Below are 72,089 nucleotides of genomic sequence, written 5' to 3' on the forward strand. Positions count from 1 at the left end.
TTTATTTTTCTTTTTTATAAGTATACAGGTATCCTTGTTTTCCCGTGTATCATGGTTACATTTCGATCTATTCATTGAAAGAGAAATTCGTACTTCAGATAAATTACACCTACAAATTCGGTAAATCTCATAAGTCACAGGGACACCTGATTTTAGTTAACATTAAACTTTTCACTCTCTTGTAGTCTTGTTTGTTTTTTAACTTTTGACAGGTGTGAAACGATTAAATGCAACATAATGGCATTCTTAAAGCGGTCCAGATCCTAAAACTGTTTACCAGAGTTCACTGTGGAAACTGAAAAACCAGACGAAAAATTGAACAAATAAGGAAGAACAAGAAAGGTCCTCAAGTACATTCCCATAAACTACATATGTTATATCAATTACCATCGGTCATTTTCACCGAGCATGCACCTATCAAAGCTTAAATGTCTAGTTGCTATCTTATTAAAGAGCTTATAGTTTACAAAAAATGGTGGTTCATTGTCAGTAACAAATGCTGAAAAATACCATAAGGGTTCATCAGATTCAGGTCTGGTGTTTGCTTCTACAATTGGAATTGGAATTGGAATTGGAATTGGAATTGTTTAGGGATAGTTGCTTCACAACTTCTCTCATACAAGTTTACATCTCATGCCTAATAAAAGCATGAGCTTTACTTGCTGCTGTAAATTTGAATCCAAGAATTCTTGCAACAGGTCATCTATTGTATAAGTAGTAACCATCCCTCAAGAGGTTCAAAACTTTCAACAAAGACGGGCTAATTTTTCAAATGAAAGGTCGCCATATTTCGGTCATAAGGGGTGTTCGAATCTATATGCCTATAAAAATGTGGATGATGTGCAAAATTTTTGTATTGTAATTTTACTACATTGTCCAAAAACTATGCATTGTTTGTATTAATTGCATGGACATTGATGGAAATCTATATATCTATATACCTATAAAAGTGTGGATGATGGACAAAGTTTTTCCATTGTGGTTTTATTATACTATATTGTCCAAAAACTGTGTATTGTTTGTATTAATTGCATGGGCATTGATGGAAATCTATATTACCTATAAAAGTGTGGATGATGGGCAAAATTTTTGCATTGTGATTTTACTACATTGCTCAAACTATGCATTCTTTGTATTAATTGAATTTGGTAGTCATGTATATATGCTATAAATTTGGTGGGCCAAGCTAAACAATTGGTTTTGCATCATCTATGCGTAACAATTAAACAACTTTGCAGAAATACACATATTGTGTTTCATGATGTACACATAAAAATTGGTACAAGAGCTTAATTTTGTCAGTTCACAATAGGCTAATTTTTTCAATTCAAAATTAAAAAATGTGGATGATTGGCAAAGTTTTTGGATTGTGAGTTTACTACATTGCCCAAACTATGCATTGTTTGTATTAATTGAATGGACATTGATGGAAAAAGTATATAAAATTTATGGTCAAATTTGGGATATTGAATTTTTATATTATTTTACATATAAAAGTATGGATGATGATCAAAGTTTTTGCATTGTGATTTTACTACATTGCCCAAACTATGCATTGTTTGTATTAATTGCATGGACATTGATGGAAAATGTATATAAAATTTATGGTCAAATTTGAGATATTGAATTTTTAAAAATCAATGTATTGCTTATTCATTTAATTTGTACATTTATTTTTTGAACTCAATAAACATATAAGAATCGTAGTAGAGTTTTTATTTTTTTAATAGAAAATTACAACATAAAAAACTTTGAAAATAATGTTACGTAAAAATTGAATTGATGTTTGATAATAAAAATACATTGAGAAATAACATTTTCTCGATACATAATTTTTAGAAATAATATTTTAAAAAATAGATTTTTGAATAAAAAACATGTTTTTCTTTAAAAATATTAAAAAACATTTAAAAATATATATTTATCCATTATATTTATAAAAGTGTAAAAAAAATGACAAAATTTTTCATTGTAAATTTTCTACTATCTNTAATTTTCTCAAATAATTCATCTTTATACCACTTTTAAATATTTTATTCTTTTAATTTTTTTTCTACATGTCATTTTTATAATTTTAATGGCATTTTGTAATTATATTTTTAGTGCATTTTCTAATTAATTAATAAATTATAGTATCACAAAAAGATATATGAAAAAAATATTTATTTTTGCAATAATAGAATAACATAATAAGTATATAATGATATAATAATATAAAATTTAATACTAACATATTTCAGGGTTTTGATTGATGATTGATTTTATAAGCAGATACATGTAATTTTTTAGTTATACAATTTAATAAAATAATCATGCCTATAACATATAAATTTGTTATAGATATTTTTTTTTCAAATTTTCATATTTTTTTTGAAGTTGTACTATCTTTTAAAAATCAAAATCAAAATTATATATGTATTACGTTACAAATTTTCATATGGATATTTATTATATCATTTATAAAAAATAGATGCGAATATATAATTTTTTTTACAATCAAATAATTTCCATAGGTAATGAAGAATTTTGAAAAATATATAATTATATTTTTCATCAAGTCTCTAAATACGAATCATTTCTTATGTTTTTTTTATGTATTAGTGTGTGCTTAGTTCTTATATAGGACATTTCAAATTACTTTTCTTCTATGATCCATTTTGTAACATCAAATAGGCCATAATATTGAACATTTGAAATAATTTGCTTTTTAAGTTTTAGAGTTGTATCATATCAAATTATTTGCAATATTTTTGTCACTTACTTGACTGTGAAATTTTTAATTTTCTTATTATTATTTTTTTTATTTTCTTAAAATTTAAATAGCTATACATTAAATGAGACATTGAAACTATTTTTTTTTTTTATCAATTATGCAGCAAATTGATATATTATAATAGCTGATTTTGGAATTAAAACCAAGAAAAGATTTAGCTCTGATTTTGGTTTTACTGTTTTTGAGAACCATGATCGGGTTTACTTTTAGACCCTTAATGTCTAAATCTTATTATAGCTAAACTCTCCAAATTTTTCTAAGAGGTTCATATTTTATGAGATTATTAACATATTGACATTCATAATTGTTGATATAAGATGTAGTTTACAAAAGATCAATTTTGATATAAAATTCAAAAAACAAAAGGTGAAAAAGTTCTGTAGGATATTAAATATTATTTAAATTGAATATTATGAGATATATTTTACTATCAATATTATTATTTCATTAGTTTTGATATTGTTTTGATGAGTTAGTCACGAGTATTTTAATTGATAATATTTTATCCTTAGTATACTTCACTTATATAAATTTTGATTTATGTGTTAATAAAATCCATAATTCGAATGATTTTTAGGCTATTATGTCTTATACGTGGTGTTTGGATATATATTTTTAAAATTTGTTTTAGTTTATTTCGTTCTATATATTATGTTAATTACAATTTATTATATAACATAAAATTAACAGCTTGAATTTTAATTTGAGAAACAAATTTGAAAGTAAGTTATATGAGTTCTTAATTAATTTATTCGTCAAATATGATCTTATTTACTCTACTGACAATTAATAATCAAATAATAATAATTTGATTTAATTCTGCCGTGGAAAATAGTTTAAAATACTTTAAAACGGATCTCAGGGTCTAGAAAATATTGACATGACCTCCCCGTAAGTAGGACATCTCGAAAAACTCAAACATAAAAAACTAATAAAATGACTCAAGACTGACGCTGTGATAATCATAAACAATCACATGCAAGTGTCGACCAGGCACACGTCAACAATTCTCAAACATCAGTTCAACTAAGCCGGCAAGGCTTTAAAACATACTAAAACTGATCCAAACTAAATAATAACAAGTCAAACACCCCTACAACCTCCCCGACAAATAAAATACGACATAGAACTGACACAAACTCTAAGACATCCGTAAAGACTAACTGGGAGGCTCCAACGAAGCAAAACCAAACAATCCAACCTCAACCACGAGCTCCGCCAGCGGAACCTCCGCCCGGTGCTGCAAAACCACTCGACAGTTCAACAAACATAACAATAACATAAATCATGATTATATATATATGAGCCAAATGGGATAATGTAAGAAAAAATGGCACATATCTATCAAAAGAAGGAAAGACGGGTAGGATATGACGATGGTCATATCCTACATTTTTTACAACGGTACAAGCCGCGTCAACTTTAGAAAATTGAGACACGCATTCGCCTCTTCTTTTGACAATAAGGCTCCCACAGATCACTCATTGATGGTATGAGATGCCTGTAAATACTGGTGATTGAGGTCCCTAAGCACACATCTCATAAGAACAAAGTACACCATCTATAGAGAGTGTTGGAGTACTTAGAAGGTTTCAATCAGAGGAAATCAGAAAACTTACAAATCATTCGATGGCTGGAGGTAATGCTCGATCTGCTTCTGCATATTGTTTATCATGTTTATAAATGTGTAGCAATATTATTTTTGAGAAAAAAATTATATTGCACTATATAAAATATTCAAATCTGTAAAATATTCACAATATAACACCCAACATATATTTCGTTATACACATGCGAAGCATTTTGTATGTGCTTCAGTTGCTAGTATATAATTAAAGTCTATTCAATGGTCCACGGTCGGTCTATACGGATCCTTTTAAGAAACTAAAATATAATCATGACAAAAAAAATCGATGGGTTTTGTGGTTGCGGCGGTTAAAACCATGTGAGGTTTAATTTGGAAACATTCTCAAAATTGTCACACATCTATTTGATCAAATACGACTAATGATGTTTTCTTAAAAACATAAAATCACGTTTAATTTGGATCAAGGAAGAACAACGACCATCTCTACTCGAATTCGATATTAAATGGTTTTTCATAAGTTCCTTAATAATACATAGTTGTTGCATGTTCGCACATGCCTCGTTACATAAAAAGATCGTCAAGTTGATGAAATATCATGTGAATTCTTGGCAAATTTCAATCTTTAAAAAAAAAAAATTGTCTATAAAATTCATTTTTCGCGACTTTTGAGTTCATCCAACACAAGATTAATTTAGGTACATAATATTTTATATGTTTGACAACTTTTATTGTAACAATTGAATAAAATCAATTAAAATATAAGTTGAATATGCTCTAATCATTGCTGCATAGTTTTACTTATTCGAGAATTGACTTATTGCCCGGTCCAATTATTTTAGGGGTTGAATTTGTTTTATGCTTAAGATGCTAACAAAAGGTGAATTTTAAATTAATCAATCTATAACAAAATCCAAAGAATTGTATGTGAAAATTCTCAAGATCTCAATTTATTTAAATTTGAAATGTTGCCGCACAATTTGGAGAGATATTTTAATACAAAATCAATTGTGAATAAAATGTTATATTGAGGTTTTGATATTTTCTTGGTGTTGAAGATTTAATAAAAGACAAAAACTTGTGTGAGACGGTCTCACCGGTCGTAATTTGTGAGACGGATATCTTATTTGAGTCATCCATGAAAAAATATTACTTTTTATGTTAAGAGTATTACTTTTTATTGTGAATATCGGTAGGGTTGACCCGTCTCACAAATAAAGATTCGTGAGACCGTCTCACAAGAGACATACTATTAATAAAATAAATCTCTAAATCATGTTATTAAATTCATATATCACAACACGCTAGGAATTCATGTTGAATGATCAGAAAATATAAATAAGAGTAAATACGTACCAGAATCCATTGATTGATCGAGTGTTGAATTTATGAATCTTCCAAGACAACAGAAAACCGACCACCTTATTCTTACCTCAGATGGGAGAAGGAGAGAGATCTACAATATATATGTCGTATATAGTATGTGTTATTATCTGTGTCTCGATGACCATAACATTATATAACCTTAGCAGTCTTCGACTAATCATTGAAGATTTAATCGGGCAGAGTTTCTACACATAAAGGTGAATCATACTAATTTATTTAATATTTTGGAAACTCATAATTAATTATATTCTTATTGGATTTTATATTAGAAAGCTTGATCATGTACAATTAATTAAATTATGTGAACCCACAAAATAATTCCATCACTTGGTTCAACAAATTTTTTCTATTTTAAATTAAAACATCATAATATTTCTAAGGTTTACATGAATCTTGGAGCATAATAAAACCAGAAATTTTATGATGGTTGAGACTCAATATTTATAAACAAAGTAGAAGTGTAGAACTTCAAAAGATGGACTCGACTCGACTCGACTCGACTCGACTCATGTAGAAAACACACTCATATTAACATGAAATACAATGATGCATGTATGTGTTTTTCTTTTACTTGAGTTATAATGTTTTTTCTCTAATTTTTCATATAGTTAATTTTTTTTGGTGGATGGATTTGTTTGATCGTCGCTTCAAGCCCAGAATAAATTTTCCTTTGCATCATTTAGCATTTCAGAATAATAATAATTATAATAAAGTTTGAAATCAAAGAAAGTATTTTTAAAAAGCCATAAAAAATAACAATTGGGCATTTGAATATTAATCACATGGAAAGATGCAAAATTTCAGAATGGTGGAGAAAAGGTGGGATAGTCAATGTTATTTCATTCCTATAAAAAACCAAACAAGAAATAACAGAAAACTACCCAGTTTTCCTCTTTGTACAAATCAAAAAAGAAACAAACATGGAAATCCCACTTTTCCCTCTAACATCACTTCTTCTATTGCTTCCACTTCTCACATTATCTTCCACAATTCCAGACCCTGAACTAGTGGTGCAAGAATTTAATGAGTAAGCGACACGATACGATACGACGTTTCGTTTCATAATTTTTCGTTCAACTTGACATAGTCTTAACAATGTGCTATAAATTCTTGCAGGAAAGTTAATGCGTCAAGAAGGAATTTGGGATCTCTATCCTGTGGAACAGGCAACCCCATCGACGATTGCTGGAGTTGTGATCCTAATTGGAAAAACAATAGGCAGAGGTTGGCGGATTGCGCGATTGGGTTCGGAAGGGGTGCCACTGGTGGAAGAGATGGCAAGATTTATGTAGTGACGGACGCCGGAGATGATGCTGTGAATCCAAAACGGGGGACTCTGAGATACGGTGTCATCCAAAGCGAGCCTTTGTGGATCGTTTTCTCGCGCGACATGGTCATTAAACTGAAGCAAGAACTCATGATAACCTCGTTCAAAACCATTGATGGCAGAGGTGTGAGTGTGCACATAGCTAACGGGCCATGCATAACCATTCAATATGTCACAAATGTCATCATACATGGCATCAACATACGTGACTGCAAGATAGGGGGGAATGCATATGTGAGGGATTCTACTAAGCATTTTGGATGGAGAGGCCTATCAGATGGTGATGGGGTGTCTATATTCAGTTCCAGCAATATCTGGATCGATCATTGCTCGTTGTCGAATTGCCAAGACGGCCTCATCGATGCCATACGAGGCTCGACAGCCATCACCATTTCGAACAATTACATGACACATCATGATAAGGTCATGCTCTTGGGGCATAGTGATAGTTACACACGTGATAAAGCCATGCAAGTCACCATTGCCTTTAACCATTTCGGAGAAGGGCTCAGCCAGAGGATGCCAAGGTACATAAAGACAGGCACCCTACTCCCCTCTTTCAAATCCTTTCATCCGCACGACCCTTGCGTAATTCGAGCCTAATATGGCTGTTTGACATGTTTAGAATTTCAACCCTGATGCTATTTTGTTGAGATACATGATACATTTCGTCTCACGCGAAACGATGGCTGAAAAGACACTGTTTTCAACATATTTTGCAGATGCAGGCATGGCTATTTTCATGTTGTGAACAATGACTACACACACTGGAGAAAGTATGCGATTGGTGGAAGTGCAGCTCCTACTATCAACAGCCAAGGAAATAGATTTCTTGCTCCTGATGATAGGGTGCATAAGGAGGTGAGTGAGAATATATACATACAGACATGCAAATGTTACCATAAAAAATTGTATATATTTGTACTTAAAATAGTAACATAATCAATGGAATAAAATCATAATTTAACTATTGAGTGTACTGTTTCTGACATGTGAAGTTATTGCCTTTCAAGGTGACCAAACATGAGACTGCACCACAAAGCCAATGGAAGAAATGGAACTGGAGATCAGAAGGCGACTTGATGCTTAACGGTGCATTCTTCACGATGTCTGGTGCTGGAGCCTCGTCTAATTTCGCCAAAGCGTCAAGCTTGAGTGCGCGGCCATCGTCCCTCGTGAGCTCGATGACAGCAAGTGCAGGCGTACTCGACTGCAAAGAAGGCAACGCATGTTGATCACGTCGATCGCGACAAGATCAACCAAACACCACCAGGGCTTCAAGAGCTTTTTGTCAATTTGTTTCCACAACCTCAGCCTTTTTCTTCCTTTGTAGAAAGACAGTCAAAAGGAAGAAAAGGTTGGTGAGTTGACAATTGTAACTTTCATTATCAATCCTATGTATTTAAATGTTCTCTATTAATTTTCACATTAATATTTGGCTAATCATTAATTTCTGCAGAATGTAGTAAAGTAACTCAAGCAATGTCAAATTCATCTCAATCTTTCAAATCATTTCAATGTCATCTATCATCATTTTTTTAGCAGCCAATTAGTTGCCTTTTTAAGTTGTTTTGCCTAAATACCATTTGGTTTATTTTACATAAAATTAATTCAAAGCTTTATTTTTTACTAAATTAAATTTTATCTTGCAAACTCAAGTATTTTTATACTTGGCACAAACTTGTATATTTATTAAACTAGGAATGTTGACGTGCGATGACTAATCATGAAAAACATAATCATGAGATTAAGATAATGTTTAAAATCGTTTGAATAACGTCTTGTTTATGAGTATTTATCAATGTAAATATATCAAAACTTGATAAATAAAAATACATCATGACGATAAATCATATATATTCACTTATTTATATAACATTTTTCAATCAGCGTGATTATAACATAAGACATCTATCTCAACTTAGCAAAGATATTTTTCATCCAAATATCATTCACAATGGAAAAACAATAAAAATAACATTAACAGAATAGTGAGTTTTACCAAAACAAATATCACAATGTACTTAAATGGAGTACACATAGCGATTGTCAAATAAAATTCTATTGATTAACTAAATTATCATAATAATATTAAAATAAAACAATTAAACTTGTTATCAAGTTAAATATCAATTGTGTTTTTGCTAACTTTTAACCCCATGATGATTTTGTTTAAATCTATTTTTTTAAAATACATATTATAGATAATTAATTTTATAACAAAAATGAATCATTTGTAAATTAATATTGATAATTAATAAATTCATATTAAATAAAATTTTAAAATAATATCACTCAAATAAATATATATAATAAACACATATATAAATAAAATAATGCGTAATACTCAGTTAAAAAATATCACATATAAAAATTTTAATTTCTAACAAATGATAATAAATTATCATTATAATTCATATTTATTATATGATTATCTTAGTTAAGAAAAATTATAAGGATGTAGGACCGAGCACATGTCACTTTACCAAAAGCTATAGCTAGTGGTAATGGTGCAACTCAAATCTTTTAAACCGCACAGCAGCTCAAGCACCACGGTTCGATCGCTCTACCAAGCAGGGACAATTATTGCACCCAACAAAGGATTATCTCATAATTTAATACAAAAGTATAAAATAATTTTCTTTTTTAAATTTATCATTAATTTCCCTTTCTATGAATAAAGTTGAAATAAATGAAACTAATCAAATTATACTATAAATAAAATAAAATATTAGAAAAATTTGCAAAAAAATATATAGAATCTACATACTCTCAATGTCTATTTTCTTTGGAAAAGTATTGTAAGAAAAATGATATTTTCTAACATGTTCTTAATGACACTTATAGAAAAGTATATCTTGAGATATATGTTGAGACATTAATTAAATATCACAATTTATGAAATTAAAAATAAAATAAAATGTAGGACCGAGCGCTTGCCGCTTTACCAAAAGCTATAGCTGGTGGTAATGGTGTAACTCAAATCTTTTAAACCGCACAGCAGCTCAAGCACCACGGTTCGATCGCTCTACCAAGCAAGGACAATTATTGCACCCAACAATCTCCCTCCCAATAATTGCACTTCTTGCCATCAATGAGAATCGAACCCTTGACCTTGGCTCTGATACCAATTGTAAGACCGAGCACTTACCGTTTTACCAAAAAGTATCATGTTAAAGTATTTTGTAATATTTCTCGTCATTTGAACCAAAATAATGAAATAAAGTTTTTCTCATATCCAATCTCAATTCTTAAATCAGAAAATCGAAAAATCAACTAAATAAATAAATAAAACATTAATTAAGTAATTGTGGGAAAAAGGTAACTAAATAAATTCACAAATCAAACTCAGATATTTATATGTATAATATAATATATAAATAGAATATAGATTAAAATTATATGGACTATCTTACTTGTGAGAAAATTGTTAATTAGAGATATTTTTGAAAATTAAATAGATGCAATAATAATTTGTTGTACAACTTAATTGTTTATTACTTACTAAATTAGTAAATATCAGAAATTTTGGTTGTCACAATTATAGTAAAAAAAAAAATTAAAAAATTGATCGAGAATAAAACTAAACACAATGTTCAAAAAAGAACTGCTTAAGCTCGATTACAACTATTTTATAGAACTCAACATTTTTTTTTTAAAATAACTATTACAAAATATATATATCATATATGTATAATAACTGAACATTCATAAATTTAAATATGACATCCTAATAGATAATTACTTTAATTTAATTATATTTTTATTTTATAGATTTGTGAGAAATCATTAATTATTTCAATTTTTAATACTTTTGGGTTCTTAAGAACTTAAAAATGTATTAATTTAATCTAAAATTTATGGTATTTTTATTTATTATTTTAGTTAAAAATAATTAAAATTATAGTGAAAATTAAAAACAATTTTTTGCACTTAAGCCTATCCAAATCTCGCTTTATTTGAAAAGCTTAAAATTTGATATTCACGCTTCGCACTTTTTAGAACATTTCTTATACATGTTTAAGCGGCAAAACAATTGAGCACTTAATTTTTTAAAAATTCCATATCTAAAATTTTCTCGTAAGTATAATTGTTCTTACAATTTTAATTTAATAATTATACAAGTTTGTTTCCGTATAAAATTAACAAAAAATACTTGAATTTGTAAAAATAAAATTTAATTTTACAAAAGTGAATATTTAAATTAATTTTAAGTAAATAAATCAACCAAATGGTATTTAAGTAAAAAAATTAACAAATACAACTAATTGGCCAAAAAAAAAAAGTGATGAGAGATGACCTTAAAGCAATTTGAAAGATCGGAAATGAATTTGACATTGTTTTCAAACGTGAGGGATGGGTATAAAATTTATGGGGTTTACTCGATATGCGTCAAGATAATTGTTGTTATGAGTTTCTCGTAAAATAAAAAATAGATTAAATTTTGGTTGTACATATGTTAGGATCAAGTGTTTACCATTATGCCAAAAACTATAGTTCGTAATAATGATATAATGCAAGCCTTTTAAATCATACACCACCTCAAACATCACATTTCGATTGTTCTACCCAACATAAACAATTATTGCACCCAACAATTTTTTTCTTAATAATTTTACTACTTGTAATCAGTGGTAATCGAATCCATTACATTGACTCTAATACCAATTGTTATGATCAAGTGTTTACCACAATGTCAAAAATTTTTGAAATTAAATAATTTTCATGTGAAAATTTTAGGGATTATATTAAAATTAAAACCACTTAAAATAGTTTTTTTATAATAAAAAATGAAAAAGATAGATAATGACTAAAAAATTTATTAGGATATGATAGGTATAAATAAATAAAAAATTTGAAATAGGTTTCCATGATTTTTTAATTAAATAAAATTGAACATTTTTAGGGGAATTTGGAGAAAAATGCATATGTTCTTTATTTTGTTATGATTCAGTCCCCATTAGTTATATTTTGTGTTTTAGTACATGGCCAAAATCCAGTTTTCTTTTTACTACATCTTTTGTAATGTCCGAGATTTAATTACTGTAATCAGAAGTGGATTAATTAACAGTATTGAGATTATAGGAGCTCAAGTGGAGAAGCCGGGCGTCGGTGCAATACAAGCCAAGATGTTGGACAGAACCTGTGGCGCCCGAGCGGTATAAAAGGACCGCCCGAGCGCCAGTGTCGAATAAGTTGAGGGCTTGGACAGAACGTTCAGCGCCCGAGCGGTAAATTGTGACCGCCCGAGCGCCGACTGAAATTCAAGAAGAATGTGCCACGTTTCTCTAGCATGCAACTTGTGATATATATATGTTTCATGCCTTCAGCAAGAATCAGAAAAGAAGAACACCGAGAAGCTCCCCTCAAAAATCTTTAAAGTTTTCATAGTTTAGAATTGTGATTTTGTGAAATCCGGCCATCCGATTTTAAATCCGAGTTCAGTACCGTGTTCCTCTCGTTACAGGCTTCGACAAGACGTAAGTGTTCTTATGTTTTGTTATTGTTTGAAATTATGATATTGAAGGAATCTGATAGGATTCATATATGGTGTTCTTGATATAGTAGACATCGTATAATCGAAAACCAGACTGAAGAACAGATACCGTATGAAATGGTTATGATTTTTAGAATGGATTTGATTGAGATTTGATATCAGATTTGTATTGTGATTGATTATGAGTTGAGATTGATATCAGTTGACAATTGTATTGCTGGACATATTGAGATTGTGCAGTTATGACGTCGATATTGAATTAGATTGAATATTGATCAGAACAGATCTTAGTTGAATTGAATATTGATATTATGCCTATTCGATATGTCATATTAGATTGGTATTGACAGATTCGAATTCAGGACTTCAACTTCGTCAGAACTACGAAAAGAAAGATATAAATCAATGTTAATCGGGAGATCGACTTGGGTCAGACTAGACTTGAGTTTCCCTAAATCACATACTTGTATGTTATTGGTTTCATACCTTTATATTGTTTGAATGAATATGCTTAGTCTATTGAGTTATAGAAAAGCAGAGAATAGCAGATAGCTATAGAGTGAGAGTCACTGACAGAGGTGCCAGATTATGTCAGAGTAGTCACTGACCCATTGCACATTGTCAGAGTAGGCATTGGCGGATATGCCAAGTCTATGACGGATATGCCAAGACAATGAATATTTGATTTATATCGATGTTGCTTAGGAATTGATCGATTCCTATCGCGGAAATTCGATATATTGTAATATCCAGGAACCAGGATCCCTAGATTAGAGATGAGTCGAGTATGAAATGACGAGTCAAAGAGTTTTATCTGCATTCACTAATGTGTCATAAATTATGATTTATGTTTTGTGATACATGGTTTATGCTTTTACATATGATTTTATGTATTGTATTGATTCATTGTTTATACTGGGATTTTATTCTCACCGGAGTTATCCGGCTGTTGTCGTGTTTGTATGTGTGCATGACAACAGGTGGGACATGATCAGGGTCAAGAAGAGGATGAGAGAAAGGACAAGTTAGCGTGGTGATCCGGATCGGAAGTAGTTAGGTTTCAGCATTTGATATATAGTAGTTGAACCCTAGTGTCGTTTGTTGTATTTTGTACAACACTTGTACTTTTATACTGATGTGTATACTAGATTGATTCCATTACGTTCCTCATTTTAACAAAAAAAAAATTTGAGACCCTGTTTATCTTAATTGATTGAATTATTCCCAAAGAATGATTAAGAAATGAATTAACGTTCGGGTCCCCACAGCAGGTGGTCTCAGAGCAGTAGGTTCCTAAGATTAAACTAGAACAGAGCAGTAGGTCTAGAACTGTAGGTTCTGTAGACTGAAATAGAAGCTAGTGAGCGGGGTAGATTGAGTTTTCTTTCCTGATTTTGTGTGCTAGCATGATTACTGCGTTTATTATTACATGTTTACCTGATTATTTGATTTGATTGGTAAACTGTATTAATTGAGAATGAATTAGAACCGATTCTTGATCAGCAGGTAATCCCGGAACAGGGCAGTACTTCGGCTAATCCGATGGATGTGACAGCAACTCCGATGGAAATGCTACTGAAGAGATTTCAGTCGTTTAAACCGCCAACCCTGAAAGGAACAGAGACTTCTGTTGACTGTGAGTGTTGGTTAGATGACATTGAGATGCTGTTTGATTCGTTGGATTACATTGATGAGCGGAGAGTTAAACTGCTTGGGCACCAGTTGCATGATGTTGCAAAGAACTGGTGGATCCCGACCAAGAGAGCGTTGGAGCATCGAGGTACGAATACCACTTGGAATGTCTTTAAAACTGAGTTCTATCAGAGATTTTTCCGAGTGTCGTACAGGAAAGACAAAGGGGCAGAGTTTACGAATTTGAGACAGTGTCAGTTGAATATTGAAGAATATGTGGTCAAATTCTCTACATTGCTCCGATTTGCTCCTCACGTTACCGAGAATGATGAAGCTGTTGCTGATCAGTTCATCAATGGCCTGAATCCCGAGATTTTTACATTGGTGAACACAGGGCGACCGAATAACTTTGTTGATGCCCTGAACAGAGCAAAAGGAGCTGAAGCTGGTCTGATGAGACAGAAAAGAGCTTCGTATGTTCCTACAGCACCAAGACCACAGCAACCACCTCCTAGATTTGAGAGTGGCAGTAGCAGTGGTGGGAAAAAGGATTATCTGAAAGCCAGAGGAAAACAGTTTAAGAAGTCTGGCAGCAGTTCTTCTAGCTCCAGTGGTTCACGATAGAGCCAGAGTTATATCGGAGTTTACTGCAGAACCTGCGGAGGGAGACATCCCACTGAGCAATGCCAAGGAGTGATTGGTAGTTGCCGTATCTGCAGACAGCAGGGACACTTTGCCAGAATTTGTCCACAGAGAGGTTCCCATGGATCCCAGGGAGCAACATCAGTTGGATCAGTGGCTCAGACTGATAGACGATCATCAGCTGTACATTCTTTCCAGCCACCACCATCCACCCATTCACAGCAGAGGCCAGGAGGAAGCCAGACAGTTAGCCAGCCTCCTAGACAGCAGGCCAGAGTATTTGCTTTGACAGAGGCGCAGGCTCAGGAAGCACCAGACGATGTTGTTGCAGGTAACTGTTTTATTTCTGGTTATCCTGCTTACGTATTGATAGATACATGTGCTTCTCATACATTTATATCTGAGAGATATGCATTGAGTCATGCATTACCTGTTGAGTCTCTATCTGCTGTAGTGTCTGTTTCTTCTCCGTTGGGGAAAGGTTTGATATCCGTGAATTCGGTTAAACATTGTACACTGCAGTATGAAGGGCATGAGATTGAGTTAGATTGTATTGTGCTTGGGTTGTCTGATTTTGACTGTATTATCGGTATTGATATGTTGACCAAGTACAGAGCTACCGTTGATTGTTTCCACAAGATTGTGAGATTCAGACCTGACATGGCTGACGAGTGGAAATTTTACATTAAGGGTTCTAGATCTAGAATTCTTTTGATATCTATTATGTCTATGACTCGATTGTTACAGAAAAGAGCAGAGGGGTTTCTTGTCTATTCAGTTGATTTACTGAAATCGAGTCCATCATTGGCGGACCTGCCAGTGGTTTGTGAATTTGCTGATGTCTTCCCAGATGAGATTCCGAAATTGCCTCCGATTCGAGAGATAGATTTCAACATTGAATTGATACCAGGTACAATTCCGATTTTTTGGGCTCCGTACAGAATGGCACCAATTGAATTGAAAGAATTGAAAGATCAGTTGGAAGATTTACTGGCCAAGGGATACATTAGACCGAGTGTTTCTCCTTGGGGTGCTCCAGTGTTATTTGTGAGGAAGAAGGATGGGTCAATGAGACTTTGCATTGACTATCGGCAACTGAACAAGGCTACGGTAAAGAATAAATATCCTTTGCCTCGTATTGATGATTTATTTGATCAGTTGCAGGGTTCTTCTGTTTATTCCAAGATCGATCTGAGATCTGGATACCATCAGTTGAGAGTCGGAGATTCTGATATCTCGAAGACATCGTTCAGAACCAGGTATGAAAATTATGAGTTTATTGTCATGCCGTTTGGTTTGACGAATGCTCCAGCTATTTTTATGGGTCTAATAAACCGTGTGTTTCAGAAGTATCTCGATGATTTCGTGATTATTTTTATCGATGATATTTTGATTTATTCGAAGAATATGATTGATCATGCTGAGCATCTGAGAACTGTATTGAGAACTTTGAGAACTGAGAAGTTATATGTAAAATTGTCGAAATGTGAATTCTGGTTGAGACAGGTTGTATTTCTGGGTCACATCATATCCGGAGATGGTATTTCTGTTGATCCTAGCAAGGTTGAGGCTGTGATCAGTTGGCCGAGACCGACATCAGTACCAGAGATTCGCAGTTTTATGGGTTTGGCAGGGTATTACCGACGATTCATTAAAGATTTCTCCAGTGTTGCTAAACCGATTACGCAATTGACTCAGAAGAACGCTCCATTTGTATGGTATGCAGCCTGTGAGTCCAGTTTTCTTGAGTTGAAGAAAAGGCTAACCAGTGCTCCGATCTTGACTATTCCATCAGGTACTGGTGATTTTGTCGTTTATTGCGATGCTTCTCACAGAGGATTGGGATGTGTTTTGATGCAGCGGGGACATGTCATTGCCTATGCTTCGCGACAGTTGAAGCCACATGAAACTTGCTATCCAATTCATGATCTTGAATTGGCAGCTATTGTATTTGCTTTGAAGATATGGCGACACTACCTTTACGGTAAGAAGTTTGAGATTTATTCTGATCACAAAAGTTTGAAATATCTGTTTTCGCAGTCAGAATTGAATATGAGACAAAGAAGATGGCTTGATTTGTTGAAAGACTTTGATTGTGAAATCAAATATTATCTGGGGAATTCGAATGCAGCAGCTGATGCGCTGAGTCGAAGGGTGTGTTCTTTATCCTTATTGACGATAGGTGTTTCCAATTTGATAGAAGATTGCTGTTTGTCTGGATTGATATTTGAGACAGATCATAGACCATTGAGATTATATGCTGTTCAAGTCGAACCAGAGCTGATTTTGAGAATTAAAGCAGCTCAGAAAGTTGATCAGAATGTGCAGAATTCTATATTGATGATCAGTGCAGGGCATCGATCAGAATATCAGGTACGTGACAGTGTACTGTATGCGAATAATCGATTGGTTGTGCCAGATGTTTCAGAGGTGAGACAACAGATATTGTCAGAGGCACATTGTAGTCGATTCAGCATTCATCCTGGTGTCTGAAAAATGTATAATGATTTGAAAAGACAGTTCTGGTGGAAACAAATGAAAGCTGATATTGCAGAGTTTGTATCCAGATGTCTGAATTGCCAGCAGGTGAAAGCAGAAAGAAAGAAACCAGGAGGTCTACTGCAGAGTTTGTCTATTCCTGAATGGAAATGAGATCACATTTCCATAGATTTTGTGACGCAATTACCGAGATCCTCCCGAGGTTGTGATGCGATTTGGGTTGTGATTGACCGATTAACCAAATCTTCATGTTTTATTCCATACAAGATGACGTATCGACATGACCAGATGGCTGAGATCTATGTCAGAGAAGTGGTCAGATTGCACGGAGTGCCGAAGTAGATCGTATCAGACCGTGATCCTCGGTTTACTTCGCACTTTTGGCAGAGTTTATAGCAGGCTCTTGGTACGAAGTTGCATCTGAGTACCGCATATCATCCACAGACCGACGGACAGTCAGAACGGACTATTCAGACACTGGAGGATATGCTGAGAGCTGTAATGCTTGACTTTAGCACTAGTTGGCAAGATTCATTGCCACTTTTTGAGTTTTCGTACAACAACAGCTATCAGACGAGTATTGAGATGGCACCGTTTGAAGCGTTGTACGGAAAGAAGTGCAGATCCCCTCGGTATTGGGATGATATCTCTGAGGTACCTGAGATAGGACCTGATATGATCAGAGATATGACTGAAAAAGTGAAGCTGATTCGGAAGAGAATGAAGACAGCTCAAGACAGACAAGCCAAATATGCCAATGTTCGACGAAGACCGTTGGTATTTGAGGCTGGAGACCGAGTATTCTTGAAGATTTCACCTTTCAGAGGAGTTGTCAGATTTGGCAAGAAAGGGAAGCTGTCTCCACGTTATATTGGGCCGTATGAGATTCTCGAGAAGATAGGAGATCGTGCCTATCGTCTTGCATTACCGCCCTCTTTATCTGGAATACATGATGTCTTTCATGTATCTTTATTGCGGAAGTATATTTCTGATGCTTCACATATGATTCAACCAAATGAGGCCGAGCTTGACGAGACACTGAGTTACTTCGAAAAGCCGATACAGATTCTCGATCGTAAAGAAAAGCAGCTCAGAACGAAGACTATTCCGCTTGTGAAAGTTTAGTGGAGTCGTCATGGCACTGAAGAAGCTACCTGGGAGACTGAATCGGACATGAGGCAGGAATTCCCAGAGTTATTTCGATGATGTGAGTTTTCTATTTCTGCTTTTGTTATACATTTCCTTCTGATATGATTTAATTGCATGTGATTTCGAGGACGAAATCGTATCTTAGGGGGGGAGGAATGTAATGCTCGAGATTTAATTACTGTAATCAGAAGTGGATTAATTAACAGTATTGAGATTGTAGGAGCTCAAGTGGAGAAGCCGGGCGTCGGTGCAATACAAGCCAAGATGTTGGACAGAACCTGTGGCGCCCGAGCGGTAGAAAAGGACCGCCCGAGCGCCAGTGCACCACAAAGTTACTGTTTGGACAGAATGTCTGGCACCCGAGCGGTAGAAAATGACCGCCCGAGCACCAGTGTCGAATAAGTTGAGGGCTTGGACAGAACGTAACGCTCCCGAGCGGTAAATTGTGACCGCCCGAGCGCCGACTGAAATTCAAGAAGAATGTGCCACGTTTCTCTAGCATGCAACTTGTGATATATATATGTTTCATGCCTTCAGCAAGAATCAGAAAAGAAGAACACTGAGAAGCTCCCCTCAAAAATCTTCAAAGTTTTCATAGTTTAGAATTGTGATTTTGTGAAATCCGGCCATCCGATTTTGAATCCGAGTTCAGTGCCGTGTTCCTCTCGTTACAAGCTTCGACAAGACGTAAGTATTCTTATGTTTTGTTATGGTTTGAAATTATGATATTGAAGGAATCAGATAGGATTCATATATGGTGTTCTTGATATAGTAGACATCGTACAATCAAAACCAGACTGAAGAACAGATACCGTATGAAATTGTTATGATTTTTAGAATGGATTTGATTGAGATTTGATATCAGATTTGTATTGTGATTGATTATGAGTTGAGATTGATATCAGTTGACAATTGTATTGCTGGACATATTGAGATTGTGCAGTTATGCCGTCGATATTGAATTAGATTGAGTATTGATCAGAACATATCTGCGTTGAATTGAATATTGATATTATGCCTATTCGATATGTCATTTCAGATTGGTATTGACAGATTCGAATTCAGGACTTCGACTTCGTCAGAACTACGACAAGAAAGGTATAAATCAATGTTAACCGGGAGATCGACTTGGGTCAGACTAGACTTGAGTTTCCCTAAATCACATACTTGTATGTTATTGGTTTCATACCTTTATATTGTTTGAATGAATATGCTTAGTCTATTGAATTATAGAAAAGCAGAGAATAGCAGATAGCTATTGAGTGAGAGTCACTGACAGAGGTGTCAGATTATGTCAGAGTAGTCACTGACCCATTGCGCATTGTCAGAGTAGGCATTGGCGGATATGCCAAGTCTATGGCGGATATGCCAAGACAATGGATATTTGATTTATATCGATGTTGCTTAGGAATTGATCGATTCATATCGCGGAAATTCGGTATATTGTAATATCCAGGAACCGAGATCTCCAGATTAGAGATGAGTCGAGTCTGAAATGACGAGTCAAAGAGTTTTATCTGTATTCACTAATGTGTCATAAATTATGATTTATGTTTTGTGATACATGGTTTGTGCTTTTACATATGATTTTATGTATTGTATTGATTCATTGTTTATACTGGGATTTTATTCTCACCGGAGTTATCCGGCTGTTGTCGTGTTTGTATGTGTGCATGACAACAGGTGGGACAGGATCAGGGTCAAGAAGAGGATGAGAGAAAGGACAAGTTAGCGTGGTGATCCGGATCAGAAGTAGTTAGGTTTCAGCACTTGATATATAGTAATTGAACCCTAGTGTCGTTTGTTGTATGCTGTACATCACTTGTACTTTTATACTGATGTGTATACTAGACTGATTCCATTACGTTCCGCATTTTAACAAAAAAAAAAATTTTAGACCCTGTTTATCTTAATTGATTGAATTATTCCCAAAGAATGATTAAGAAATGAATTAACGTTCGGGTCCCACATGTTTCATGTAATTTTACATTTTTACCCTTTTGTAATGAATAAAAAATTGTAAGAATCCCTATTATTGATGTTCATCTTCCTTTTCTGTTCTCCTCTCGCTTCCCACCCTGGTTGTTTTCTGTGGGAGCAACCCTTTTTTTTCCTTTAATTTCCTACTAGCCATTATGTATGAAACCCTCTCCCATTCTCCTTCGGCAAATTTTACCCTTTTTCCGCAGGTCTAATTAACTTACTCTTCCCACAAACCCGTTGCTGAAAATCGTGAATCTGCGCAATCGAGCGTAGAAAATTCCCAGCAAAGTCGATTCCCAACCAGCGCAAACCACAAGTCCCAGCTTCCATTGCCGTCCTGTTTTCAAACGTGAGGGATGAGTATAAAATTTATGAGGTTTACTCGATATGCGTCAAGATAATAGTTGTTATGAGTTTCTCATAGAATAAAAAATAGATTAAATTTTGGTTGCACGTATGTTAGGATCAAGTGTTTACCACAATGTCAAAAATTTTTGAAATTAAATAATTTTCATGTGAAAATTTTAGGGATTATATTAAAATTAAAACCACTTAAAATATTTTTTTTATAATAAAAATTAAAAAAGATAAATAATGACTAAAAAATTTATTAGGATATGATAGTTATAAATACATAAAAAAAATTGAAATAGGTTTCCACGATTTTTTAATTAAATAAAATTGAACATTTTTAGGGGAATTTGGAGAAAAATGCATCTGTTCTTTATTTTGTTATGATTAAGTCCCATTAGTTATTTTTTGTGTTTTAGTACATGACCAAAATCCAATTTTCTTTTTACTACATGTGTCATGTAATTTTACATTTTTACCCTTTTGTAATGAATAAAAAATTGTAAGAATCCTTATTATTGATGTTCATCTTCCCTTTCTGTTCTCCTCTCGCTTCCCACTCTGGTTGTTTTCTGTGGGAGCAACCCTTTTTTTTCCTTTAATTTCCTACTAGCCATTATGTATGAAACCCTCTCCCATTCTCCTTCGGCACATTTTACCCTTTTTCCGCAGGTCTAACTAACTTACTCTTCCCACAAACCCGTTGCTGAAAATCGTGAATCTGCGCAACCGAGCGTAGAAAATTCCCAGCAAAGTCGATTCCCAACCAGCGCAAACCACAAGTCCCAGCTTCCATTGCCGTCCTGTTCCTGCAGACTTTGCAAAAACCATAATTTCTGGGTCGAAGCAATTTGTGGGTGGAAGCAGCTTATATGAGGAGGAGAAAATAGGCGCTTCATTTTTGGATTTCCGTGGAACTACCACCCTATAAAACTAATAAAGGACGATTAAAGGGTACGTACACATTTCAATTGTCGTTTATTTGCGATCATTTATGTAGGTGTAATTGTTTTTGTGCGTAAAAACATTTTCTTTTCTTCAATCGCATTTCGGTTACACAAATGTGTTTATGACGGTGTATGTTCGTAATAGGATTATCATTTGCGGAATGAACCATCGTTCCCATAAAAGACAGCAGAAGTGAAATGGTTGAAGAGTGGACGGAGCAAAGTTTAGGGCTGCGATTTGCGGACAGAATCTTGAATTTAGGGCGGAGAATTTCGTCAAAGAAACACCATTTGCATGAATAAGGTTGAACAAAGTAATATGCTTGATTAAATCCAATTTATGTTTTTTTTGTTAATTAATTTTGGTGCCTTATCGTAAAATTTATCCCAGTGTAGTGAAAATGAATTTTGTTGTTTTGACCGAATATGGACATTAATGTGCATGATCTTGGGAACAAGTTTTGTTTAACAGAACGTGTTAGTTTAGAGAATATACTTGGAATGATATTTATGTGAGATTAGTTTGGCTTGTAAAAATGAGATTGTTTTAGTTTATTTTGACGGAATGTTTTTGAATTGGTTTGACATAATGAGATTGTTATTTGATATTAGTTTACGCATGTAAGATCGTTATCATGTTTCCACTTGATTTCTTTTGTGCACTATTGTTTGTTTGCTTGACTTACCTTTTTGTCAAACAATTTTGAAAAGAATTGTTGAATTATTACGATGATTTTGAAGAAAAATATCTCTGAAATGAGTACTGAAAATTTTGGATGATTTTGTTGAAATATGATGTGAATAGATAAATTTATGCTTCAATATTGTTTGAGCACAAAAGGCGATTTTGGTTTGGTTGTGATTTTATTTTATGTAAATCATTTATCCCCATTATTTGAGTTTTTAATTTAAAGTAAAAAATTGTAGGACTAATTTTTCTTTTTGGATGTCCATTTTATTTGACGCCTAAATCGACAGAATCAAATTTTAATATTTTAGATATTCCACGATCGATTTATTGATGGAAGTCGGTTTCGGGAGCGCAATATTTTCGTTTCTTGGAAGTTGCCGCTACGTCAATGGTCTTTATTTGATTTCAATTCCTAATGGCGCAACTCTGTTAGAGATATTCCAGAGTTTAGGACGAAAATGTACGGCTATTAATTCAGAATTAACGATATTGCAATACATGGCACCCCATGAGCATATTGCAGTAACCCTGAATGAAGATGATGTCCGAAATATGATAAACCTTCACAGTTGTTTGAAATTAAATATAATCAAATTGATAGCTGTTCCAAAAGATGATCAGAGCCCGGTCAACATAAATGTTGCGAGGTAACTTCCTTATATTTTTGTTTCCAATTTTTTTTATTGTTTGTTTGCCAATTTTAGAAATTGCAAAGTTGATAAATGAGTTATTGCTTGTTTTTTTACTATTGTGCCTTACTTGAGAATTATTTGTTATATTTTATAGTTCAATTTAAATTAGGTAAAAGAATATTGATGTGTTTCCTCATGTATTTTATTGATTTGTATTAAAATGGTTAGGTTTGATTTTGGTGATGAAGTTTGTTCTGACGGAGTTCACGATCTTGACGTTGGCACTTTAACCAATTCTATTGATGCTTGGATTCATTGCATACGTGGTGTTGGGCAAAAATTTAAAGATGCAGCCGAATTTAGGATTTGTCTTAAAAATTATGTTGTTGGCAGTAGAAGATCTTTTATTTACAGGAGAAATGAAAGTGGTAATATCTTAGTTGTTTGCAGCAAAGAGAATTGTCAGTGGAAAATTTATGCCTCCAAACATAAAGCGGACAATTCATTTGGCATAAGAAAGTGCAACCTAATCCATAGTTGTGGGGATGACAATTTGCGGAGTAGAAGTCACCCTAAAGCTGATTCATCCTGGATAGCTAATGTTGTGAAGGAGAAGTTAAGGAGAGAGCCATCATATCGCCCATGTACAATGCTGAAGGACATTGAAAGAGATTATGGAGTAGAACTTGAGTATCATAAAGTTTGGGCGGGTAAAGAGATGGCAATGCATGATATTCATGGAACTGATAAGGGGTCATATGATAAATTACGATGGTATTGTCATGCTGTTAAAGAAACAAATTCCGGGAGTTTTGTTGAATGTGATTCGATGACAAAAAAATTTAGACGGTTATTCATTTGTTTTCACGCATGTCTTGTTGGTTTTGTCAGTGGTTGTCGGCAATTAATATTTTTGGATGGAACTCACATTAAGAACAAGTCAAAGGAATGTTTATTAGGCGCTGTGGCAAAGGATGCGAATGATGATATTTTTACACTTGCGTATGCAGTTGTTGATGCAGAAAACGATTCTGATTGGGAATGATTTTGCTACCAGTTAAAACATGTCTTGGCATCCCAATGCATAATGATATTCCGTAGCTACATTTTTTTCTCTGACCGACATCCTGGACTTATCAAAGCTATTCAGTCTGTGTTCCCTGGTAGTCACCATTCTTATTGTTTAAGACATCTGGTCGATAACTTTGTCAAGCAGGTTTGTCTCATTTTGATTTTTCAATATTTTAGCCATCTTTTTTTTCAGTTGGTTATTATCTTTAATGTTCTTAAATTTAAATTTTGTAGGTATTGCGTAGGTATCCTCTCCATAACAAGAAACATTGGTCTTCTGTTTTGAAGAAAGCTGCGTACACCCCATCAAGACGAGTTCTCACAACATATCAAAAGCATAATCGATTCGATGCCGCTCGCCCAGGAGTTTCTTGTGAGTGTGTCCCCAGAAAATTGGGCCAATTCTTTTTTTGTGGGTGAGCGATGGGGTGTCATTAATAATAATATTGTAGAAAGCTGGAACAACTGAGTAAAAGCAGCGCGATATCTACCTATTGTGGGTATGATAGATAATATACGAATTCAAATAATGACCACGATGCACAAAAGACGAGAAAAAACATTGGAGATGATCGGAGAACTAAGTCCAAGAAAGGATAAGGATGTGTAAATTGCATACATACAATCTCGAACCTTAAAGGTGCACAAGTCATGTGGAGCTCTGTTTGAGGTGATAGATGGGGATAAAAGTTTTTCAGTGGATTTGAATGCATGTCGTTGTTCATGTCGATATTGGCAGATCTATAGGCTACCGTGCAAGCATGCTTGCTCGTGCATAGAATCAAAGTCTCTGTCGGTTTATCAATTCTGTGATGGATATTTTAAGATCAACATGTACCGCCAAGCTTATGAAAGAATCATAAATCCAATTCCAACATATGACATGAGTGAGGGCTATCTGAATGATGGATCTACCATTTATGCTCCTACAACCCGTAGCCAGCCAGGACGTAGAAGGACTAAACGTATCGAGACTAAACCTGAAAATATAATTGTCACGCCCCGAGCTCGGGCCCGCGCGACTGCACAATGGGCCCCTATAGCAACTACTTCGTACTCGTCCTCGCTTTACGAAAATGATTAACCCAAGTTGCTATAGAAGTCCATTGTAAGCCATTATAAACTCATTTTAAATCTTTGATTTTTTTTATGTGGGACAAGGGTATCACAATCACCCTTTCTTCAGAACGCGATGTCCTCGTCGCGGCCTGACCCTTCGATCCACCAGCACCGAGAATCTAGAGGTGGCTCCCACAGGTTCAAGAGGTGGCTCCTGTCATGTAGCACTTTGCCCTGCATAGCACTTATTTCCACGTGTTCTATCCCGGTGACCGGCTCTGATACCATTCTGTCACGCCCCAGATTCGACGACTGTCCTCACTGTACCAAGACGAGTCTTTCAGCGTGCTTATGTCCTCACTCACACGCACCCTGGGAAACTTCCCAGGAGGTCACCCATCCCAATATTTCCCCAAGTCAAGCACGCTTAACTTTGGAGTTTTTATGTGTTGAGCTACCGAAAAGAAGATGCACCTTCGTGGTATGAGTAGTACATATCAAATCCTTTTAAGCCCTCTTCAACTGTACAGTCCATTACATTGAACAGTCTCGGAATCCCTCTCATTACCGTGTGGGTCTGTTCATTCATGTTCTCTCCTCCTAGAAGCCTGCCAGGAGCCGCTCATTGTCCGTGCAACTGATGGCACCGGCGATCACCCCCCGCCCTCTTCGGCCCCGGGCCTCACATGCCCACCAGCTTCCGCTTGGTTCATCCCCGAACCACACCGTACTAAGAGAGGTCGGCTCTGATAGCAACTGTAACACCCCATAAATGAACCGATAAAATTTAAAATTTTTCTTTTTAAATAATTAAAATTGCCTCCTTCATAAATGAACTGATAAATAAAGTTTGATGTTCAAAATGGCAGCGGAAAAAATTAACATTTTCGAAATAACAGTAAAAGTTTATCCAACGATAAATCAATTGTTTGAGCAATAAAATAATAAATGCTGAACTGAGGTCCTCGGGTCCTACTACTGCTGACTCGAGCTGGCTCACTGGTCCCCGCCCTCGATCTCGACATCATCATTAGCACCTATAACAATCAAGTCTAGTGAGTCTAAAGACTCAACATGAATATGTCGTAAATAACAAGTAAATAAATAATAAGCTTGCATGCAAGTGGAAATATCATGTCATGAGGCATATCGTGAAAATATCGTGTCATGATTAATTATAGTACGTGCATAACTGAACTGAGAAATCATAAATGAAAAATGGTTGCTCCTTGGAGCCCTGTCATGAGATAACTTGTAATAATTTTCTGGTGAGATTATGGTCTACGCAAGTGGTCCCTGAACTGAACTGAACTGAACTGAGCTGACCGGTAACTGGCGACCGAACCGGTAACTGGCGACCGGGTTTAATAATGTACGTCTGATCAGACTACTGCCACAGTATACTGGGTGGAACTGAACTGGACTGAAATGACCGGTAACTGACGACCGGGTGATGCAATAATCCCATGATAGTGAAATGGCCACAAGCAATATCGCATAAATCTCAAAAATGAACATTTTATATTTTCATGCACGTAATATAATTAAATGGCGTAATTAAATATCCTGTAATAATTTTACAACATGGTTGGATCGTTCTCAGGCTCACTGCAACCTAAATATAACATGAAAAATATGCAAATGATTTTTCCTGACCAAACTTTATAATTGAATCCAAAAACGAGACAATTACGCCCAACGACTTCGTATTTAGTCATGACTCCGTGCCAACCCGAACCAACACCAAACCATCATTTAGTCCTGATTAAAATACACTTAAAATGATGAAATCATGCTCCTAACATGGTAAGGGCCGAAATTTTGGTGAATGGAGGCCAAAACATGAAGCGCTCTTTCGAGAGTCAATTTGGCACATCGCACTGAAATTTCTCGTACGACCTCTAAAATGATCCGAATCACGAACGGACAAAAACATGACTTTCCTAAATTGATGAGGCACTGTCCAGTCCAAATCCATAGGCTAAAAGTCAACCGAGAACTCGAAACACGCCTGTTAACAACAGCACACTTGCTGTCAAAATTACAGCAGCTGTGCATTCGTTTCTCTTGTGTCGTTTTTGAGACTACAGGCCATTGGGGCTTGAACCACCGACCAGAGACTCTTACCGACATCCCAAAGAATGATTTGAACCATGGCTAAGGGCCCTAGGCCAGCCACAATTCGCACCATTCCAGAAGTAACCCGAAAGGTTCACCCGAGAACACCTTGTATGCGTGTGTGGTGTTGTGCTTCGTTTGCTGTCTCGCGTCGTTACAGTGGCCATTTGATTGACCATGTCACGATCTAGACATCTTGGGGTATGGTATGAACCATGGCTAAGGGCCATAGGCCAACCAAGATCCACACCATTCCACAAAAATCGAACCATACTTGCTGCACAAACGAGAAAACCGAAATTGGGAAGGGCTGTTCTTGAGTTATTTTGTAAAAACCGATTCACCATTGACCAAGCCTCCAAAAGGACGACTTAGTCACGTCTTATACATGCTAGGGAAGTGTTCTAACCATGGCTATAGGCCTTAGGGCAGACATGATCAGATTCATATCCCTTTGACAGCAAAACTGAAATTTCGAAACTCAAATGGACACAAATGGGGAGTTGCTGTCATTCCTTGATTTCCAGCGTGCATGGGGTTAAATGAATGGACCAACATGGTCCTAATGCATCCTATTACATGCCTAGCAACCGTCTTGGGAGCCTGGAATCGAACCAATACCTGAAACCATCAAAACAAATGAAACCGTGAAGAGCATCATGAAGGCCGAAAATCTGCATCTTTTATTTTCTGAAAATTCTTGATAGATTTCGGTTTTTGCATGGAAATGATGATCATGTAATGTTAAATAATGATAATAGGACTTGATTGAAGAGTCAAGGAAGAACATATGCATGCCTGGTTTCGTTTGAAAGAAAAACGAAAGAATGAGACGATTCGGCGCGGAGGAGGTGGAGCGCTTTCTACCTAGCTTGCTACTGAATTTTTCCTCTCTTGTTTTATCTCTGAATCCCACGGTTTACACTCTGAAAATGCTCTCTGATTTCGGTGGATAGGGGAGGAGAATATTGGTTAGGGGAGTGAGCGAGATGGGTGCAAAATATAGGGAACAAAGCAAGACCAAGTCTACAAATTTGAAATTTGAATTATGGTTTGATATCAAATATTTGTTGGGGTGATAATGGAGGTGAGGTGGCCGATTCTCTCATGCTAGACTAGGTTAGGATAAGCTCTAATATTAATTAATTAAGGTTGATCAATAATTAAAAAGGTTTGCATGCTAAACTTAACAAAGAATGGGTCAAAGATGATGAGTTGGCAAGGCATTGCTTAATCATCTAGGGGCCGAAATTTACACAATAAAATGAAGGGGAAATGTTGATTATTTAGTAAATTTATAACCCTTTAAAGCCTTACATATCCTTTAAATAATTTAGTGAATTAACCCCTTAATTATTGGAACTTAAATGAACTTATTTCTTACTCTCCTCAAGTAATTTAAATAATTCCTTAAACCTCCATATAACTTAAATTAACTTACTTGCTAGCTAAGATAAATTCTGGAAATGTTTTTTGAATCTTAAATTCTATCACAAAACTCTAACTCCACTCCGGCCTCACTGAATTAACTGAAATGATAAAGATTTAAACTGCTACGGAAAATAATTAAATTTAAATATTCAAGCAATAAAAATCACTTTAATTTAAATACTAGAATTATGCATGGCTTATACGTAGTCTAAGTTACGGGTTCTATAATAATTGCTCTTTAAATATGCAAATTCATTAAATAGCATACTATTAAATAATTGACTATTATCAAATACAAATGTTTACCTCAACAATCCTATTTGTATCATCAACGAGTTTTTTTTCCTCCTCGAATGGTTTGATCGGCACAATCTAACAACAGTAAACACAAATTTTTAGTTTTATTAATACATGTATACAAAACTATAGGATGATGTAGATTATATTGCGCAAACCTTGTTCGATCTCACAGCCATTAATGCAGCCGGTGCACCTATAGGATTCACGGGAATCTTGCTCTCTACCCACTTGAATAAACGAGGAAAACAATGTAAAACACGCGGTTCACCAGGCATAGGAACTCTTTCATACACCCAAGCCTATACAAATAAAATGATTTGCATTTACTACAACCAACACTAACATATATAAGCTTCAAAAATAAAAAAGATAATACCATCAATCCAACTATGCAACCTCCCATATACTTTTTATCCTTTCTTTTTACTTTAGAGAATCCAAGATGGTCTTCAATTTCATCACGCAAAAACCTAAAGGCTGCATCTCCCCAACCATATCCAAAAAAAGTTTCCAAATTGTCCAAGTATGAGAAAATAAACTATGGTGTTCCAAAATTACTAATAGGAAATATAACACAATTAAAAAGCAGCAAAATAAGAAATCTGAAAAAATCATCAATCTCAAGATCATTCCCGGCCAAATCCAACAACTTCTCTGTTATGACATTTCTCTGCACACAGTTCACCCCCTTGAAATGACGCTCAAGGAAGTTTGAACCCAACTTTAAATCCAGGTTAACGGGTTGACCAATGCTCACCAACCCTATAACGATAGAGAATTCCCTCGAAGTGAATGACACCTTGATATTGTTTCCAAAACAAAAGCTGCATGTCTCTACTTCAAAGCGTTTAAGCATTGAGTAGACTCTTGATATGCTTATAGAAAGCTTTTCGATCTTCAACCAAGGTGCCAGAGGTGAAGCTTCTATCATCTTCAATTGTAACTCACCCAATCTAGGAACCAATTGCTCCATCACGGCTAAAAACTTTGTTGGCGAACACCTTGAGTAACTCTCTTTAACAGAGGGACCAATATCTGCATCATTATCAGCCGTATTTGATTCACTCTTCTTTTTAGTCTTCGTCATTCTAATCCACATAAAAAAAAAAAATATTACACATGAATAATAACTCAATAAATGTCACAGTAAATTGCTACGAATAAATCAAGAAATTAGACAATAAGTTGCTACAAACATGAACAACCAATCTCAAATAAATATCTCACGGCAGTAGATAATGATCATACATGTCGAAACATTGATAATGATCTTACATGCGGAAACTAATATCAAATAACAATCCATTTCTGTCAAACCAAATCAAAAACATTCTGTCAAAATAAACTAAAACAAACTCATTTTGACAAGCTGAACTAATCTCACATAACTATCATTCCAACCATATTCTCTAGAGTAACACATTCAACCTTGTTCGTGCAAATGGAGTTTGACTGACAAACTCTCTGCCTTAAATTCAAGCTTCTGTCCAGTGTGTTTTACAGGGCCGATGGTTCTTTCCGCAAATGACAATCCTATTACGAACATACGTCATAAATCCATTTGTGTATCCAAAATGAGATTGAAGATATTGATTTTACGCAAAAAAGAAAAAACCCAGTATAACTACAAATTTTATCACAAATAAACGGCAATTGAAATGTGTAACCTTTAATCGTCTTTTATTACTTTCAGAGGGTGGTAGTTCCACGGAAATCCGAAATTGAAGCGCCTATTTTCTCCTCCTCACCTACGATGCTTCGACCCAAAATTGCTTCCACCTACAAAATCTGGTTTCTGCAACGTTTACGGAAATAGGACGGCAATGGATGCTGCGACGTCTAGTTTGCGCTGGTAGGGGCTCGGATTTGCTGGGAATTTTCTACACTTCATTACGCAGAGGTACGGATTTGAGCGACGGATTTATGGCCAGATCCAGTTAAATACAATAGCGGAAACTATGGTAAATTGTGCAAACGAAGGAAAATGAAGGAAAATGGCGAGTACGAAATTGGCGATTAGGAAAATGAAGGGAAAAAAAATTTCTCGCACAGATGAGAAGAGTGGGAAGCGGGAAGGAGAGTAGCAGCGTAGAAAGATAACAAGAACAACAAAATTTGGGATTCTTATAATTTTTTATTAATTAATAAAGGGTAAAAAGGTAAAAACACAAAAAACATGTACTAAAAAGTAATTTGGAATTTAGTTAGGTATTAAAACACAAAATAAAACTGAAGGGGACTGAATCATAAATTAAACATGGTCAGATGCATTTTTTTCCAAATTACCGACATTTTTATAATTTCAGTATTTTTTTATTTATCAAAAAAAATATAATGACAACAAAATTATTCTCAACTTTAATAATACAGTAAGTATATATTTTGATAGAATTAATCACTTTAGGTTGTGTTGTATCAATAAATTTCAAATATATTCAAATGCTTTTTTTGTATTTTTAGGGAAACAAGAAAATTCACACTTCCATGTTTACTCAGTGTTTCATGTTAATTACGATATATTTCAAGTTCATCCAATAATCGAGACAATTGAAATTCATTCCGCTTTGTGTAACTGATGTGTAAATAAGTAAGTCATGAATTTAAGATTTCATCTATTATTTCATTGTTAACGATAAAAATATAATCGAAATCCACGGATTTCAAATTCATTCATATATAATCGAAATTCACGGATTTCAAATTCATTCATATATTCGTAACCTTTAGTTTCACATCCTTTTTTTTTTTTTGGATACTTCCAAAATTTTTGAAAAATAATAATAAGTGCTATTTCGATAGGTCATCAGTTTGTGGTCATTTAAAACAGTACGGGTGGAGCAACTTATTTGGGGTTTAATGATACATTTGCGCGGGAAAAAAACAGACGGGAATCTAAGCGGCGGCGAACTGCCGATTATTGCCGCCGGTTTCTTCGAGAATGAAAGAGAATGAAGAGATGGAATTCCCAGCATTTCCGTATGAACCCTACTCTATTCAACTGGATTTCATGAAATTCCTTTACCAATCCCTCGACAGAGGCGGCATTTCCATGCTCGAAAGCCCAACAGGTGTCTTTTGCTCGTCTCCTTGCATGATTATAACGTTTTACTCTTTCGATGTTTTTCTCCGTTTTTATTTTGGTTTAGTGGTTGTTTGAATTTTGATTGAGCTGTATAGGGACTGGGAAAACGCTAAGCATGATCTGCAGTTCACTGCAATGGCTTGTTGATAGAAAGAATCTGGATGATTCTAAATGTAATGAGATGGAGGAACTGGGTGATGGAACTGGTGTGGATAATGATGAACCTGATTGGATGAGAACTTTTGTTCCAAATAAAGAAGTTGATCCACCATTAAGTGATAATCTGAAAGGAAATAGAAAAAATGGGGTGCGTTTAAATGGGAAGCGGATTAAAAGGGACAATAAAGAATTTAGCAGGGATTTATTTAATCCTGGTGAAGCAGATGAAGTGGAAGGAAACAACAGTATCAAGGAGGTGACAATTTGTAATACAAAAGGTGAAGTTCACGAAGTGGACGAGGCAGAGTTTTTGTTGCAAGAATATGATAGTGGAAGAGAAGATGGTGGAATATTAAAAAGAACAAACAGCGAGGTCGATGTTTTGTCAAGTGAGGATGAAGAGGAGGCAAATGGGCTGGGTCAGGAGGAAGAGGTGACAAGAATGAAGATTTATTTCTGTAGTCGGACACATTCACAGCTTTCACAGTTCATCTCAGAGTTGAGGAAGACCAAATTTGCCAGCGAGTTGAAGGTTGTTTGCTTGGGGTCTAGGAAGAATTTATGCATTAATGAAGGTAGGAGAATCAATTATCTAATTGTTATTGAGTTGGATAGTATACATGGCTGTAGAATGTAATGGTTATTGAACTTTACTTTCAGAGGTGCTGAAGTTAGGGAACTCCACTCGCATAAATGAGAGGTGCTCGGAGCTCCAAAAAAAAAAGAAGGATGAAGCTTCTAAAATGAAGGTACAGGTAACCTCGACTCAACCATTATTCTCTGCATTTGATTGTATGCAAAATTTCTTATGATTGAGTTGTTTTCTTTTTCACTTGATATTGGTTCAATTGTTCTTTTATGTTCGTTGAAGAGATAAGAGTCATATTTTTCTCATGACACAATGGCTTTATTCTGTAGTATCATTTGCATTTTTTGAATTTTTTTAATGTCTCTCACAAAATAAGGTAAAGGTTCATAACAAAGATAATTACGCCTTTGGTGCCATATATTTTTTTTGAGTACACATCATAATAATCTGTGCAATTGCATATCATCTCAATTACACAATATGTTATGCGCAATGAGAACAGCTTGGAGAGTTGCCTTTTTTGTGATATGCTCTATTTAGAATTTCTTGAGCATAAACCTGTCAGGTATAGTCACAAATAGCTGACCTGAAGCACTTTCCTAGAGCAAGTGTATACTTCAGGCTGAAAAGGTGTGTATTCCAGGCTATATTTACATCCGCCGTCAAGAATTAATCCAGTTTTGGAACATATTTTCCTCGGCAGACCTAACACTGTCTGAAACCTGTTTTTAAAATGTTTTTGGTTGTATCTTGGAAAAGCACTAACTTTCTAGTAACTATGGGGATTGTTGACTTGTTTGCATATTGTAACACAATATGAAGGAAAGAATAAATTTCATTATGTTTTATTCATTAGTCATATACACATATATATACAGACTTTTAGTCTTATGTTAGGAAAGTAGACTAATCAAATCCCTACAATCAAGGTAAATCACTAATCAAACCCAAACAATCAAGATAAATCATATCTACATATTTCTTATTTCTGTATACAATCTATAAGATTCCTTCAAGCTGGATCATATACATTGATCATGACCAGTTTGTTACAAGATAATCTACCCGAACTCCATTTGAAGCTTTTGTGAAGATATCTCTCAATTATTCTAGTGTCTTCGCATATCATGTAGTGATCAAACCTAGCCGAATCATTTCACGAGCGAATTGACAATCGATTTCAATATGCTTCGCTCGTTCATGAAATATGGGATTGGAAGCGATATGTAGAGCTGCTTGGTTATCACACCACAATTTTGCTGGTATTGAGGTTTTAAGACCTACTTCGGTCGGAAGCTAAAATATCTACGTTATCTAACATACAGCTTTTGCCATAGCTCTATGTTCTGATTCTGCACTCGATCGTGAGGCCACATATTGCTTCTCACTTTTCCGTGCTAGATTTCCCTCAATAAAGACACAATAACCAGATGTAGATTTTCGATCATCCTTGCATCATGCCCAGTTAGAATCTGAAAAACACTCAACCTTAGTATGACCATGATTGTTATACAAGATACCTCGTCCAGGTGCTCGTTTCAAATAACACAAATTTGTTCATTAACAGTCTTAGGAGGAGATATAAAAATTGATAGATGAGATAGAGCTTCATTAACAGTCTTAGGAGGAGATATAAAATTGATAGATGCAATAAACGAGCATGAAGATAATGATAAGTGGTTATAGGACACAAAAGAAGACATTGGATGGGTACATTGACGTGTACATTTGCAAAGAGCAATTGTTCGATCATTACTTGAAACTGGATCTACCGACGAACAAGCTGGTCCCGGACATGGGTTAGGAGAAAAACATCACCGAGAATAAATCTGTTGTATGAGAGGCTTAACAATAACAAATTCTGTAAGATCAGAAATAGAGGATGTGACATTATAGATTAACAAATCATCATCCCCCTTGACTAGGGCGATCTATAAATGGAAATAAAGATGTGGTTTCAAGAAAAGTAAAATCAGCGGACACCAAATATTTGCTAAGATTAGGACAGTAACATCTATATCCTCTTTGAACCCAATAATACCCAAGAAAAACACACTTTAGAGATTTGGGACCAAGTTTTATGACATAAGGACTCCCGAACAAATCAAGTACAACCAAATGTTCTAGGTTCAACATGAAACGATGGCTTAGTTGGAAAGAGAACATGGTAAAGAGACTTACCATAAAGAACACGCGATGGCATATGATTAATTAGAAAACTAGTTGTGGAAATTGCATCCACCCAAAACCGTTTAGGATTTGGAATGACAAAGCTCTTGCATTTTCGAGAAGGTGTATTCAACCTCATTTTGAGAGGGTGTGTCTACACAAGAGGTTTGATGAAAAATGCCATGTTGAGTCATGTAAGTTTGAAAAGACTTTGATAAGTAGTCCTAAACATTTTCACTTCGCAATATTGTATAGGAATATGAAATTTAGTTTGAATCTCAACATAAAGGGCAGAGAAATGAAAGAATAACTCAAAACGAGTCTTCGTTAAATATAACCATGTCATACAAGAATAATCATCAAAAAAAATAACAAAATATTTAAACCCACTTTTAGACATAACAAGAAAAGGCCCCCAAACATCTGAGTGAACTAATTCAAAAGGAGTGTTGGCTCATTTATTGATTCTTGGGTTGGAACTAAGATTATGATGTTTAGCAAACTGACAAGAATCACAATCTAATGAGGATAGTCTATAAAATTGTGGACAAAGTTTCTTCAACATTGGGAGAAAATGATGACCTAACTGACAATGAGCTTCGAATGGGGTGGTTATTCAAGAACAGGTCTTGGACTTCGGTACTTGTGGATCAAGAATGTAGAGGCTTCCAGACTCATGTCCTTTACCAATAATCTTCATAAACGTAGTTTGGAAATAATGAGACACAACAGTTAAGAGCACGGGTGAGTTTGCTCACAAAAATTAAATTAAACGACAATTGAGGTAAGATTAAGACAGAGTGTAAGGGAATTGAAGGAGCAGGAGTAATTGTGCCAATCCCTAGAACATCAGAGGTTGACCCATCTGCTAAAGTAATTGTAGAAATAGAGGTATGTGACTGAAATGCAAAGACTAATTTAGAATTACATGTCATATGATTTGTGGCACCAGAATCAATGACCAACTTGGTGGATGAGGAAACAAGACATGTATTTGGTTTACCGGACTCAATGATGGCAGTAACTGGTGGAGATTTTAATGATTCTTGGTATTGAGAGAATTTGGCATATTCATCAACGCACATTGTGACTGAAGTGTCATTGGTAGATGTAATGTATGCTGACTATGTTTTCTTATTCCGCAATTTCCTGTGATCATGTTTCATATAGCTCGGCTCATGACAATTGTGGCAAACAATACCTCCGAATTCCTGTCCTAGAGTGTCAAGAATTTCGTCATAGTTGCTTGTTCCTACTCCTTTACCACCACTTTTGTCTTGTTGTCTTCCAGATTTCTTCCAGATTCAAATATGTTATTTCGTCCAACAAAAACATTATTAAATCCAACAGGTGGAGAATTATCTGTACGCAACACCTTATTAAATGTTTCTCGTAGAGATGAAATCTGAGAACCAGAGAGAATCTGAGATTTAACATTTTCAAATTCATGAGAAAGCCCAGCCAAAAAACTTATTATTGTCATTTTCTCCTGATGAGCTTGTTGTACTTTCACATCAGGGCTGAATGACAATAACATGTTAAGTTCTTTATAAGTCCTTTTAAACTCCATGAAACAGATTGTAAGAGACCTATCTTGTTTTTCTGCATGATAAAAGGCTTTGCACCTCATAAATGTTTGAAATATTCATCTTTCCACAATACAAGAAATCTAGATATTCCATCAGTTCTTTAACAGATTCATAGTGATTAATCAGACCAATTGCCTCATTGCCAATGAAATTTCGTATTAACCACGTTTGTTTTGACTCATCTGTAGATGGGTTGTTAGTCATATGGTTATTCATATCAATGCTCCGCAGAAAAAGACGAACTGTCTTACTCCAATCAAGATAATTAGAGTAATTTAGTTTGTGTTCCGTGAATTTTCAGAACACAGAACAATGTTAGACACTACTACAGATTTCTTCTCAGTCTTATCACCAAAGGGCAGTAAGAACAAAGGAAACGGAGGATTAAATCTGAAATATCGAAAAAACTTTGAACCTGATGCACGAAAGTCCCACACTTGAACAGATGCTAACTCAACCAGGTATACGGGAGTGGTATATGGAGCAGAGCGAGTGGAATAGTGAAAGCCGAAGAGATTTCCGGTGATAGACGCACCTTGACACGCCGTCGACGTAGGACCCGAATTTGGGCGATGGCAGATCACAAAGCAAAGCTTCTTCCTATGCCCGCGGTGAGAACAAATTGTCAATAAAAGAGTGACCCAGATTTCCGTACCTCCCGCTGTTTGTTTGTGCTCTCTGATACCATGTAAAAAATATGAAGGCAAATAAAGAGGAAAAATACATTTCAATATGTCTTTTTCATTGATCATATGCACATGTATTATATATGGACTTTCTCGTATGTTAGAAAAGTAACTGATCAAATCCCTAAATCATATCTACATTTCCCATTTCTATATACAATCTATAACACATATCAAACAATATCTGAGAAATGGAGTTGTACAAGTGAATAATAATAATTTCTTGATTGAAGTTGTTCTGCTGATAATCAGAAGCTGGGAGCTGAAAAAGGGGTTCGTTGCAAAAAGACGTCTTCTGGGTGTCCAATGCTGAGAAGACGTAAAACTGAAGAGTTTAAAAATGTAGTTATTCAACAGGAACCTCTGGATATTGAGGATCTTGTTCGTATTGGACTCAACATAGGAAGTTGCCCTTATTATGGTTCGAGAAAAATGATGCCTACAGCTGATCTTGTGGTTCTTCCTTACCAATCTCTTCTTTCAAAATCATCACGCGAATCATTGGGTTTAAGTTTGAAGAATAGCGTCGTTATCATAGATGAAGCTCATAATCTGGCAGACACTCTCATAAGTATGTATGATGCCAAAATTACTTTGCACCAGGTAAATTAGTAATTTTAAATTTTTGCTGTTATTACTCTAAATGTTACAGAAGTTCGAGATCTAAGCATAAGTTTGACAGTTTCCTCTCCTCCTCAGTTGACCCATTTGAGGGTTCTCTTGGACGGATATTTCAAACGATTTTGCAATCTCCTAGGACCCGGGAACAGAAGATATATTCAGATATTGATGGTTCTTACTCGGGCATTTTCAAGAGTATTATGTGACGATATAAAGGTTGTCAACAATGTCCATGTTTTGTCTAATATCGAGGACCGTGAAGGGGCCTTTGATTCTTCAATGGCTATGAATGAATTTCTGTTTGCTTTAAACATTGACAACATAAACCTGGTCAAACTGTTGCGATATATTAAAGAGAGCAACATAATTTACAAGGTGATACCTTTATTATCCCTCCATCAATATTTGTCTTTTTGTCGCATGTGATGTTCTGAACTTTGAAATATTTCTTGTTCTCTCAGGTCAGTGGATATGGAGATAAAATATCCTTCTTTCAAAAAGGTGCTACAGTTACTGATGGGGAAACAATTAGTGCAGACAGTGCAATATCTGGGTTTAGAGCATTAGCAGACATGCTATTCTCTTTGACAAATAATGACAGTGATGGAAAAGTGATAATCTCTAGACAGAGGCTATCATGCGATGGGCAAGAAGGAGGTTATATTAAGTATGTCATGCTCACAGGGGAGAGAATATTTTCTCAGGTTTGCCTGGTTTTTTCTGTGTTGCATTCTTAATATGCTTCTAGTTCAATTTTCATCCATGCGGTTATTAATTATAGGTAGTTGATCAAGCTCATGCTGTCATTTTGGCTGGAGGAACATTGCAACCTATTGAGGAGACAAAGGAAAGACTTTTTCCTTCACTGCCACGAGATCAGATGCGGTTCTTTTCATGTGGTCATATAATTCCATCGGAGAATATTTTACCTGTTGCTGTTAAGCACGGGCCTTCTGGCCAGCCACTTGATTTTAGCTTCAAATGCAGAAGCTCACCGACCATGGTGAGAAATCTAGATTGGTTTATCCTTTATTTCCTCATATTGCTACGAAGTTACAAATTAAATGAAACACACCAGCAGCATTGTTTTACACTAAAAAAATAAGATGAACAACAGGACAAATGGGTTTTTCTGCTGCTTATTTCATACATCAAAATAAAAAATTGCAGAAGGTAATATTAATTGTTCTGGAAATGGTGATCACCAATAGCTAAATTCAATGTTACCGATGTTCAAAAGAAAAGAAACTGAAAGAAATAGAATTTTGAAATTCTTCTCTGCATGTTTTAATGTCCCCTCCACATTTTTGGAATTCTGAAATTCTTCTCTGCGTGTTTTAAGTCGAGTAGGCCTCCAGCTTGTTGGGTATCTTTTTGACACACATTCCACGGCCCAATCAAATTCCATTATTGGGGTCTAGATCCTGTTCATCGTTTCCAACCTCCAGTATTTTCTTCCTAGGCACACTTCAAGTTCATCAAATCCTGATTCGTATCATGATAATGTCATTATAATGGTAGACAAAGAATGAGGCTTGGCTAGCCTGCCTAATGCTACGGAAACAATTTTGTTTTGTCCTCATTTAATTATTTATGTTATTCACACGTGCATATGCTCATGAAATTCCATCATATAGCCTCAGAATTGAATCATACTAGATCCCATTAGCATTATAATCACATATGGGACCAACTAAAGTTTGAATGCAAATCTTGTTATTTATTCACTTCTATACTTCTGAAGATTAACTACTTCCTTTTGTTTTGAATCACAGATTGAGGAACTAGGTCTTCTACTAGCTAATCTAGTCACAATTGTTCCGGAAGGTGTAGTTGCATTCTTCTCGTCCTTTGACTATGAGGGCAAGGTCTATGATGCATGGAAAGCATCCGGAATCCTCTCAAGAATTATGAAGAAGAAGCGTGTTTTTAGAGAGCCCAGAAAAAATTCAGATGTTGAAGCTGTCTTGAGAGAATACAAAGAAACTATTTATGCATTACCCAGCAGTGATCCCATAGCTTGCAATGGAGCAATTCTCCTTGCAGTTGTGGGAGGTAAGATATCCGAAGGCATCAACTTTGCTGATGGGACAGGCCGATGCATAGTAATGGTTGGATTGCCATATCCCAATCCATCAGACATTGAGTTGATAGAGAGGGTGAAGCATATTGAAGGTTTTGAGACGACAACTCCATGCAAAAATGCCAGGTCTTCTTTTTATAATGAAAGCCTTGACACGGATGTTGAGACAGGTTTTCACATCCTTAAACGGTGCAAAGGCAGAGGAAAAGATTATTATGAAAATCTTTGCATGAAAGCTGTAAATCAATCAATTGGTTAGTTGCATCATAGAATTTGAAATCATATGTTAGTTTATGTTATTAGTTTTGATCTGTTCACTGTGATTCCTATGTTTTAGGCAGAGCTATTCGGCATGTAAATGACTATGCAGCAATCTTATTGGTGGATGCACGTTATGCTTCAGATTCCAACCAAAGAAACTTTGCGCACTCGACTGAGAAGCTAGCGCAATGGATAAAAAGCCATCTCATTACCAGAACCAAGAACTATGGAGAAGTTCACAGGCTGCTGCACCAGTTCTTCAGATTCCATAAAAACAAGGAAGCAACTAGCAAAGAGTTTAATGACAAAAGCTGAATCTTAACAAAAAGGGTATGCCAAAGGCATCTTCCATACTACGTTTATTCAAAATATACCGATTATTTACTTTTAAACAGTTAAAATTATGTTCACTCATTAGTGAAGATAGGCATGAACTAATGTTAGATTCTTGGCAATTAAGGTCATTGTATGCTGTGTAAAAGTGATTCCACTGAGTTAAAATGGCCCTTATTTTAGTTTGAACAATATTAGTCCATTGTATGTATTTATTCAATCCTTTTCAATTACTTGATGTACTAATTATATATTTAATATTTATCATATTATAGTCAAGATATATATTAACTTGCATAATATATCTTCTTAAAAACCCGAGGATCCAAACAACTTTCCCATATAAATATTAATCACTCCATCCCACTGAACATGTATGTTTATTTATTATTTCAAATATATTAAGAATATCATTATATGATGTATCTGTTTTAAAAAATAAGATCCAAACAAATTTCTCAAAAATGTTACTCCATCTCAAAATATAGGTTTTTTTTTCACATAGATTAAGTAATATCATATGAAAAGTCAATTATACAAACAAATTTTATTTTTTATCTTTACTTAATGAGTGTTTTAAAATATATAAAAACAATTGTTGAATTATCTAATGTATTTTGTAACGTGTATATATTAGTAAAAGAATAGAAGAAATACTTATCAAATCATTATATATTTGAGAAAGGTGAGAAAGAGTATGATTTTCTATAATTCCTTCCTCATTGGTAAAAACTCAACAAGCATCAATATTAATTGCAAGAAATTAAATATATAGATGTATAAGCATTAAAATATGAAATGAAGATACTAAACAATAATCATAGGGGCTCTATTGGACTCAAATGGCAGCATTCTCTAGCCTGTGGTCCCTAAGTTCGTCCATTCAGTCATTTTAGGCCCCAATTGGTCAAAAATGGCAAAAGAACCTTGGTTTGCATGATCACGTGAACTTTTTGCCAGTTTCCACTCTACGACATGTTTTTAATAAATAAAATCAGGTGTCAAAACATCATGCAACAGATCCATTCATGGACCAGAACAAAATATAAAACAGATCCATGAATCATTAAACCAAACCTCATTCCTAGCACTATTTACCTTCTTCCTCTCAATCAATTAAGGATTTTAGAATGGAAAGACCATGATCAAATCAAGATAAACTCCGCCGCATAACATAAGTATGCCAATAAAAATTCGTGCAGGTTCACAATGAATACTAAGACCACTTTCTAAGTACAAACCAGTGACTCGATGATGCGATTCTCACTTTATTAGCTCAGCTTAGGTCTGATAATTACGGCCGGGCTAGATTGAGCTCAACCTACAAACAAGTTTGAAGCCTGGCGTGAAGTAAGTTCTAGGCCAGCCCGAATAGCTCATGTGTAACGCCCGAAAATCAGTTCACGTAGACCGCATGCATGAAAATTATTAAATTGCTAAAATATTTTAATTAAATGATTTTGGATGCATGAATGATATATTTTGAGTGACTAAATGATTAATTGTGTAACTTTGCTCGTTTGCATAATTTAGAGATTTTAAAACGAATTTTGGTGGTTGGCCGGAGAAGGAGGGCTGAAGACGATAAAATTGTTAAAAATTTAAAAGCTAAATTTTTATTTTTAGTTAAGAAAATATTTAATTTAAATAATTCAAGAATTTTAGCATATCTAAGGTCAAATTTAAATTAATTAGTGAGAGCAAAGAAATTTAATCATAATGGGCCTAACTCATTAATTAAAAACTATGATTAATTAAGCTCATTAATTAAATATTTAAAAAGCCATTTTTTTTAATATAATTAAGCCTAAGCCCTAAACACACACACCTACACACACACAAAAATTTACGTGAAAGTGGTGCAAGAAACGGCCGAAACTAGGGAGCTTTGGCAAGGGAAGATTTCGATTTTTTTCCTTCATTTTTCAATTTTCTTCCTCGTTCTTCCTTCTAACAACGATCACTCGACTCCCTTGCATCCCAAGATGGTTTTCGGTGGGATTCTGACGAGAAAAATGGTAGAAAAAAGGTAGAATCGTCTTCCGTTCATCACCGACGTTCCACCGCTTTGGTATATGTATTTCAAGTATTTTAAACGCAAATGCATGTTTTCAAACCTTTATTTATGCACCATTCAATCCATAATATTGCATGTATTTGATTTTGTATGGAAAGTTCATAAGGATGATGGTTTTAAGTTTTATTCATATGCACCTCATGTTTTTAACAAGAAATCCTTGACGTTTTTGAGAATTGTTGAAGGAGGGATGCAAGCCAAGAGATCCAAAGGTAGACCTAAATGTTTAAAGTATATTTGAAAGGGTAAAAATCATAAAATAGGTTGGTTAGGGGCTGCACAGCCCTGCACCCAACAAGCGTGCAAGCCAAGAGGGAATGGGGCACGGCTTTGGGGCTCCTTCGGCTATGGAGGTTGCATGGGGTCCTAGCCGTGGTCTTGAGAGAAGGTTTAGGTTCCTAGAAAAGTCTAGGATGAGTTTGGTCAGGGCTTGGACAAATTGGTATGGCGCAGTGAACGTGACTCCAAAAGTTGCACTTGTTGCCTTGTATGGGGTGTGTGTGGTTCCTAGGGCTAAGAGGATGGTGTAAGGTCTGGACCAGGGGCTTGGGACGTGCCTTAGGGTCCTGGTGAGAGGTTGGTATGAGTCAAGGGTCGAGCCAAAGGCTATGACAGCCGCTGGTGCGCGAGGGAGCCGCTGCGCACAAGAAGGCGCGCGAGGAGAGTTGCTGATGCGAGAGGTTTAGGGCGTCGTGTATGTGTCTGAAAGGGGTTGATCATGGTCTTAGTTAGGGTCTAAGGAAGAGGTATAAGGCCAAGTTCGGCGTCGTTTCGAGCCGTGGTCCTTTCGGGGTTGTAATTTGCTCGAACGTGTCAAAATAGAGACGAAATAGGTCTAGGTTAAAATTATGATTTGATTTTCAGTTTTTGCTTGGGTTTGGGAAGTTCCCAGCAGCTTAAATTGGGTCTTAGCACGTTAATAAATCTCTGGTCTTGGGTCAGTTCAAGTCGTAAGGGTAGTTTGGTCATTTGTTTGCCAGAAAACGCGAAAACAGGGGTAAACGAGTAATTCGGTGAGCGAATCGAGCCGTTTTTGAAACGTAAGTCCTAATATGAAAATTTACAGCAATTTTCTGGGTATTTTGGGTGTTTTTAAAGTTGTGGAATCGAGTCGCTTTTGTTGGTACAAAGTCCGAGGTCGTCCGGGTAGGTATAGAGGTAAAACGTGGGCAGTCGGTTTAAGGAAAAGTCAAGGGTGGTTTGCAACTTCCTAAAACAATTTCATATCATGTTAAATGTTATTTTTAGAAGTTTTAAAATATATGTATGATATATGCTATTTTCAGAAGTTTTAACGTATCTGCATGTTTATGCTATTTTTAGCAGTCTCGACGTATAGGAATGATATAAGACATATTTGGAAGTTTTAAAGAATATGTGTTACGGCCCAGCCCATTTGTGATATTGTCCACTTTGGTCCGAGGTCTCACGGCTTTAAAACGCGTCACAAGGTGCGGCGCCCACTCAACACTGGCTCTGATACCAAATGTCACAGCCCAGCCCACTTGTGATATTGTCCGCTTTGCTCCGATGCTTCACGGCTTTAAAACGCGTCACAACGTGCGGCGCCCACTCAACACTGGCTCTGATACCAAATGTCACGGCCCAGCCCACTGGCTCTGATACCAAATGTCACGGCCCAGCCCACTTGTGATACATGTGCTGGGCCGTGACATTTGATATCAGAGCCAATGTTGACTGGACGCCGCACCTTGTGACGGGTTTTAAAGCCGTGAGGCCTCGGGCCAAAGCAGACAATATCACAAGTGGGCTGAGCCGTGAAAATATGGAAAGTTATGCATGTTTTTTTATGAAATGATAAAGTAGAAGAAAATATTTTAGAGGAATGTGAATTGATCGTGATGTAAAAGTAGTAAGGGATCCATCGAAAACGAGAACGCTGACCTTGCAATGAAAAGGTAGTGAACAGTCGAAAACGGTGATGGGAATCTCAATAATAATGGATTCGTTGAAGAAATGAACAGTGAAGTTAATTTATGATAGTCGGAGGGATCGTCGAAAAAGTGGACGTTGAACTCGGCAGCCTAGTACTATGGTTTATAGATTAATCAATCGACTGAATGTTATCATTATCGAGGATCAGACTTCACCAAAGAATGATATTTTTATGGAAAAGCTCATATTTAAGCATGATTAGAAAGTTGCATATTTTTTTAGGGTTTCGCATTTGCACGACAAATCTATTTTTAGTAAACGTAATTTTTACGCATGTGATTGTATAAATATGTACTTGCTATATCAGGTTTGAGCATGCTGACTCATTAGATTCACTAGGTTTGAATGATTGCAAGTGAGGATGATGTTGAGAGAGACGTTGACGATTGAGTAGATCGGGTCCAACAATACACTCCCGAAGAACTTTTACTTTCCGTACTACAAGATTTATATTTAAAGTTTTTAAGAAAAGGTTTTATGATTATTTTATAACGATTTTATGCTTGTTTTGAAGTTGGATCATTTTGGAGTTATCGTGTGCTTTTACGATTGCAATTAATAGAGTTTTTATGTATTTCAGATTTTTGGATGTTAAAATATTTTATAAATGTGATGGTTTCAAATTTTAAAGAAAAAGTTTATCACAAAAAATTCAGTAGTATTTTAAAGTTAAAAAAAAAAGACGTTTCACCATGTATTTCTCAGATTGACAGTGAACCATAATCTCGGTAAGCACATCATTTTGAACTTACAAATTGTAAAACCAAACATTTGCCAATATGCTAAATAATTAAGATTAATAAGCTTGCAACTTAAATTTGTTGAACTGTAGAACAATCGAAACACCGCATTTCATTCGCCATGCTAGAATACACCGTACAAAACAGAGTGAGCAGTGATTGGTCCCAACATAATGACTTAAATTTAAGATAATTTAATATTTTGTAAATCAACCAATCACCAGATACTAAAGGAAGAGTTGCATTATCAGAAATCACAAAGCTGAAGAGCTTTACAATATCAGATCATTATCATCTGGTCTTCTATAATTTGCTGAATTATAAGCAAATAACAAATATCGAGAGAACCAATCAAAAGGTAAAAGGGAAAAAAACTGGACTGGATATCCGGATAATCATCAAATGACTTAGCAGGAGGTCCCTATTTCAACTCTGAAGCTTAGTATCACATAGGCTCGCAGTTTACATGCAAAGTTCGGCCAATCAAACACAACAGATGGTACTGGCGTCCTAATCAAGCTGCACCACAACTGACCTCTGCATGCTTCATCATGCCAAACTAAGATTAATAGCCAGATGACACAAGAACATTGTGTTCCTTTAAGCGTTTTTGGAAAAGAGCCAAACGATTCTGTAACTGTAAGATACCCGCAGCTTTCTGGGATAGGATTGTGTTTAATTTGGAGATATAGTCATCCAGTTGATTTCCTGGTTGATCTGCCTCAACCAATAGATTCATCTCCTGAAAACATCAGATATGAGAACAATAACTGTGATGAAGGAAAAATATAGGAATTTGTCACTAGGTCTTTGACCAAATAGAATAGTCCAATTCCTGTTGAATCTATGACCACAATCCCCTAGCAAGGCAGGGGATGAAAATGAAAAAGAGAAATGGTAAATGCATTTACTGACTACAACAGACCTCTCTAACAAGATCCATTGTTTCCTCCACTTGTCTCCTGTGAGCACTGACAAGATCTTCCTCTTCCTAAAAGAATTTCACAGCATGTTGTTACTACCAACATTTAAATGAGATAAAATTTAGTTAAAGCAAGGAATTATTTTTAACCTTCAATAGAGCATCTAGATCATCATCTGAATTTGAAAACGTCATTTCTGATTTAGGTGGCTCCTTCCATTTCACCTGCTCATTAGCTCTCTTTGTTTTATCGTCTGAAGTTGAGAACTTGAGTAACTCAGCTTTCGAGTTCTTCAATGATGGCTTCTCTTGCTCGTAGAAATCTTCTTCATATTCATCCTTTTCAGTTTGTTCAAGCCATGAATTGCCTGCTTCATCTTCAAAAGTTGATGTTGGTGGCATTATTGAAGACAAAGGCTGTGTTGTTGACTCCTTCAGATTCGTAGTTGAAGATAAAACATCTCTTTTGGAGTTGCCTTTTGAAAGGCTCTTCACCCTAAAATCAAACAAAAGGTATGGTAAGGCCCTAAAAAGGAAGAAATGTTTGTCCCAAAATAAAATGTTAGCACATAAAAGATTTCAACCTGTCTGCATATCGTAACGTATTCAATGTATGTTCACATGATCCTGCATTTGGTGAGATACAGGAAATCATTACAGTGCGAGAATTTCCAACAAATGAATCCCTTAAAACTTCAGTCAATTTACTGCCTCTAAATGGAATGTGGCCTTGATCATTGTCAAGCGCTCTGATACACTCCTTCAATGCAAGCAAACTTTTATTTATCTCAGCCCCTTCCATTCTGCACAATTCGAATTCAGAAAGAAGATAGGATAATAATTAGGAGAGAAAAAAAGCCAAGGGCGTGATTGGGTTTGTTTTCCCCATCTCCCTCAGCTCCAGAAAAAGACGCCAAAAGTTACACTCTTCTCCCGAAATATTTTCCTCCTTGTACATTTCCGAACATAATCATTAATTTTAGTTAAACTTTCACCACTCTATAGAAAAACTCTATCATTCTACTATATTAAAATTTAATCAATTATATTTTTTGATTTTAAAAATATCACATAAAAAAATAAAAAATTATATATCTCCGACATCACATCACTCACCCTTTTTTAATGTAACATAACATCTATACCAAAAATAAAATCTTCAGAAAATAAAAACAAACATAAATCACATTGGCCAGTATATTTTTCAAAAAAAAAAACATAAAAAAAAACAAATAATAAACAACACATGAGGGTGGGGAGATCCACACGTTCATTATCTTTCTTGAGTGGCAAAATTCTCTGATGTGTGCCAAGTGCAAACATCATAATAAATCTAACCATTTTTAATACTGTTAAAACGTAACTTATTTGACTGATTAAGAAGCAATTTATATATACCTGGTCTGCTTATCATTATCAGTAGTATCTGCACCCCGCTCGCTTCCAGCAAGGTCAATGAAGGAGAGTTTGCCAACAGCTCGAGCAGGTTTGCTTTCACTGCCATCGGCTGACCTCTTAACAGTAAGCTGAAGAATGGCATGTGATCGAGATGATTCTTCATTTGCACCTGTGGTGCCTGTACTTCTTGTTGCATTTCCTCGCTCAATAAGTTCCTTGACTGTTTCCACATCTGATACTCGATACTCTTGCAAGCCAACAATACATACTTGTTGCTTCCCATCCTCTCTCATGCAAAGTTTTCTGCCATGAAATATGTTGGAAGCATTATTGCAATAAAAGTGATGTATGGCAAAAGCTACTGGCTTAAATGAGAACCAACGAGACAGCTTACTTTCTATCACTGAGCAGGTCAAAGAGTTTTCCTCCATATATCTCAAAGAAACTGGCAAATAGTTGAAAGCCTTGGTTCCTGTAAGTGTGATGCATGAGCCTCAAGATATCCCTTACTGCTTTGAGCGGCAGTGGTTTCATCGTATAAGTTTTGCCACTTCCTGATTGGTTTAGATGGAAGTCAAACAAAAGAATTCAGATGGGAGGAAGATAGAAGAGGAAAAGAGAACAGTGTTTCTCCCTGCATATTTAAGTGCTTCCATTGAAGGATTTTCAGTCATTGGATAAAACCTCAAGAAAGTTGAAACAAAAGTATCAATATTTACAAAGCCGCTCTCAATAATCTACATCTTCCAGGATATGGTGAGAAATGAAAACTAGACTAACTACAGTTATCATGTTTACAAACCCATCTGGTGATTTGATGCAAATCAATTACCTGTTTGCCCATAAGCAAAGCAAGTTGCTTTTGTACGTTGGAAAATGATAGGGACAATAGGCTCCACTGTTTCATGGTACACCTACACAAATCAGATACATAATAAATTAAAAACACAAAAATTTAAAAGAAAAAAAATGGTGAGAAATAAATTAAAGTCATCTCAGTATCAGGTCAAGTTCATGCCCTGGAGTCACCTCATCATTTGAAACTTCTTCATTCAGCACAGCATCAAAGACAAACTCGTGTTTCTCCAAATACTCAGTCAAATCAACCTGCAGCACATTTAAATTCAGAACATTAACTGTTTTAACGAAAGGGCTGATTCTATTAAGCTGAATAAACTCAGAACCAGGTCATTTGATTTTTAACATAGAATCCTTATCTGGATGAGTCTTGTCAAATAACACTAGTTGGTGTTCTAGAATTTCCTTGAAAGCAAAAGAGCAAATCAAACTGATAAGTCTACAATTGAAAAAACGGTATTTTTCCTACATGACTGATTAAAGATGATTAACTGAAATGCGGAAACTATTGGGCATGTGTAGAAAGAAAAAGATTTCTTGAATAATTTATATTTAATGAACTCAATCTTTGATCACAGCTTCAAAAGAGACATAACTCTAAACAAAAGTTTTACAGAAAGTTGAATAGCAGCACAGAAATTTAAGAAAACTATACTCGAGGGATACAGAGATACCGACCTTAAGTTTTGTCTCATGGACCACAAGAGAATTTGAAAAGGTTTCTATAATATCCTCCTCATTCTTTGTCAATTCCTTTTTGTTAATTGGTCTTTTGCGGACCTGATCATTTAGGAGCAATTGTAAGGCCATCTAAGTCGAAAGTTGTATTCAGGCTTTGCTAACACAAAAAACTGAAAATTTGAGATATGGCAATTTTGAATAGAGTTGAAAGTACTTACCACCACTTTGATCTTTGCAACACTGCTGGCCTTCAAATTATCAGCTGCAAGGCTTTTCAGAACATTGATCTCTTGCAGGCCCCGAGTTTTGCCAGCTTGTTTGTTGTTTCCAAAATATGCATCTCCATCATCAAAGCTTCTTCCTCGTGATATATGATTCATTGAGGGGACATCGTAAAGACCAGGAACTGGCATCTTTCCACAGTGCCGCACCCAAAACAGAGGAAAAAAAAAGAAGAGAATCAGGCAATGTGCCAATGTCTATACAAAGCAAATCGCAATCAGACAAAAAAAAAATCAGGATCAAAATCAAATTCAAGCGACCAGAAGAAAACACCAATTATACATCAAACTATACAGCTCAATTAATACTCAAACATGCTGATTGGAAGTTAGTTTTAAGGAAACGCAAGGAATATTAATTGATCCCAAACTGAAAAGTAAGGGGACCCACGCCAGCCCCCAAAGAGTAAAAGTGTAAAACTAATATCAGAGAGCACAAAATTTAGCCATCAGACAGGAATGAAACGGTACACAAGACTGGAAAAGGAAGAGAAGCATGAGCAGCAAGGCGCAAGCTATACAATGCCAAGCTAATAAACATTGAAATTTAGCTAGAAAGCAAAAAAAATTAAGTTACCTCACCACATTAGACCAATGTAAACAGGATAAAACAAAATATCACAGTTCAACACCCAATCACATAATCCACAAACGCATAGCAAGATTGAAGTTGGACATTGTAGCATTCAAAAGCAAATCTAAAATTGCTCCATAACATCCTAAAAAGCAACAGCGAAAAACAAATTTTGACTCCTCAAAGCAGAAGTTTACCTCCGAAAGCACCTCATTATCGAAAGAATGCAGATCCAAGAGCCCTGGGCTATACTCATTCAACGAAACTGGTTCCTCCCCATTCTTCCTCTGCCTCGGATTCCCCGGAGGCGTCAATGGCTCTGAAAGAAAATCACTTCCACCGCCGTACGTTCTCTGCCACTGCACACTCCTATACATTCTCGAACCCTGATCCCCTCCATTGTAATACCCAAAATCCTAATTTTCGGATAAACAAAAGGAATCAACAAAATTATCTCAATAATAATCGCGGGTTTTAGAGATTAGAATCATCAGATCTAAATAGAATCACTTTTGAGTAACTTTGCAATTCACCTGAATTGGAAGAGGAACTGCATTGTTCGAGGACTGCAGGTGTTGCAGGCCAGCTGATTGCAGCCATCGCCCATTCGAGGAAGTCTCGAGAAAGTTGTCGGAGTACTGGCGCTGATGGTGAGCCCCCGTTACACCCGATCTTTGCCTCCCCACAGCATTCATTATCTCTCTCAAGAACAAAAATGGAGGAAAAAGGAAACCCAACAATCTCTCCCCCTATCGAAAGCTTCGATCGATTGTGAAACTTCAGCCTTTTTCCTCACGCCAACAAATCAAAAATCTAAAATTTTTTTCCTATTGTACAGTATGCAATGATTACAGACAAGTGTGGGAGAATTTTTGTGGACGAATGAATTATTAAGACTGGGTCGAAGAAAAAGCTTTGAAATTCAACGGTTCAGAATCATTTTAACTCTTTCATTCACTGCAAAAAAGTGGAAACTAACGCAAATTTACAGCAGAAAAGAGAACAAATGGAGTTAATTCTAGGATGGGTTCCTTCCAGTAGAAATTTTGAATTTTGAAGAGGTTGGGGATTGTACACGTGTGAAGGGAGTGGCACGTGTGAAAATGAGTTCGCAGAGTTTTTGAATTAAAGGATGTAGACTTGGCCACATGCCGGGTTCATTCCGAGTTCGGATTGGAAAAATCCCAACTCTTAACCGGTCTGTCAATGGTCGGTCATTGTTCGATCATAGAACTGATGGTTTGGATCTAGTTCCATCTTCTAATTTCTTTAAAAAAAATTTTAAAACTTGCAGAGTTAAACTTATAAAAAATCTATCAAATATTTCATTATCTGAATAAAAATTTAGTACGTTTCTTCAATAAAAAAATCTATTACATTTCAACTTTCAATATTTTATATAAAAAATATATTACGGTTCATTATATTCAATGACATTCACTTGCATTTCCTCTTGTCGTTGTTCGGGTTGTTCCCTCAATTTCATTTTAGTCATTTTCGTCACTTTTAATATGTTGCATGTGTTCAGATAGCGACTTTTGACCAATCATTAAGCAAACATTGGGCTTCTAAATTTTCCGATCTTAAGTTATAAGGTCTTTCATCTAATGTATTTCCTTCAATACTAAAAGTTTATGTCACTGTAACCGTTGAAACATGGCAAGTTAGAAGTTCTTTTGTCATTATAGAAAAAAGTAGATATATTTGTGTTTTTTGTCTCTACTATCGCAAAATGTTGAAAGTTTCCTCGTCAGCGTTGAAATCAAAAGTAGTGGTAACATAATTTTTAGTTCTTGACTGGAACTTGAAGATCTTCATGGTCGTTTCATTCATTCTCTTAATAAAAGTTGTGCTTTAGTAAGTTTAGAAGTAATATTACTGGTAGATTGTGTTTCATGTGGAACAATTTGTCCACCATATTTGGTGTTATATTTATTATAAATATCATATAAATGAGTTTTAATATTAAACAAAATCAATTATATATTAGGAACCGTTTTTGTAAGGTCCAAAATACATTGACATAATCCAACTGCATGCAAATCTAGAGAAAATGACTAATTAAATGGTTTTAATGGCATGAATTAAATATGGTGAGCATATTTGCATGTTTAAAATGTATCTTTCTACATGAATGCATAAAGCTATGTTTTTAAAAGTGATTCGATACACGATCGAGGAACGGAGATCGGGAACCATATGAGAAAAAATATTTTATTAAATAACTATTTTTAATTGTTTAATGTGTAGTGTATTTTAAACGGAATTTTCGAAAATGAGATGTTTTTATACGCCGAGTCGTATTTTAAACCGGTATTCGATTTTAGACGAAAATAAAATTTTTTTGATAACTCGGCTAATATTCTCACAAACTTTTCTAAAAAAATATTTTAAATATTAACCAATGAGCTTAATGGGCCTATTATACTTGATTAATGGACCTGAGCTTGCACCATGTGTTTTAATTCAAATAAAATTCCAAAAACCCTAACCTTAACACACACAACTACACGCCCTACCCCTATAAAAAACACTATGACTCTTCCATCAGCCAAACAACAAATACCACATGAATTTGGAGAAGGAAACTCACGATTTTTGAAGGACAAATTCAGCAAATTAAAGCCCTCTTCGTCGATGTCCCTCCCATCGCAAATTGTTTTTCGTGCGTGAAATTCGCAAAGGCACGTCTTAATCTTCCTTCAAACATCTATCACACCATATTATGCATATTTAATTATGTTTGCATGAAAAATAAGATGCACCACTTGTATTTTCGTTTTTATGGCTAAATATGCATAAAACTAGAGTTTTCATTTTCTAAAACTCTTGCTAAAGATGCACAAAGGGACTGTCATGGTAGGGGTACTTGAAGGGATGTTTTCGACATGTTTAAGGGTCCCTAGGTGTACGTATAAAGGCTGGAAAAGTTAGGGTAAGTGGATGAACGAAAATAGGGTTTTCATGAGACAAAGGCATGCGTTTTTGGCCCTACGAAGACGCAGGCTGTTAGTTGCTGTAGGGGCGTGATCATGGGTCCTATTAGGGTCTATTCATGGTCCTAGACAGCTCAAGGGAAGGCTGGTGTGAAGTCTAGGAAGGAGACACAAGTATGAAGTCGTGTATGGCCTTTATGTCATGCTTGAGGGCCGTGGCTTCTAGGCTGGTTAGGTTCCATCCAGTAGGGTCCTTATGGGTTGGTCATGGTACTAGGATAATCAGCTAGGGTCTGGACAGGTTGGCTAAGCGCTAGGGTCGAAGGTTGCATACATATGGGATGGTTAAGCTAGGGCTAAAATAAGATAGGGTAGAAATTCAGCAGCTGGTCTAGGCTTTTTCAATGGTCTTAATTGGCTTGATTTGGGTTGTATATGGTATAGCTAGGTGTTATTAAGCTTTGGTTCAATTTTGGTTAAGTTTCGAGTCAATACGAGTCAAAACCAGGATGTACGTCTAAGCTTTAAATACGAATTGAGAAATTAGTCGAGGAGCTAAATTTTACGTCTAAGAAATATTTATGGGTGTATTTTAATGTGTCATGTTAAGTTTGGATGGATTTGGGTCGTCGTTTTAAGGTCTAAGGATAAATTGGGAAAGTTAGGATTTCATAGACAAAAAAGAATGTTAATATGTTTATTTCAAATGTTTATGGAATTTTATGATAAAACGTTAATGCTAAAAGACATGTTGTATGCTTGGTTTAAAAGAAAAATGGTTTATATGTGCATGAATTTTTATAAATGATGGAAATATGAAAATTTGAGCAGGTGAACTGATTGTGACTAATACGATGATATGTAAGGTCAAAGCTCAGTTGACGGGTGAGAGTGTCGCTGATGTCCCCGCCTCCTGGTACCATGGTAATATGTAGATGGATCCATCGACCTACAGCTAATACGAATGTTACAATTGAGGATCTGAATTCAATTAAAAGGGAAATATATATATATATATATATGTATACGATGAAAAGGAAAATGTATATGATAAAAGGAAAATGTTTAAAGTTTATGTTCATGAAAAGCTATTTTCTTAAAAGTATTTTCACTGTTGCTTGTGAATGTATATTTATTACTTGCTATCATGATTAAGGTTTGCTGAGTCAATAGAAGTAATTGATGGTTGAACTAGCTGGACTGAAGGTGCACACAACACGAGGACCGTCGCTAGTTTTTCGCAAATAATGATTTATGACTACTTTAAAGATTTTATGACTTATGATACTTTTGAGAGGTTTTTGAGAGGATGTTAGAGTTAAATTTATTTTTGAAATAATGTTAGCTTATGGTTGGTTGACGTTTATGATTTTACGTTTTAAATGCTTTTTTTTTCAAATAATAGTTGGTTGGTTTATTTTAAATGGTGCAAAAGTACTTTAAAATATATTTATGTATATTTTTGTCGAGAGTAGCAGGAAGAAAAAAATATATTTAAAAAAACGAGTAGTGGACGTTTCAGTTTCTGTAACAAGATCTAAAGATTCATAATATAATATTAATATTTCTTATAAACCATCTAATTTAAGTCTAGGATCTAAAACAAAAGCACATAAAAATATTTCAAAAATTTGTAAAAAATATTTTTCTCATTTTTCTTTCATGACATAAATACATTGAATTAAAGCATCGTCGTTAGATCTAATATATTCAGTAAAAATATATGCAATATTGCAGTAATGTATTAAAACTAAATGAGAAGTAGGATAATAAACACCAACTAATTGGTCACTAGCATCATTAAATTTTTTTTAAAATTTCACGAATACTAGAGCATATGTGTTCCATTGATTTGAAAACAAATAAATATCACGAAGTTGAACATATTGATGAAAAATAAACATAATAAAAACAATTTATATGTTGAATTCCAATAACTTGGAACGTCTCCTACAAACTGTTTAGACCTCACACCATTTATTTTTCAAAATTTGCCTCGTTGTTTCATAACTTGAGATGTGTCCATAAATAATAAATTGTTTTCTTGATTGAATATATGATGATAAATTTTTTAGCTCATCTTATACACACAAATTTAAAATATGACATGCGCATCTAATATGAAAAAAATTTACAACCTAGTGATGATTTACATATTTCAATAAGCTCATTAATACTAGAAGTATTTGCACTTGCATTATCAAAAGAAATTGAAAAACTTGAGAGGTTATTCTTCTAAAATAACAAATATAAGTTAGAAGTATTTTGTGTCGAGTATGTTTTGTTAAAACATCTATATGCAATCATTCTTTTTTAATGTTCCAAGAATTATCAATCTAATGACATGTAATAATCATATATGAACAACTTTGCCAATGATTACTCCAAATATCGGAACACAAACAAATTTATTATTTAATCTAGCAAATTTTTTTTCGAATCAATGAATAATTTTTTAAGTATGTGTTTGAGATTATTTCGTAGGATACGTCTAATAGAATGATTTGTACTTGTAGAAAACCAATTTTCAAAAGATAATTTATCATTAAAACTAAAAAAAAGTTGTTCAACCACACAAAATTTAGTCGTTTCTTTTCTAAATTTATATTCTTCAAATTTAAAAAGTTGAGAATCATTACCCGATTGAGAAGTGAATGCCGGAACTTGAGTTTGAAAACGATCAATACCAATTTCTACCAACTGATTTTTCTCCACATGCCGCGTCAAAATTACATAATCATTTCCTTGTTGAAATTTGCAAGTTTTCGAACAATATTTGCATTTGACTTGCATATCACTACAGGGAAGCTTCACCTTTTCGAAATGTTAGGCGAGGCATCGCTCGAGTTTTACTTTTAGGCGCCATCGGATTGCTCAAACTTTCTTGACTTTGATGATGATGTATTTGTTGAGCCTCTTGTTCACGTTCTTGATGTTCCTCATCGAACAAATAAAGATTATAACCATCGACATTGAATAAAGGAAAATCGTGATGCTCGAACTAGGGTGGCATATGTCCTTTCTTTTCCATCCCTATGACTTTATTCAGCTTCGGACATTTGTATAGATATGAAATTGAAGTCATTATGAAAATAAATCAAAAAGTGACAATGAACCAACAATCAAAACTTGATATTTTGATAATCAAGAAACAACAAAGAATTATAGATTGAGAGAAAATTGCGTGAAAAAATATGAAGGGGATATTTATAGAAAAAATTTCGGAAGAAAAAGTGCAACGATAACCCGTCGGTTCGGATCTAGGCCGACCCGATGGGTCAAACATTGCACAACAGCCACGTCATTGTGGTTGTTGATCATCAATGATCACAAAATCATGGTCGTTAATTTCAAACGATTTATTTAAAAAAAACGGTTGACTCGACAAGTCAACAAAGATCACGTAATCGTGACTGTAGATCTTCAATGGTCACTTGATCAATTGATCTTGGTCGTTTATTTAAAATTTAAAATATATAAAAAAATGACTGATAGGTCGACAGGTTTTACACATGTCAATCGTAACCGGACCGCCTTAGGACGGGTTCCAACCACGGTTCCAAGTCAAACCCCATAGCATACAAACAAGTTCAATATCATTCTGAGTGCAAGTTGCTGACAAAGAAGATTGAACTCAATTTACTGATCCATCCTTTGAACTTTTACTAAAACCTTGTACATGGTTAATCTGTTACTGAGATCAGTATGTGCATCGCTACTTATGCAAGCTGCAAACTTAAACTTCTTTACTAGACAATACTTTTTATTCCTCCAACATTTTTAGAGTCAATTTGTTGCGTTATTGGGTTACTTGGTTTTTACGTGCAATACCTCTTCTTTTTTTTTTTTTTATCTTTTCTTCACAAAAATAGCCTATATATCTCAATTCATACACTTTTTCCGTCACTCAATTGAAAGTTTTGTAACTGTCATTTTATCTCAGCCATTTTCTCTGCAACCCACTACATGATTATTATTCTCATTTTCTAATCTAACAAGTGCATCTTTCAAATTAGCTATTTTTTCGGCTTGCGTAGATTTTCTCTATGAGCTTCCGCTGTAAGTTGTGCTAAGTAATCAATCAAGCAAACTTCGAATTCAAAACCACCTAAATTTGAATTCAAAGAACATCATTTTTGACTTATAAACACAAATGTTGATTAATAAAAAAATTATTATGTTTGATTATGTATGCAATGATGTATAATTTTTTGTTTTTTTCCCTAAACTTCACCTATAAATACCCATCAATTCTTCATTCCAAAATCACACCAAAACACAAAATCCTCTCATCTACAATCATAAATGTAGAAGTGAGATAAAGGATTTAGTGTGAGATTTCATAAGGAGTGTTTATCCTTGAAAGGAATAGGATTAGTAGAGAGAAAGTGAATGTTAAAATCAGAGTGTTCTAAGTGAAATACTTTGTGTTCTCAATTCTCCTGTCTTCTTTGTTATTAATAAAGAAGTTATCTCATTGAGAGGTTTAGAGTGGACGTATCCCAATCTTGGGGTGAACCACTATAAATATTGGTGTTCAACTTATTCATTGTTGATATTACTTATGATGTTCCGCTGCGATGTTACCTCGTTTGTTTCCCTGATATCCCAACAACTGATATCAGAGCGAGGTTCTCAAATATTATAGGAAGTCCTCATATGCTCTGTGGTTGCAGCTTAGTCTGCACTTCCACATCAGAAAAGGCTTTCTAGACAGTATTAGGGAAGTGGTTCTTTTGTGTTCAGGCTTTGACGATTATTATGCACAAACAAGATTATTAGCCTTAATGGCTCTAATAATCAACTTTGAAAAAGTAATATGAAAGATCTTCTATTCGTCACCAAGATGCACCTACCGATGTTCAGCGAGTCTAAAGCAGATGATAAATCAGATGCTGAATGGAACTTCGAGCATGAGCAACTCTAGGGGTACATCCGACAATTTGTTGATGACAACATGTATAATCACATTTTTAACTAGACACATGCTCGTATGCTTTGGATGAGTTGGATACACTATATGCCTCCAAAAGTGACAACAAAAAATTGTTCTGTTTGAGCAAGCTTGTCCAGGTTCGATACAAAGAAAGAACTCTGGTCGCAGATAATCTGAATGAGATTCAAGGATTCGTGGAGCAATTATCAAGTATGAGCATAAAACTCGATGACGAGGTGATAGCTCTGTTTGTGCTAGCTTCATTGCCAGAGCCTTGGGAGACTATAAAGGTATCACTCACGAACACAGCACCAGGAGGAGTCGTGAGTATGGACTTCATCAAGAGTGTCATCTTGAATGAAGAGATGAGGCGGAGATCTCGAGGATCCTCTACCTCATAGTCAGATGTTTTGGCTGCTGAGTCAAGGAAGAGAAGCAAGATCAAGAAAAACACAAATCATAAGCCAAGAAAAAGCAAGTCCTCACTGAGATATGCCAACATAAAGTGTTATCGCTGTGGAGAAAACGAACATATTAAAAAATACTGTCAGCATCCGAAAAAACTAGTCCATGTCACATCTCGAAGAGAATGCTTTACATCCTACACACAAGGGTACTTTGGTGTGGTGAGAATGGGGAATAACGACTTATCCAGAGTCGTGGGAAAGGGAGATGTGAGTTTGACTATCGTGGATGGCTCTACACTGATACTAAAAGACGTCAGGCATGTGCCAGATATGCACCTGAGTCTGATATCGGTCGAAAGACTCGATGAAAAAGGTTTTTGCACAACCTTCCGTAATGGGGTATGTAAGATTTCAAGAGGATCATTTGTGCTGGCAAATGGATTAAAGATGTCAAAGCTGTATGTAGTTCAAAAAAATCATTCTGAAGGTGTGAACTACTCAGGAGAAGAAAACTCAACAGAGTTGTGGCACTGACGTCTTGGTCACATAAGTGGAAAGAATCTTACACGCCTTGTGACAACCAAGTTCTGTCCGGTATAAAGCAGGTTCATATGAACAATGAACAAACTGCTTAGCCATAAAACAAAACATGATATTATTCAAAAGTTCTCCTCCTAGCAGAGTCGATAAAATGCTAGATCTGGAGCACTCAGATATATGTGTTCCGATGCCATTGTCGCTCGGATGAGCGAGGTACTGGATAACTTTTATTAATGATCATTTTCGAAAAATTTGGGTGTGGACACTCAAAACCAAGGACCAAGTTGCGGAAACATTCAACAATTTTCTAAACTTGGTTGAACGACAAACATGCATAAAACTCAAATTTATTCGAACAGATAATGGAGGAGAATAAAACTTGGGAACTACAAACATGCATAAATATAAGGTCCAAAATTAATACGACGTAATCTAACTGCATGCAAATCTAGGAAATATAAAAAAATAAGTAGTTAGTTGACTTAATTGCTTAATTAATTATGTGTCATGCATGACTATATGTTAAATATGATTTAATTGTCATTATGCATAAAACTGTATTTTTAAGGGGAATTCAAATTGCGATCGAAGAATGGAGACCGAGAGCCGTAAAATGTTTTCATTAAATAATTGTTTTTAATTATTTAAAATATGGGTGTTGACTTTTCATATTTTTGAAAATAAGGGGTTTGGAGATGATTTTATACGCCGGGACATAAATTTTATCTGTGTTGGTTTTTCAACAAAATACAAAATTTTTGGCAACCCGGCTATTAAATTGACAAACTTATTTTTACCAAAGCTATTTTAATATTTTAATTAAATCCTAATTAAGACTAATGAGCCTAATTTTTCATGCTTAATAGGCCTAAGTCTAATCAAGGATTTAATTAGTATATATAATACATTAAAACACAAACCCTATACCATAACTACACGCCTCCAAGTCTGAAAAAGCACCCCATCACACGGCACAAACCATCTACAATATTTGAAGAAGAAAATCGAGAAAGCCAAGGAGAATTCAAAGCTAAGGTCTTGTCTCGTTCTTCGTCATCGTCAACGATTAATCGTGCGTTAAAAATGCAAAGGCACGCTTATTCTTTCCTTCAAAACATAATCACACCATATTATATTTTATGCATGAAAAGATTGAAAACAAGTGACACTTTTGTTCAAGTTTTGTTTTTTGCATATAACATGAAATTTCAAGGAGGATTTTTGATCCAAATTGTGTTGTTCATGTGCATAAAGGGGCTGCCATGATTAGGAAGTGTTATGGTATTGTTTTACACGAATTTAGGGTGTCCTAGAACCACACAAACACGCTGCAACAGAAACAGAACACAACCGAATTGTGTTGCTGTCACGGGGGTTCGGTTCACATGTTTTAGGGGTTGTGCTTGGTTCGGTTTGGACCAGGGGCTAGCCACGTATGTGAGTGAGTCAAGGGAAGAGTCTTAGCCATGGTAGGACTCGAGCTAAGGGGCTGGGAGGAGTCCTTGGCAGCAAGGACTCCTACCCGAGAGAAGCTAAGGAGGGGCGCGCAGGTTCTGTGTTTTGCGCAGGCTTGTGGGCTCGGTCTAGGGGGCCTGGGCTGGGTCAGGTCAACTCCTAAGGGTCCTAGGTTAGGGCACAATAGGTTGGTTTTGGGGTTGGGCTCGCTGGTAGGGTCCTTGAAGCAAAAGGAAGAGTCCTAATACTAGTGGGGTTCTCGGCCAGTTTTGGGTTGGGATTTGGGGCTTCGTTTTTTTTCGTTTGGGAAGGTTTCCGTGGGATCCTTGGGACCAGTAGGGTGCTGTACCGTGTTGGTTAGGGTTTGGATCAACATGGTTTGGGGGTGACTAGAGGAAATCGGAAGATGGCTCGGGGTCGAAATTTATGTGTCATATTAGGGTTTCCTAAACTTAAATAATTGAAAAACGGCTCACGGGGTCGAATCATGGTTCATGAGAGCTAAAATAATATAAAAAGACTAAATTTAGAATTTAGAAATTTTATATTAAAGTTTGGGATTTTTTTCGGAATTAAAACGCCTTCAAAACGTCAAATTACAAATTAATTAAAAAGCCTAGTTTTTAAGCTAAATAAAATTATGAGAATTTTAATTTAAGCTTAAATAATTATTTGGGACATGTTAGAGTCAAAGAAATCAAGAAAAAGTCAAAAACAAAAAATGTCACGTTCAGGGGTAAAACAGTCTTTTTACATCGGAAATTTAGTAAACGTCATGGCAGTGTCCTAAATGCTATTTTATATGCTAATATGATTTTTTTTTCAATAATTATGCATGTTTATGAATTTTTATATGTTAAAATATGATTTTTAAATGTTCATGAATTATTAAGTTTTAAATTGGACATTTAAAAGATATGTTGCATGCTTGGTTTCAAAAAAATAAAAACGATATGTATATGAATGATTTTTATTAAGTGATGATAACATGTTGAAGGATGTGAAGGGATTGTGACTACTACATGTTGGAGATATCGTGAGGGTTATGGTCCCAATGGGAGCCCGACGATCATATTTCCTTGGATACAGATACGAATACGAATATGTTAATACGTTGGCCAAGGCCCGGTTGACCGGTGAGAGTGTCGTTGGTGTCCTCGCCGCCCAGTACTGTGGTTTCATAGATGGATCCATCGCCCCTATACGATTAAGAATACGAGTCACAATCACGATCTGAATTCAACAAACACGAACATGAATATGAATATGAATATGGATACGAATATGGATATGGATATGAATATGAATATGTTTACGCATCATGAAAATGTTATGAAAATGTTTTTACCTAAAGTTTATGCATTGTCAAGAAAATGTTATTTTAAGTACAAGTATTTTTCACTGTTGCATGTACTTTTATACGTATTACTTGTTACCAAGGATATGTTGTGTTGAGTCTTTAGACTCACTAGGTGTGTTGATGCATGTGAATATGATAATAATGTTGTGGGAGGTCTTGATGGTTGACCCGACTGGACTGAAGGTGCCACATGACCCGAGAACCAGCGCTTTATTTTCCGCATTTATGTTTAAGTTTATGTTAAAAGATTTTACGACTTTTTAGTTATGTTTTGAGAGGTTTTGAGAGATTTAGTATGGGCTATACTTTTCAAATTTTATTTCTTTTTTAGGTTTAGTAAAATGATTAACGACTTCATGTTTAGTCCATTTTCTTTGGGATTTTCAAATACTAGTTGGATGTTTTATTTTAAAATGGTGCAAAAGTAATTTATGTATATGTATATATGTATGCCGAAAGTTTGAGAGTTTTAAAAAAAAATTTCTAGTACTTTTTAAGAAAACGAATAAGCAGACGTTTCAATAAAACTTCCGCTGCGATGTTACCTCGTTTGTTTCCCTGATATCCCAACAAGTTGTACACGAAATTTCTTGGCCACTAGCTTCAAAAGAACCAGTTGGATGTTGAGCAGTTAGACGTTGCTTCTCTATATATGCCTCGAAAACTCTTATTACTTCCTTGCTACATGAAAACGACTTATGTAAAGCCCCACTAAATTTGTTGACTTGAGCATGTGTTCCCTCTCAAGTTCCATCTCCACCATGTTTTCGTTGTATTAAAACAACGTATGTTTTCCCCTATGTTACACAATTTTTTAAAAAAACTCATTATTCTATAAAAACAAAACAATAACATTATAACAAAAGATAACTTAAAATTCGACGACTCACCATTTAATTAACAAATAAAAATCACCACCAAAGCAAAATCACCAATTTTCGTTGCACATATGTATGACAAGGATATATCTTAAAAACATCAACCACCAAATAAAAATCACCATTTATGTGTTATACGTCACAAATATATATATAATGACATCAAACGAGGACAATATTAATTCATTTCTTTGCATTGTCATTTTTTCAAACTTCCAGTTTACTGAATTCATCATTATTCTGTTTACTTCAATGGCATTTTTGGTTTCATTATTTGCTCATTCTTGCAGCAAGATCTTGCTTTAATATTTGTGAAAAAGAAGAAAGGATCTGATTCATTGGAACATTGGTTATGTGTCAATGGTTCTCCTGCTACTACAATTCATGGTGAGAGAACACAATAGATGAGTAGTAAAAGCAACATAAAGATTAATGAGGGGATTAATCTTGTTTCTTAGGGATTCAAATTTGACATGAAAAACAAGAATAAAACAAAGAAATTGGCTTGTAGAGGCAAGTGTTGAACACTTTCTCCTTAAGAAGAATTTGCCCCTCACAATGTGCTAGAGGTTCGTGGCAATCTTCTCCCAAGATACAACTACAACTCTTGGATAATGTGCTAGAGGTTTGTGGCAATCTTCTCTCAGTCGCTCCTGCTACTGTTCACCGAATAAATTTTTTTTTCATTCGGTTTCCGTCCCTTACATGTTCCGACTACTCGTGTAATGACCTGAATTCGTATTTTGAATGAAGTATTGATTAAGAGATAATTGCAAGTGTTGAACATAAGTATTATTAACGAATTGCTAATTTGGGATTAATCTGTTGGATCCACCGAATTTTAAATGGATAACCCGATCTACTTCCGATTACGTTATCTCGAGAAATCCAACCAGACGAATGAGATGCTGACACGTGGCAGATAAGATTGATTCGGATTTCTGAAATATCTGGATGCAGCCTATAAATGGAAGCCGAATTTTTTTGTTTCCTACACCGCATCTTTCAGAGAGAGAGTTCTAGTATTTTACCTTAGGTTTTCTAGCCAGTTTCTAGAGCACTTTGGTGTCGGGAAGTTTCGGAGCTAGTGTCGACTCGAAGGGGGGTCGGTGAACTGAGATCGAGACATCATCAACGGGCTGACGACAGATGCAGGTATAATCCTAAAGCCTTTAGGAAGAACTTTATAGCATGTTTGGTAATTCAGAATCTGGTTTGATAGTGATTTCATATTGTTGGTATTGTCTAGGTTAAGAGCTTTCTGTCAGATTGTTTTAGTGAGGTACGTGATGTACTGACTGAGATATCCAAGCGTAGTATACACACTTATATGCTGCATATTTATGTGTTGCATTATACATGTTTTACTGCTTTGGCATATTATGCATGACATATCATGTTGAGCCTGATATCTTTTGAGATATACCTCGTTTGTTGGGGCCGCTCAGCCCTATTCTGTATTGTGGACGATGGGGCATCGAGAGCTACAGTGTCCGACGGGACCCGCGGGCTCTGATGACCTGGACATTGTAGGTCCACGTCTTGATGATGAGTGTGGGAGCCAAAATATGCCTAGGGCAGATCAGAGACTACACACTCAGGCGCCTCTAGACTGAGCATGAGATTCTTGACTTGATCCTTGATATCCGAGCATATTGCATTTCGCATGCATCATATCAGTTTGTATACTCGTACATTCTCATATTGGGCGATTGTCGCTCACGTCCTTGTTTTCATCTTGGGCACCCCATTCTACGGGGCAGGTCTTAGGTTGGACGGTGAGGACGACTAGGGCAGTGGCTAGAGCAGTTGGGTTTTCGGTGGTGATCCAGTGGAGGTTTTATGTGTGGTTTATCGTTTTATTGTTTAGAATTATGTTTTCGATATGGTTGTATTAATGTTTAAGACAGCTGTTGTTTGTTTTGTTTTGTTTGGGTTGTAAGATGATTAAGTTATTTGGTTTCCGCTGTTTAATTGTTGTTATTAAGTTTTAATGTTGCATGCTTATTAGTCTGTTTAGTAGTGGCTCGGGTAAGGGCGCTACATTTGGTGGTATCAGAGCATGTGAAGATTTTTGGGACATTAGTAATTCTGTTTTGAGGATTTAGAGGTTGATTTTGGTTTAATTTCAGATGTCAGGAGATGGAAGCAGTCACGGAAGTGTGGGACATGGTCGTTATGGCGACGATGAGGCTGGCCGAGAACATCGTCGTAAAGATCGTGACGGAAGGCGTCACCGAGATCATGATGAAAGGAGACGTAGGAACCGTGTCAACATTATGGATTTCATGATGATTGGACCTCCACTGTTGATCGGAGATGAGAATGCTGATGTTGCTANGATTGGACCTCCACTGTTGACCGGAGATGAGAATGCTGATGTTGCTAAAACTTGGGTCGATATCATGGAGCAATGTTTTCGAGTGCTGCACTATGACGAGGACGAGAAGATGGAGGTAGCCGATTTCATGATCCAAGGAAAAGCTCGGAAATGGTGGAAACCTGTTTCTGCCATTCTAGTTCAGCAGCATGGGCGGATTCGTTGGGAACATTTTCATCAGGCCTTCATCAATCATCACTTTCCGCCAGCTCTTCGTCAGGCGAAGGAGATGGAACTGTTGACCATTAAGCAAGGAGATTCGAGCATTGAGGATTACCAAAAGCGTTTTACGGATCTGTTGACGTACGCTCCTCACATCAGTGAGAATTCTGCAGCAAAATATTCTTACTTTTTGAATGGTTTGAACCAGGATATTTTTTATCGGGTTTCAGTATATGACGATCCTACTTCGTACGAAGGATTAGTGAATCGTTGTCGTCAAGCAGAGATCAGTATTGCTAGGAGGAAGGTTATGCAAGCTAGCAAAAGTTCTAGTTCGTTGGGACCGAGGGGTCAGTCTTTCAAGAAGTCTGCATCTTCTTCTTCTTCCGGTTCTGGAGGGCTGTACAGCTTTGGTAGGAAAAAGCTGCAATGTGGCCACTGTGGAGGAAATCACCAGACGGTAAATTGTCGAAAAGTAACAGGTGCTTGTTTCAACTGTGGTGGTTTTGGTCACATGAAGAGGGATTGCCCTAATTTGGAGAATCAGAGTGTAGGCGGAGGTTCTATGGCAGGGTCTGACAGTGGAAAACAGTCTGAGGCCACTGTGCAACAGAAAGGTTTTCCTGGTCAAGGTTCTCGTCGTGGTGGAATATCACAAGGATCTCAGCAACGCCCACGAGTTCAGGGGCAAGTGTTTGCCCTAAACCAAGAACAAGATGAGGAGCAAAACGAGAGAGTCATTGCAGGTAATTTTATTTTATGTGGTATTCCTGCATATGTATTAATTGACACTGGGGCATCGCATTCATTCCTAGCATCAATGTTTGTTAAGAAGCATGAAGAGAATTATCCAGTTCATGATCTGGAATTAGCAGCGATTGCGTTTGTTTTGAAGATCTGGCGACATTATCTCTACGAAGAGAGATTTGAGATTTTTACAGATCACAAGAGTTTGAAGTATATCTTCACTCAAGCAGAGTTGAATATGCGCCAAAGAAGATGGATGGATTTGTTAAAGGATTATGATTGCGAAATCAAGTATCATCCAGGATCAGCGAATCTTACAGCTGATGCTCTTAGTCGAAAGGTGAGATTATCTGCACTTCAGACAAGTTTCATATCAAGTGTAATCCAAGATTATTGTTCTCTGGGATTTCACTTCTGTCATAAGAAAGGAATGGAACACATTCGAATAACGAGCATTTTATCTGAACCAAAGTTGTATGCCAAAATTAGAGAAGCTCAGTTTTCTGACCCGAAAGTGAAAAAGTTAGCAAGGTTAGCTAATGGAGACAACACATCTGGCTTTGCGTTCCAAACAGATGGAACCTTGTGTCTGTCGGGAAGAATCGTAGTTCCAGAAGATTCTGAATTAAGAGACTAGATTTTATCTCAAGCCCATAGGAGTAAGTTAAGTATCCACCCTGGAAGCATGAAAATGTATAAGGACTTGAAGACCAGGTTTTGGTGGAAAGATATGAAGAAAAGTGTTTATCAGTTTGTAGCCAAGTGTTTGGTTTGTCAGCAAGTGAAAGCTGAACATCGACGACCAGGAGGATTACTTCAGAATCTTCCTATCCCTGAGTGGAAGTGGGAGCATGTGACGATGGATTTTGTCACCCACTTGCCGTTGTCTTCTAAGAATTGTGATGTCATTTGGGTTATTGTGGACCGACTGACTAAGTCAGCACATTTCATTCCGTATAGTCGGGAATATAGTTTCGATCGTATGGCAAGACTATACATCCAAGAGATTCTTAAATATCATGGTGTGCCAACAAGTATAGTCAGTGATAGAGATCCACGTTTTACCTCAAGGTTCTGGGGAAATTTTCAAAAAGCGTTGGGAACGACATTGAGTCTGAGTACTGCCTATCATCCAGAGACCGATGGTCAGTCTGAGAGGACTATTCAGACACTCGAGGACATGTTGCGTGCTTGTGCTTTGGATTTTGGACCAGCATGGCATGATCATCTGCCGCTTGTGGAGTTTGCATATAACAATAGCTACCACAGCAGCATTGGTATGGCTCCATTCGAAGCATTATATGTTAGACGTTGTTGTACTCCATTGTTTTGGGACGAAGTAGGAGAACGACAAGTGCAAGGACCTGAATTAGTGCAACAAGCGATTGACGTAGTGGAATTGATTAAGAAGAGAATTCAAGCTGGACAAGATCGTCAATCGAGTTACGCGAATACCAAGCGTAGACCTCTACAATTTCAGTCAGGGGAAAAAGTTTTCCTTAAAGTTTCACCATTTCGCAGGGTGATGAGATTTGGACTCAAGGGAAAATTAGCTCCAAGATTCATCGGACCTTATGAGATCTTGGAATGTGTTGGAAATTTGGCATAGCGATTGGCTTTGCCGCCGTATCTGTCTAGCAGTCATAATGTCTTTCATGTATCTTTGCTACGACGGTATGTAGCAGATGAATCGCACGTTCTTGGTCCGACAGATGTTCAACTTGAAGAAGACTTGACTTATGTCGAGCAGCCACTTTTAATCCTGGGTAGGAAAGAGAAAAAGCTCAGAAACAAGACCATTCCACTTGTTTTAGTGCAATGGCAATGTCGAGGTACTGCAGAGGCGACATGGGAGTTNTATTTCAGAAATCCGAATCAATCTTATCTGCCACGTGTCAGAATCTCATTCGTCTGGTTGGATTTCTCGAGATAACGTAATCGGAAGTAGATCGGGTTATCCATTTAAAATTCGGTGGATCCAACAGATTAATATCAAATTATCAATTCGTTAATAATACTTAATTAACAACTCTTTAATTATCTCTTAACNCAGACGAATGAGATTCTGACACGTGGCAGATAAGATTGATTCGGATTTCTGAAATATCCGGATGCAGCCTATAAATGGAAGCCGAATTTTTTTGTTTCCTACACCGCATCCTTCAGAGAGATAGTTCTAGTCTTTTACCTTAGGTTCTCTAGCCAGTTTCTAGAGCACTTTGGTGTCGGGAAGTTTCGGAGCTAGTGTCGACTCGAAGGGGGGTCGGTGAACTGAGATCGAGACATCATCAACGGGCTGACGACGGATGCAGGTATAATCCTAAAGCCTTTAGGAAGAACTTTATAGCATGTTTGGTAATTCAGAATCTGGTTTGATAATGATTTCATATTGTTGGTATTGTCTAAGTTAAAAGTTTTCTGTCAGATTGTTTTAGTGAGGTACGTGATGTACTGACTGAGATATCCAAGCATAGTATACACACTTATATGCTGCATATTTATGTGTTGCATTATACATGTTTTACTGCTTTGGCATATTATGCATGACATATCATGTTGAGCCTGATATCTTTTGAGATATACCTCGTTTGTTGGGGCCGCTCAGCCCTATTCTGTATTCTGGACGATGGGGCATCGAGAGCTACAGTGTCCGACGAGACCCGCGGGCTCTGCTGACCTGGACATTGTAGGTCCACGTCTTGATGATGAGTGTGGGAGCCAAAATATGCCTAGGGCAGATCAGAGACTACACACTCAGGCGCCTCTAGACTGAGCATGAGATTCTTGACTTGATCCTTGATATCCGAGCTTATTGCATTTCGCATGCATCATATCAGTTTGTTTACTCGTACATTCTCGTATTGGGCTATTGTCGCTCACGTCCTTGTTTTCATCTTGGGCACCCCATTCCACGGGGCAGGTATTAGGTTGGACGGTGCGGACGACCAGGGCAGTGGCTAAAGCAGTTGGGTTTTCGGTGGTGATCCAGTGGAGGTTTTATGTGTGGTTTATCGTTTTATTGTTTAGAATTATGTTTTCGATATGGTTGTATTAATGTTTAAGACTGTTGTTGTTTGTTCTGTTTTGTTTGGGTTGTAAGATGATTAAGTTATTTGGTTTCCGCTGTTTAATCGTTGTTATTAAGTTTTAATGTTGCATGCTTATTAGTCTGTTTAGTAGTGGCTCGGGTAAGGGCGCTACAACTCGTTTGAAGTTCTTTCAACATTCGATAAACTCGTTTTGAGTTTAGTTCAGAACCACCGAACTTAATATTCGTTCATTAAGCTTCGTTCTTCGTTTCGAATTTTTCCAATCAAACACATTGATTAATTTGCTTATTTTTCATTCATTAAGCATCAAAATTATCCAACAATACCCCACATGAATGCAATTAATGCATGAATGCTCGTGATTCATAAGAGAGAGTATATACGAAATATTATCACATCATCCAATTAAATCTAACTATTTATCAGGTGAGGCTATGCTTCATCCAAGGGTTGTGGATAATTGATAATCCTTTCTGACTCCATTTCATCTTCTTGAACTTATCATCAAGATAATATCCATGCTTCTCGAAAGATTGTAAATAAATTACATATATATTTTCAGCGCAAACTTTAGGGCATTAGCACGAAGCAAAGACATAGAAGGGCTAGCATGCAGAACAATATGTGGACCAATGTTTTACATCACATTAACAAATGTATGTGAGCCACTTATGATCACCAGATCATATATAGATAGGACCATCAAAATAATTGTCAAGTAATCGAGCTTTTCTCACGCAATTAAAACAACATTTATGCTCAGATAACTCGTAAGTGCACAAGTCAAATTATAATATCACGTACAAGTACAAGAATTGTCTTGAAGGGACTGTCACAAACATTTATGCTTTCATAAAAAAAATTCCTTTGCTAAATTTTAACTTCATGGAATGAATTCCACATCCTAAAATAAAAAGTTCCAATGAGAAGAGAATTCAATTGAATAAAAATAAATTCAAAGGAGTTTTTTAAATAAAAAGTTTGACGAATTTGTTGGGATTTTCAGTTCACTTACCCCTTGGTTGATTCAAATAATTAATTTCGGCGATTTTCTTGGGCTTTTGATGAAATTCTCTATTTTATTAACACGTTATTTCAAGTTTGCTAAAATAATTCGACACCATGGAATAATTAAATCTCTCAAATTATTTATTATAGGCTATTGCAAGAATGTGCCATGGAATCCCTTAGCTTTCGACTAATTAGGCTATCACTATCAACATGTATCCAATTTAATTTTTCTATGTAAATTGTAAATCCGCTGATTATGTTGCTCATTTATATTGTGAAATTTTCTTTCGAATTCAATAACAATCTCAAATATTGAAAAAGTTAGCTAAACTTCAACAACTTAAATAAAATCAATAAAAAAATCAAGCATTAATCAAAAGTGGAAGATTAAATTATCGTAACTCAATGTTTTGGGATAGGAGACCCTAAATACTAACAAAATTAAAAGTTTAGCTACTAAAATTCATCGTCGTAAATATAAAAAACAATAATAAAATAATGTTAATGCAACAAAAATATTAAAAGAAAATGAAAAACGAGAAAACGTTGCGTGAAATCTTGTCTTCCTTTCATGCCTCCTTGAACTCGAGTCATTTCTCTTAATGTGGTTGCTACTCTCCTGCGTGTGATGATGAATTTCGTCTTCTAGGTCTTCTCTTTTTATATCCAATAAATTTAGAGTCCCAAAAACTCTTAATGTCCTTGCCTAAAAGATCTGCTCAGATTTTTCCATACTCATGTCGCGCTCGGGTGATAATTTTGACCGCCCTCGTGCGACTAACTATTTCTTTTCTTTATGTCCATCTCGTGCTGGGGCGGTAATTTTTTGGCTGCCCTAGCGCAAGATGCTATGTGCTCGAACTCGGTTTTCATCATTTCATGCCAGAGCAGTCAAATTGTACCACCTAGCGCACCATTTTATGTCTAGTTCGGACTGCACCACCAAAATTTCATCTTTTTTTAAAAAAACAATTTTCTACAAAGCAACTAACACAAGTGAGAAATGACATATATGCATAAATAATAAAGTAAATGAATGAAATTCAGACTTAATATAATAAAATGATGCATCAATGAACTAAAAACGTAAATGAATGAAATTCAGACTTAATATAATAAAATGATGCATCAATGAACTAACTATTGTTTTATAACTATTGCTATAAAATTACACATTCAAAAATAATAAGTATCAGAAGTATAAATTTCAAAACCAGACTACTCAATCATAAATTCGAAATTACATCGTTTGATACAAATTTAACTATTGTTTTACTGTGACGAAAATGTAAAAAAAAAAAAAAAAAAGTATACAACAAAGACAATGAAATGTTTAACAAACGCAACAGATTAATATAATAAAAATTGAACTACTAAATTATTCAACTCTCTTTTATCATCCTCAGAACTGGATTTGCTCATCTTCCTTGATTTCCTCTTCATTTTTATCTAAGAGTGGTTTTGAACAGGTGATGATACGATCGTCACTCAGTAAACAAAAAAATATTCCAACCTTTAAATCATTTTTTTCAACAGAATTCGCAATATAACATTAATATATATAGATTTTCAGGATATAACGGGTATCAAACTTGTGCATTGAACATGTTATGAAGTCCAAGTCTAACTGATATTAGTCTTTCATATTTTAATCTTTGGGCGAGGCAAGAATCAATAACAATGTATGTTCAAAATACATATTCCTATAATTTGTTCATAATTTCAGCGCTTTAGATATACAGATTTCAAGAATTTCACTTTAAACATATAATATATATGCTTGTTAGTTTTGAATCATACAACACGAGTTAAAACCGGAAGCTCGTTTACCCTTAAATTGCTAAATCATTTCGGCTGATGCTTTAAAATGGTTTTTTCCTCGCTACTGAAATGTTGCTCAAAAGTTAGGTTGTCTATTGCTTCGTAATTTAGGTTATCTGTTGCATATTTTGTGTAACACTAACTCATAAATTTTGGTGTTATTTATAGAGAAAAATCAGGTTTTCATCCTCTGATTTATTGCCATTTATCTGCCATGATTTCAAGTTAATGCATCAATTACAAATTTGAAATCGGAGCTGAATATTGGAATGGT

General features: G+C 35.5%; 5 protein-coding genes and 2 long non-coding RNA genes across 13 annotated transcripts in view; 5 read left to right on the plus strand and 2 right to left on the minus strand.

Annotated features, from left to right (window-relative positions):
• The window catches only part of LOC140956563 (ribonuclease E/G-like protein, chloroplastic), a 12,476-nt gene extending 12,373 nt beyond the window's left edge, over positions 1-103 (plus strand). For all 4 annotated transcript variants that reach the window (XM_073413351.1, XM_073413350.1, XM_073413352.1 and 1 more), the window contains one exon: positions 1-103. This exon is cut by the window's left edge and continues 258 nt beyond it. The gene's annotated coding sequence lies outside the window, so the exon portion shown is untranslated.
• A 6,517-nt stretch (positions 104-6,620) lies between these two features.
• Positions 6,621-8,355, plus strand: LOC140956565 (probable pectate lyase 5). Its single transcript, XM_073413354.1, has 4 exons — positions 6,621-6,771; positions 6,861-7,598; positions 7,794-7,932; positions 8,085-8,355. The coding sequence occupies exons 1-4, from the start codon at positions 6,665-6,667 to the stop codon at positions 8,304-8,306; spliced, it is 1,206 nt and encodes a 401-aa protein (XP_073269455.1). The 5' UTR covers positions 6,621-6,664; the 3' UTR covers positions 8,307-8,355.
• A 14,380-nt stretch (positions 8,356-22,735) lies between these two features.
• Positions 22,736-24,002, plus strand: LOC140958003 (uncharacterized). The gene is made up of 3 exons (XM_073415407.1): positions 22,736-23,109; positions 23,323-23,915; positions 23,986-24,002. Exons 1-3 carry the CDS (start codon positions 22,793-22,795, stop codon positions 24,000-24,002), a joined length of 927 nt encoding a protein of 308 aa, XP_073271508.1. The 5' UTR covers positions 22,736-22,792.
• Positions 24,003-24,078: 76 nt separating this feature from the next.
• On the plus strand, positions 24,079-24,913 carry LOC140956502 (uncharacterized). The gene is made up of 2 exons (XR_012171482.1): positions 24,079-24,310; positions 24,400-24,913. It is a non-coding gene; the product is annotated as an uncharacterized lncRNA (long non-coding RNA).
• A 4,164-nt stretch (positions 24,914-29,077) lies between these two features.
• LOC140958103 (uncharacterized) lies at positions 29,078-30,226 on the minus strand. Its single transcript, XR_012171721.1, has 3 exons — positions 29,450-30,226; positions 29,229-29,372; positions 29,078-29,145 (listed from the first exon to the last, which is right to left on the minus strand). It is a non-coding gene; the product is annotated as an uncharacterized lncRNA (long non-coding RNA).
• A 1,701-nt stretch (positions 30,227-31,927) lies between these two features.
• On the plus strand, positions 31,928-40,876 carry LOC140956771 (uncharacterized). Of its 4 annotated transcripts, none has more exons than XM_073413632.1 (9): positions 31,928-32,141; positions 32,251-32,889; positions 32,975-33,069; positions 37,600-37,950; positions 38,047-38,343; positions 38,430-38,672; positions 38,750-38,971; positions 39,744-40,305; positions 40,389-40,876. In XM_073413632.1, exons 1-9 carry the CDS (start codon positions 32,012-32,014, stop codon positions 40,625-40,627), a joined length of 2,778 nt encoding a protein of 925 aa, XP_073269733.1. In that variant the 5' UTR covers positions 31,928-32,011; the 3' UTR covers positions 40,628-40,876. The 4 variants fall into 4 exon arrangements, with proteins under 4 accessions (XP_073269733.1, XP_073269734.1, XP_073269736.1 ...); XM_073413633.1 differs by having other exon boundaries at positions 32,975-33,063; XM_073413635.1 differs by having other exon boundaries at positions 40,393-40,540.
• Positions 40,877-45,643: 4,767 nt separating this feature from the next.
• Positions 45,644-51,190, minus strand: LOC140957353 (kinesin-like protein KIN-13B). Its single transcript, XM_073414567.1, has 12 exons — positions 50,666-51,190; positions 50,330-50,548; positions 49,496-49,690; positions 49,275-49,376; positions 48,768-48,845; positions 48,571-48,652; positions 48,133-48,292; positions 47,739-48,041; positions 46,925-47,143; positions 46,491-46,836; positions 46,344-46,409; positions 45,644-46,160 (listed from the first exon to the last, which is right to left on the minus strand). Exons 1-12 carry the CDS (start codon positions 50,825-50,827, stop codon positions 45,984-45,986), a joined length of 2,109 nt encoding a protein of 702 aa, XP_073270668.1. The 5' UTR covers positions 50,828-51,190; the 3' UTR covers positions 45,644-45,983.
• Between the last annotated feature and the right edge of the window lie 20,899 nt (positions 51,191-72,089).

This window comes from Primulina huaijiensis, chromosome 14 (assembly GCF_012295235.1).
Source record: "Primulina huaijiensis isolate GDHJ02 chromosome 14, ASM1229523v2, whole genome shotgun sequence".
Lineage (NCBI taxonomy): Eukaryota > Viridiplantae > Streptophyta > Magnoliopsida > Lamiales > Gesneriaceae > Primulina > Primulina huaijiensis.

Bases quoted from the DNA above. Each gene is read 5' to 3' on its own strand.
- LOC140957353 (XM_073414567.1), bottom strand. From the start codon at position 50,827: ATGAATGCTGTGGGGAGGCAAAGATCGGGTGTAACGGGGGCTCACCAT. The intron at 50,549-50,665 runs GTGAATTGCAAA...TCCGAAAATTAG, and splicing joins CAGTTCCTCTTCCAATTCAG to GATTTTGGGTATTACAATGG. The intron at 48,293-48,570 runs GTAATTGATTTG...TAAACCAATCAG, and splicing joins CTTTGCTTATGGGCAAACAG to GAAGTGGCAAAACTTATACG.
- LOC140958003 (XM_073415407.1), top strand. From the start codon at position 22,793: ATGGAAGTCGGTTTCGGGAGCGCAATATTTTCGTTTCTTGGAAGTTGC. The intron at 23,110-23,322 runs GTAACTTCCTTA...TAAAATGGTTAG, and splicing joins GTCAACATAAATGTTGCGAG to GTTTGATTTTGGTGATGAAG.
- LOC140956565 (XM_073413354.1), top strand. From the start codon at position 6,665: ATGGAAATCCCACTTTTCCCTCTAACATCACTTCTTCTATTGCTTCCA. The intron at 6,772-6,860 runs GTAAGCGACACG...AAATTCTTGCAG, and splicing joins GTGGTGCAAGAATTTAATGA to GAAAGTTAATGCGTCAAGAA. The intron at 7,933-8,084 runs GTGAGTGAGAAT...TTGCCTTTCAAG, and splicing joins ATGATAGGGTGCATAAGGAG to GTGACCAAACATGAGACTGC.
- LOC140956771 (XM_073413632.1), top strand. From the start codon at position 32,012: ATGAAAGAGAATGAAGAGATGGAATTCCCAGCATTTCCGTATGAACCC. The intron at 38,972-39,743 runs GTGAGAAATCTA...TTTGAATCACAG, and splicing joins GCAGAAGCTCACCGACCATG to ATTGAGGAACTAGGTCTTCT. The intron at 40,306-40,388 runs GTTAGTTGCATC...CCTATGTTTTAG, and splicing joins AGCTGTAAATCAATCAATTG to GCAGAGCTATTCGGCATGTA.